This window comes from Lycium barbarum, chromosome 3 (genome assembly GCF_019175385.1).
Source record: "Lycium barbarum isolate Lr01 chromosome 3, ASM1917538v2, whole genome shotgun sequence".
NCBI classification, from domain to species: domain Eukaryota; kingdom Viridiplantae; phylum Streptophyta; class Magnoliopsida; order Solanales; family Solanaceae; genus Lycium; species Lycium barbarum.
In genome coordinates, this window is record NC_083339.1 from 122,815,866 (window position 1) to 122,887,954 (window position 72,089).

General features: G+C 35.6%; 1 protein-coding gene, 1 long non-coding RNA gene and 2 pseudogenes across 2 annotated transcripts; all 4 read left to right on the forward strand.

Annotated features, from left to right (window-relative positions):
- Positions 1-23,500: 23,500 nt before the first annotated feature.
- LOC132632172 (subtilisin-like protease SBT3.4) lies at positions 23,501-27,397 on the forward strand. Its single transcript, XM_060348013.1, is given in 10 exon segments — positions 23,501-23,703; positions 23,805-23,896; positions 24,017-24,114; positions 24,477-24,635; positions 24,843-25,525; positions 25,631-25,710; positions 25,882-26,127; positions 26,223-26,337; positions 26,428-26,608; positions 26,697-27,397. Coding segments are annotated over 10 exon segments (2,325 nt in total). The 5' UTR covers positions 23,501-23,598; the 3' UTR covers positions 27,263-27,397.
- A 3,645-nt stretch (positions 27,398-31,042) lies between these two features.
- LOC132632173 (subtilisin-like protease SBT3.4) lies at positions 31,043-44,028 on the forward strand (annotated as a pseudogene).
- Positions 44,029-44,405: 377 nt separating this feature from the next.
- LOC132632175 (subtilisin-like protease SBT3.5) lies at positions 44,406-48,970 on the forward strand (annotated as a pseudogene).
- Positions 48,971-59,917: 10,947 nt separating this feature from the next.
- Positions 59,918-63,519, forward strand: LOC132632176 (uncharacterized). The gene is made up of 4 exons (XR_009579271.1): positions 59,918-61,474; positions 61,696-61,786; positions 62,064-62,319; positions 62,909-63,519. It is a non-coding gene; the product is annotated as an uncharacterized LOC132632176 (long non-coding RNA).
- Positions 63,520-72,089: the final 8,570 nt, after the last annotated feature.

Consider the following 72,089-nt stretch of genomic DNA (forward strand, 5'->3'; position numbering starts at 1 on the left):
GATTTTTTTTATTTTTTAATTTTTTAATTTTTTTTAATAAAAGGAGGGTCGAACCCGATGTGGGTTTCCTACGTATCCAGAAGGAAATCAGGCCACACGTAGTTCCAACTCGCAAACAAAGACACAGAAATATTTTGAAAAGAGTGGCCGAACCCGATGTGGGCTGCCTACGTATCCAAAAGGAAGTCAGGCCAAACGTAGTTCATTACCTACAAAACAAAGACACTGAAATATTTTGAAAAGAGTGGCCGAACCTAATATGGGTTGCCTACGTATCCAAAAGGAAGTCAGGACAAACGTAGTTCATTACAACAAATGGCAAAGTCTTAATTTAGAAAGGCCGTAACAAAACATAGAGGCAACATGACAAAAAGAAACTAAAAGCTCTAGCTTATGCCTCCGGCCTATTAAAAAAGGAAATTTAAACTTAAATTACTGAAACTCCCGGCGAATCGGGGCTGAGATGCAAATCCAATTCTTCAACTCAGGTCCCGGATCGGCAGCCCATAAGGTCGGTGTTTCAATAATGTCTTCGATTACCACAGCATGATCATCTTCATCTTCCACGAACAAGTTCTTGATCCCTTCTACAATATCATCATAGGCAACTTCAACAGTCAGATCTGAAGTTTTGGAGATGGCAGGTTTTGAGAAAGTTTGATCAATGGTAGGAATGGGTTTTGGCAAGAAAATATCTTTTCCTTTATTCTTTCGTGCTTTCTTTGCTTCTTCCTCAGTTGGTTCATATCCCAAACCAAATGTGAACTGTTGTGCAGGGAGAACTACAGGCTCAACCCGCCCATTTAATGTCTTCCCTAACCCAAGTCCAGGTTGGTACCCATTTTTTAGCATTTCCTTTGCAACCATGATTGCGGCGCATGACCTTTTTGATTCTTGAGTTTGACACACTTCACCCACTCTAGTAACATTCACAACCTCCTAAGCATGGTAAGTTGTTCCATCGAACCCTCCTGTTGCCTCGATGAATGGGATGGATTGCTCTCGATAGATAGACGTGTCACCTTCTCCATGTATGCATATTTGTTGTTGATCCCACTCAAATTTGACAGTTTGGTGCAAAGTAGATGGTACAGCTCCAGCCAGATGGATCCACGGTCTTCCTAACAGCATGTTGTATGTCATGGAGATATCAAGTACTTGAAAATCCATAATGAACTCAACAGGTCCAATCATCACATTCAACTCTATTTCTCCAATAGGACGTCTTTGAGCCCCATCAAATGCTCGAATATTCATATCACTTGTCTTAAGCTCGCTAATATTATATCCAATCATTTTCAGACTTGTTAGTGGACAAATGTTAAGTCCAGAGCCCCCATCAATCAACACTTTAGTCACAAACATGTTACAACACTTGATAGTTATATGGAGTGCTTTGTTGTGACTACATCCCTCTGGTGGCAGTTCTTCATTATCGAAGCTGATTCGATGACTGTCAAGCATGCGCCCAACTATTCCAGCCAACGTCTCACTAGTTGTTTCGCTTGGAACATACGCTTCACTCAAAATCTTCAAGAGTGCATTTCTGTGTACATCCGAACTCAAAAGCAAATAGAGGATAGGAATCTGGGCATTGGTCTTTTTCAACTGATCCACAACTGAGTACTCACTGGCCTTAATCTTCCTCAAAAATTCTTCTGCCTCGGCTTCTGTCACGACCCTTTTAGGAGGCACATTGCTTTCTTTAGTTTGCCTCAATCTAGCTAGCTCTTCAGCAGTATAGCACCTTCCGGACCTTGTCATTCCTAACGTCTTAGTCTTGTCAGTGATCGTGTCCTTTCCTCGACATTCCATCACAGCTTGTTGATAATTCCATGGTACGGCTTTGGTATCGAGCACTGGTAACTGATTTGGTGCTTGAATTACTTCCACAGGTGTTGATGAAGCTCCTAATATCTCGATAGGTACAAAACCCCTTATCACTATAGCCGGAGAAGCAACGGCTACAAGACCATGATCTTCCACACTATCCACAGGCACTATGAATTTGACTGGATCGTCATCATTTTCATCTATTCCAATCATATTTATCGTGGCCCCATCATGGGTCGGGAGTGTATTGTTAACCACATTTGGTGCCGGTTGTTTGACCATGATCTGCTTTGCTTCAATAAGATCTTCAACCTTGTGTTTCAATGCGTAACAACGATCAGTGGAATGGCCTTTTACCCCCGAATGATATGCACACGTTTTAGTGGGATCAAAACTTCTAGGTAATGGATCTGGAATTCTTCCTTCCACAGGATATATTAAGCCTGAAGCTTGCAGTCTTTCAAAAACAACGCTCAATGGCTCTCCCAATGGCGTAAAATTGCGAAAAGGTCTATTTGGGCGAGGTGCGGATGCATTATTTGGATGATGAGATTGTGATGGTGGAGCTGGGTATGTTGGTGGTCGTGGAGCTCGGTATGTTGGCTGTGTGTTGTAGACGGGGTAGGAAATTTGTGGTGATTGAGGCGGGTAAGATGACAAAGCTTGGTTGTATGGATGTGACGAATATTGAAAATATTGTGAGTGGAGAGCGTTAGACTTGTATCGCGGAGGTTGTTGGTGGTGGTATGAGGTGCTTCCTAGGGCCATTACCGCTGCCGCATCCTTTTCTTTTTTCTTTCCATTTCCAAGAGCACCAGTTTGTATGGCCTTACTAGTAGACTGCAATGCTGCTAGACTTGTTATTCTCCCTATCTTAATGCCATCTTCGATCATGTCCCCAGCTTTGATCACTTCTGTAAAAGTTTTTCCGCCCATTGTCACCAAACGTTCATAGTACTCTGGTTCTAGTGCCTGATTGAAGAAAGTAACCATTTTTGTTTCGTCCATGGGCAGGTGCACCCTAGATGCTTCTTCCCTCCACCGTATAGCATATTCTCGGAATGATTCGGTTAACTTCTTCTTTAACTTTGTAATTGAGATTCTGTCAGGAGCGATCTCAACATGAAACTTGTAATGATCCACAAAAGCATTTGCCAAGTCATCCCAAGTACGCCATTTGGTTGTATCTTGTTTGGAATACCATTCCAAAGCTTTTCCACTCAAACTCTGATTAAATAGTTTGACTCTTATCCCTTCGTTCTTCCCCACACCAATCAACTTTTCACAATAGACCTTCAGATGGAAGAAAGGGTTTCCCGACCCATCAAACTTCTCAAATTTTGGAATCTTGTAACCTGGTGGCAATTCAACCTCAGGAAATGCACATAATTCTTCATATCTCACGTTTTGATTACTTCCGAGTCCGCGCAAACTTCTCATGGCATCTTCCAAACTTTTGAGCTTTCTATTTATCATTTCATCATTAACTGCCCTTGCCTCCTTCTCGACTTCGACATAATGATCAACATCTGCGTGACATTGTCCTTGGGTTTGTGTCATGGGTGGAGCTGTGGTATAAGTATATACCGGCGGAACTTGATGTGCATTGGTAACATCATGTGTCGGCGGTATGAACTGAGCCTTTGAAGAAGCGGCTGTAAACAAAAGAGGAGCATTTTGAGTAACTATGTGGGCAAGGGGTTCGGAATGAGCTGGTTGAGAAGTGGTAAAATAGTTTGCTTGGTTAAGTTCATCCAAGTTTGGGAATGGAGGTGGCATAGGCAAAGTCTGACGAACCCCCTGAGATGGAGTCATATGTGGCGGAGTTTGAGAAAATTACCGATTTTGAAGTATCATGTGACTTAGTTCAGCAACTCGTCGCTCCAGACGAGCAATGATCTCCAAATGTGTTTCTGGTTCATTAGAGGATGTGGGATCACTCGTGATCGGTAAACTAAGAGATGGCTCAGATGAAGTGGTTGCATTGATCAAAATTTTCTCCATTTTAGAACGAGTCTTTTTAGTTAACCAGGTAATTAGTGATGAGTCAGAGTCTGATTTCTTGGCTCTAGACCGTGTGAAATATGGATGCTCCGCCAGTTCCCCTTTAGCACAAGTCAACCTTCTGTTTTGAAAATGAGTTTAAAAGAAAAAAAAGATAAAACAAGAAAAGAAAAAGAAAATGAGTCAGTATGCGGTAAGGACATTATTTCATATAAATACATTATTGCACATAATACATCGCGTTCTATAATGCAAGGGACCTCTTTATGCCAGAGGTAGGCCTAACGAACATTTGAAGGACAAACATGTCTTTTATGTATCATTCCATAACTCTTCCTAAAACTAATTTACAAGAATAATAAAAATTTATTACATGGCGGTTTAATAATACAATTCAAAGTTAATCTAAGATATTTAACGCTTCATCTCCACTAATTTCTTTTAGTTGTCTTCAACCTTTCGACATTAATTGGATGCTCCACGACAACCTGCAACAAAATGTCAATTTTTCCTGAAATATTTATCTATAGAGTACCAGGTCCACATATTCCACATATTTGTCCTTCAAATAATGCACATAGATAGTGAATAGTGCCACTTAGAGTCATAGACTCATTTGGACATTTGGTAAGGTTGACTAATGAACTTAATACACCAAGGGTATTAAGCCTCCTAGGTTTAAAATGATGCATGTCCTTACAAGGTTTTGATTTTCGCTCTACCTAGGTAGACTAAGAGTGGGTTTACTAGACACAAGGTTCCCGAGCGGACTGCTCGAGTGAGAAGGCTACGCGGTCCCCGTTATTCGGGCACCCCGCGCATAAGCCAACTCACCTAAAATTTGGATTCTACGAAGAAATTTGCGGGTGCGCTAAACACACCTCGCGTGTACGTGTGATAGTGTGAGTTTTCCAGAAATTGAGGAAATATGAACGGAATGCCAGTTTAAAGAAAGCAGTAACATAGAAAACTTGTCATAATAAAGCAGCCATTTAAAGCACATAAGAAAACAACAAAGCAAAAATAAAGGCAAAACACCCAAAACATCCAATTAATTAATTATTAACCTAAGTTGTTATGGTTAAGAACCTAAATTTCCCCAGTGGAGTCGCCAAGCTGTTATACCCCCATTTTAACCGGGTTAAAGCAGGAGTACAACATTTTGGTGATTCCTATTTTGTTTGTTTTATTTAAGGAGTCACCACCTAATTGATTTTAAGGTGAATTAGGGCAGCTAATTATTAACTAAGGTAAAGTTAAAACTAAACCTCCGTTAATAGTCTGCTTAACCAATGTGATTCTAGGTAAGGGTTCTTTATTATCCTAAAGGGAAGGGGTTAGGCATCCTTTAGAATCCGTTAACTACGGTTATCCGGCCAAACTTAGGTTAATTAATTAAGGTTAAATATAATGTTTAAATTTTAAGAAAATAGCTTGTACATATTACTAAGGTTTCAAAGGAAAATATAATAATGTCGTTTGAATTAACTTGTAGAAAAGTATAGTAATTTCATAAAGGAAACGCAGAGACTTATGACTGTTGTTAAAACTTTGAATGAGAAGAGTAATGCTATTTAAAAATAAGACTTGTAAAAAATATAATAATCTGTGTAAAAGGAGATTTTAAATACTATTTATAATCAGACTTATAAAAAACTTCAAATAATAATGCTATCTAAAATGAGACTAATAATTCTCATAAAAGGAGATTTTAGAATGCTTTTTGAAACAAAGCTTATGAATATTGCTAAGGCTTTAAATAAAAAATGCTAATAAAACTTATAGAAAAATATAATAATTTATATAAAAGAAAATTTTAAATACTATTTAAAATAAGATTTATAAATGTTGCTGAAGCTTTAAACGAAATACAATAATGCTATCCGAAATAGGATTTGAAAAAATATATAATAACTTGCCTATAATAATAGCTTTCTAGCAAGTGTGAACTTTAGATAGGATTTACATCATATCAATGGGGTGATGTAGAAATGCCTAGACTTATTTCCTTTAAATGTGATGAAAAAGAGCATGAGTTTTCTTCTTTTCATTATTTCTTATTAATTACACTTAGCTAAAATTATACGTGATTGATTCAAACTTGAAGAGTCATTTATAAAATATACTTGAATTTATATTTGAGTATTAGTGACGTTTTGAAACGTGTATTTAATATGATTCCCTTTACTTAAAATATATAATCAATGCCATTTTTTCAAATCAATTATTCCAAATAAATAAATATTAGACATTTTAACATGAAAAGCAGAGAATAAAACTTATGGAATTAATTGTGTGTTTCTCTCTTAAATTCACTACCCATTATACTAAAGCTAACCCACTAAATTTGCTAGAATTCATCTAAGTTAAGAAAACAAAACAAAGTAACGGGTTAGTCAAATAATATAAGTTAAATGCAGAAAATAAAATAAAAGAGCAGATAATGTCAAATGGGTCCAGCCCGTTTTGGGACTGCTGGAAATTGTTTACTGTTGGGCTTCGGCCCAGCAGATTTCTTTTATATGTTGCTGCGGATCCGTTGCTGCTGTTGGGCGTAGCCCAGAATATTTTTAATCTGCTGTAGGTGTAGATTGACCCGAGAGGAGGTAATGTTGGGCCTTGACCCAACACCGAATGCGGAAAAGGAGACAAGTCCCTCGACTCGTATGCGATGGTCATGCAAAAAATGGGAAGGAAAAGGATTAGTATCTACTCAATGAATAATGTTAAACATATAAAAAAATAAAACAGGCCAGTGGAGTATGTAATATGTATATTGGTCCTAATCTAAACGAGGGGCTGGAAACCCAACAGAAAGAAACAAGATAGAAAACAAGACTTTGCAAAATGTGCTGGCAATTCAGAATATTTAGGCAAAGCAAGTATCAAATATCCCAAAAAGAGAGGTATATAGCTGGACAGCAGATATCTACCAAGACAATACTCACATAGTACTCTTAAATAGATTTTATCCACAGAAAAACTGCGTGTGGATTAAAGGAGCAAAGAGACTGATCTCTTGCAATAGAAGCATACCTAAATTGATACCAAACAGAGCTTTCTGAATTCAAATCAGCAGGCAGGACTTTCCTCTAATTAACAGATTTAGTATTCCCATCTCAAACAAAATTACACTTTCACAAATTCAATAAAATGACAAGGCACAGGTATAGGCAATATACAAACAAGCCTATGTTAAGATAGGCACCGTACTTGGACAGATCCAGCAAAAACCACTCATGCTATTTTATAAAAGCTAAATGAGCATAGACAGTTTTTAATGACATAAACAACCTAGATTGGTCAATATAACTGCAAGTTCACCTTTCGCTCATCATTGGACAACCAGAACAAAGCATTTAATTTGAACAAACCTCAACTATGGCCATCTAACCTGACATCACACTATGTCACACACAGAGGCATGCCAACATCCAGTTATTGTATTTCAGATTTGCTTAATCGATGGTATTCTTAAATTTAAGTTAATTAGATCCTTAACAGGCCTCCCCAAATTAAGAATTAAGGTCTAAACCCACAGCTACAATAGGGAATTAACAAACTGGAAACTACCTTTTCTTTTAAAGAAAACGTGTTATTGACATGAGATGCAAATTCAACTTGTTTTGAAGGAAAGGAAAAAGAAACACATAATCTGTCCTTAATTCAAAAGATTTGGAACCAACTCTATATTCAAAAGAGAATAAACCCGATAAGTAGCTGTTGCACTCATGAAACAGTTTTAGAAGGTGAAAAGGCCTGCATTCATCACTACCTCTTTCACTCTAATGTACAAATTCAGGCAACGTGCTTTGAACAAACTGAGCTATCCTAGAATCTTCCAAATAAATATTCAAACTTACAGTCACATTCCTTATCAGAGAGGAGACAGAGCTTAAATCAGATATGCACATATATTAGTGTTGACAAATAGAATAAGGATCTACAAAGACATACATGATCATTTTTTATGTGAGTGCCTTCTCCATCTCAAATTGACTCAAGTTCTAATTAGACAAAGGCCAAGTAGCTTAGGCAGAACTGAGTTATAGTTTACATTAGAATGGATAAAAAAATATACATCAAACTATGTTTCTAAGCTATTCACAGATGGAGCATGATAGCAAAAAGCAGCCAGCAACTTAACTAAAGAGAGTACATCAATTAGGAAGTTCTTCAAAGATAAAACATTACGTTGACAGACCACTTTCAAGCTCTCAAGTCCTGAACTATGTATTTCAAATCAAACTAAGGCGGTGACCTCTTTTCGTGAGAAACTACTTTCAGGTGTTTATAAATTGTGAAGACGAGATTTCTTAATTAACCAACTAAAAAAAAGTATAAATGAGAAGCTCGAACATGTCACATCCAGAAGAAGAGAGAAGGAAAAAGATGGAAACATTATACTCCTACATACTTGAATAACAACCAAAATGAAACACGAAAACAGATCTGAATTTTTTTTTCGAAAGTGTTTAACATTGATATTCGACCGAAGTGAAACTAAACAAATACCTATGGGTTTGAACAAACCATCTAAGATTAAATTCCAAAACACGACAAATTTGAACCGAACTATGAATTCTACTACCATATGCTACAGCTCTTAAATCAGTATTTAGAAACAGCATCAAAATGAACATTCTTTTGTAGTGAATTCATTTCTCCATGAAAAGCAGACTGATTTGGGGTGGTTACCTAAGAAACAGTTTTAATGTTCGAACTCGAAGGTGATTTTCCTATAATTATGATCTTCTCAAACAAAACCTTTGGACCAACATAACAAACAGTCTTATAATACACCTCAGCATTTTGGCTATTTAGGCAGAACAAACATTCTTGTAATCACAAAAGAGAAAAACCAGCTGGTACTCATGACTTTGTTCATATAACTGATAACAAGGAATGACAAGGGAAATGCAACACTTATATTCTACCTGGACTATAAGGAATATTCAGTCACAAGTTGGATTAAACTAATGAGATCAGACTCTGGACAGAAACATAGGCTTAGTGAAATATTTTGGTCATTTGGGAATAGGGGAAACATGTTCAGACAAGTATATCCTCTTCCTTTTACTCTTAAACCAGATCAGATATCCAATCAAAACAGCCATATACTAACAACAAACCAACGGTAGCAACAAACCAATCACAACAAACTGATTATTGATCATTGAACTAATCACGAAACTTCAAAAACCAAAGCGGGATTTGACAATAAACTAAGCATAAACACATGAACCAAAATAGAATTCAAACACTGAAATTACTTAAGGCATGAAAATTATTCACCTTTTTGGGGTGCAGCGAAGTGGGTACGGGGGCCTCGATATCCACTCGAACACTTGTCAAATCCGAGCTTGCAATGCTCGGATTCAAAGCCCAACCAAAGCAAATAAAAAAAATGACTGGGTATTCTTCTTGATATTCAACACGGTTACGACTACAGATTCAAAATCCTTTCTTCTTTAGGGGGGAGTTTTGTGGAGTTTCCAACTTTAATTTCTAGGGGATTTCTGTCGATTCAAGGCTTAATATTTTCAAGGATTCAAGGGGATTCGAGGTTTTTCGATCTTCTTTTTTAGGGGTCCTCAGGTTCTAGCTCTCCTTCCCGGGATTTCTCATTCAAAAAATCTCCCCCCTAAAACGTTTTCCCTCACCCCCATTTATAGTTTTTTTTTTCTTTTTGTAGAAGAAGGAGAAAGATAACGGGAAAGGGAGAGAGAGAGAGGAGGGGGGGGAACGGCGGTGGTGGTGGGGATGATGAGATGATGAAGGAGAGAAGAGAAAGGAAAGGGAAAAGGGGGGGGGGGGTGCGGCGGAGAAACAATATGAAAGGAAACCCTACTTGTTTCTATTTAATTAAGAAACGGGTCGGGTCCATTTTTGGACTGGGTTGATTTTGGGTTGTGGGCTGATCTGAAAAATGTGGGCTGGTCATTAATGGACTGGTCCAAGTAGGTTTGTGGAATGGATGAGCCCAAAATTTTACTGATGGATTTAAAATATGGGGCTTTATAAATTTGAATAAAAGACCATCAATTAATGACATAACAACGTGTGCTAAAAATATAAAATATGCAATTATTAATGCTCAGATAATATATGTCGTCGTAATATTCGTGCAATAATATTTCGAAAGTCCACAGTAAATAAACATTACTATTTAATTATGCGAAGATAAATACGATGTGTGTGCGTAAGCTGGTAAAAAATGCTGAAATGATAAAAAATAACTATGAATTATAATAATAATAATAATAATAATAATAATAATAATAATAATAATAATAATAATAATAATAATAATAATAATAATAATAATAATAATAATAAGGGTAGTAGAAACGGTAATAAAAGATAATGACGGGATAATGCAATGCCGGTATTAATAATGAGCTAATAATTATAGTAAAATATAAATACATTGTTTTTTTTTTAAATTTGCCAAAAATATTAGAAGCGTAAACAGGTATTTCGGAAGAGAGGCGGGACAAAATTGGGTGTCAACATCTAGTATACCTAGATCTATGTCTTCTAACCGATCTTATATTTCTCCTGTTGATTATATTGTGCAGACTCCATCAAGAGCCTCTACTTCTCACATGAGAGATACTAATTCTAATAGAATGGGTAATTTGAAAATTGACCAGGATAATATTGTAACTGGTATTCAAGACCCAGAATTGACTGCGTCAGATATGGATTTTCCAACAATTTAATGGATCAAGTCCAGACAATAGATTTTAGTCGGGGATCACCCGCAAGATTGCAAATTAGCCAAGAGTTTTATACTCCTAAATGGATACCATTTAGAAAATGGTTTTTTGATAATTTTAAATCAGAGGAAACAATAGTGTTCCAAGAAGAATTTTATACAGATCTTTCCAAAGCAAATAAGATTATATCTTTTGTGCCTTGGTTTATGGCGAAATATCTTGCCGATTATATTTCTGTTTTAAAAAGAGATTATAAATTAGCTAGTGGGGAAACTGTTCATACTATATTTCCTCCACAGTAATCTTTTCAAATAGGGAAAGATTTACATTTTGCAGCTTTTTCAAAATTAATTGAAAGCGATAATCTGCCTGTCATGACCAGACATATTAATAATATGGTCAGACAGCAAAATTGTTCTAATATTTAAATGAATATTTTGGGTGAACAAATATTTTCACTCCATGAAAAAGTTGATAAACTTTTAAATTGTCTTAATAAGGCATCTACTTCTGATAAGGAGAAATAGAAGGAAGTTGTTGCTACTCCAAGCATACAGCCTCCTCCTGAGATACATGATTTTAAATTAAAACCTTTATCAGATTTAGAAAAACTTTTAGATGAAAAGTTTAAGAGTTTAAAACTCAGTCCTTTAATAGCAGAGGAAGATAAATATTTATCTGATGTTGATTATAAGGCTCGTATAGCATCAGATATTAATAAAATTGATGAGTATTATGCTGTCAAGCCTACTCTGAGGATGTACTACTATCCTCGACCAACTCCTCAAGATGTTTTATTAGAGGAGCATGAACATGTTATTTCCAACAGTTATAGTGGTAAAGAAATATATGAATGGAATATTGACGGTTATATTGAACGTCAAATCTATTGTACTATTCATAGAATGTTAATGTACAACACTATCTGTAAGGTTCATAAAAACACTGAAAGAGTTATTGCAGATATGATCATAGCTGGTTTTACTGGCCAATTAAAAGGTTGGTGGGATAATTATCTAACTGCTACACAGCGCCATTCAATTTTAGGAGCTGTTAACCAAGAGCCTGGTAATGAAGCACCAGTAGCTAATGCAGTTTATACACTGGTTATTAATATTGTTGAACATTTTTCAGGAAGATGGTCCGATAATAGTGAATCTATTCGTACCATGCTTCAAAACCTTAGATGTAAGACTCTAACCTCATTTAGGTGGTATAAAGATGTTTTTCTTTGCAGGGTCATGGAATTACTAGAGAGTAATGACTCTCACTGGAAGTCCAAATTTATAGATGGACTCCCTCCTCTTTTTGTAGAAAGGGTTGGAAAAGCTCTTAGGAAAGGGGATAGAAGTATTAATTATGATGCTTATACTTATGGTAATTTAATTGGTACTTGTATGCAGGAAGGATTAGCCTTATGTAATGAAATTAGGCTCAATCAGCAGATCAAGCGCCATGGTCTTAATGAAAGACAACAATTAGGAGAATTCTGTGGACAATTTGGATTGGATGTTCCACAATATTCTAAGAAGCCTGATAGGCATAAAAAGAAGCATAAAGACTTCCAACAATGGAAGGAAAAGCGCTTACAAAAAAGAGCTAGGCGCAAAAAGACTTTCAAGGAAAGGAAGGATTTTATTAAATCCAAAAACCCAAAAGCCTGTTATAAATGTGGCAAAATAGGTCATTTTTATAAAAATTGTAAGGTTAAGGAAAAAATCAAGGCCCTAACATAGATGATGACCTTAGAGAATCTTTATATAAGATTTTATTAAATTCAGACCCAGAACCAGAGGATGATTCTGGTGAGGAGAGTGACAGTTCTTCCAACCCCCCTTCAGATGAAGATATTAGGGTACTGGATGAAGAAAGTTATATCTCAACTAGCTCGGATGATGAGTGTCAACCATGCCAATTAGGGCAGCCTTGTGTTAAACCCAAGGAAGACGATGAGTTTTATAAACTTGTTTCCCAATTTACTGAAAACAGACTTCAAGTCTTAGATGGTAATAACCTCTTTGACCTCCTTAAATATACTAAGGATCCCAACCTTATGTCTCAAATCATAGACCAAATAGGTTCAAAACAGCAGCCCCAAGAAGAACCAACTGCTGTAGAAATTAGAGAACCTACGGGACCTTATACTATGGCTGGAGTAAAGCAACTCCTCCAAGAACGCCGGAATATCATAAGTACACCGGCAACCACCCAAGACCTAGAAAGAGAGGTTCATAACCTTAAACAAGAAATTTCCACCCTTAGGAGACACTAGATTACTCTAGATCATAGGGTCTCACAACTTGAGGGAAAGGGAAAACAAATCATAGATACACCAGTTTATAATACTGTAGAAAATCTACTAGTTAATAACACCGTAGAAAATACGACTACGGAGGAAGGAGAAAGTAGTGGAAATCCCAGTTCCAATTTTTTGACAAAATTGGACATCATTACTTCTTTTAAATGTTTTATAAAAATTACTCTTTTAATTGATTATAATTTCAAAAAAGAGTTTACTGCTCTAGTTGATAGTGGAACAGATTTAAGTTGTAATCAAGAAGGATTAATTCCTTCCAAATATTTTAAAAAAACTACTCATAGTTTACGGTCTGCTAGTGGCCAAAAGATGGGTATTACTTATAAATTACCCAAAGCCTATATTTGCCAAGATAAAGTTTGTATTCCTGAAAACTTTGTATTGGTAAAAAATATTTCAAACCAAGTAATTTTGGGAACTCCATTCATCCATAAATTATTTCCTATTCAATGGATGGATGATAAAGGTTTTATAGGAACCTATGAAGAAAAACCAATTAAATTTCAGTTTATAACTGAACTTTTTTCAAGAATTTTAAATGAAATCAAAAATAAGTTGATGAATAAACATCAACAGATTAATTTTCTCAAACAAGAAATTTATACTCTTCAAATTGAAGATATTTTACAAAATCCTAAATTACAGGATAAAATTGAATTTATAAAAGAACAATTTTCTCTACAGATTTGTAGTGATCATCCTAATGCTTTTTGGGACAGGAAAAGACATATTGCCACTCTTCCATATGAAGAGTCTTTTTCTGAAGATAATATTCCTACTAAAGCAAGACCATGTCAAATGAATTCCGAATATTTGGAATTATGTAAAAATGAGATTTCTGCCCTTCTACAGAAAGGTCTTCTAGATGTTCGAAATCTCCATGGTCATGCACAACTTTTTATGTTAATAAACATGCTGAACAGGAACGAGGTGTTCCAAGAGTGGTAATTAATTATAAAGCCCTTAATAAGGTTTTAAAATGGATTAGATATCCTATTCCTAATAAAAAGGATTTATTAGATCGCCTTCATAATGCGATTATATTTTCTAAATTTGATTTGAAATCAGGTTATTGGCAAATCCAAATAGCCGAAACAGATAAATATAAAACTGATTTTAATGTTCCAATCGGACAATTCGAATGGAATGTTATGCCTTTTGGGCTGAAGAATGCCCCTTCAGAATTTCAAAAAATTATGAATGATATTTTTATGGCTTATAGCAATTTTATCATTGTTTATATCGATGATATTTTAGTATTTTCAAATACTATTGAATGCATTTCAAACATCTTGATATATTCAAGAAAATTATTATTCAAAATGATTTAGTTATATCTAAGCCAAAAATGTCACTTTTTCAGACAAAAGTCAGATTTTTGGGTCATAATATTGAAAAGGGAAAAATCATTCCTATAAATAGGAGCATAGAATTTGCTTCTAAATTCCCTGATATTATTACTGATAAAACCCAACTCCAAAGATTTCTTGGAAGTTTAAATTATATTTCACCATTTTATAAAGGTTTGGCTCAAGACACATCTATTTTATATGATAGATTAAAAAAGATTCCAAAACCGTGGACTGATGCTCATACGCAAGCAGTTCAAAAAATCAAGGGGAAAGTTAATAATCTTCCTTATCTTACTTTAGCCAATCCTAGTTGGCAAAAGATTATAGAAACGGATGCCTCTGATATAGGCTATGGAGGAATTCTTAAACAACTTTCTCCGAATGATAAACAAGAATATTTAGTCCAGTTTTATTCTGGCAAATGGAATAATAGTCAAAAGAACTATGCGACTGTAGCAAAAGAAATTCTTGCTATAGTTAAATGTGTTCTTAAATTTCAAGGTGATTTATACAACCAAAAGTTGACTGTCAAGCAGCCAAATTTATGTTTAATAAAGACTGCAAACATGATGTTTCTAAACAAATGTTTGCCAGATGGCAAGCTCTTCTAGCACCATTTGATTTTGAAATTCATTATAAAAAGGGATCAGATAATAGTCTCCCTGATTTTCTCACTAGAGAATATTTAAGCTCATAACTGTTATCTTCTCATTTACAGGATGAGACCCACATTGACACCTCCCTCTAATAGAGGAAGGGGAAGAGGACAAAAAGGAACAAGCAGAGGTACTGTTCTGGCCCAAATGGGTAATAAAAGGCTAATAGCCGACAATATTGCAGAAACTTCTGGTAATACCCAGAAACAAATCACATATGCTGAATATCTTGCTTTCATAGAAGCACAAAAAAAAGGGGACAATATGCCTCCTTCATACTCCAGTGCTCTCATAATCGATGATAATGGGGACATTGATTCATATGAAGAAAATGCTCATCGAGAGTTAATAATTCTCCTTGAGAATGATGATCTCCAATGGAAAGAGGAGCCTTGGCAAATAATGCAAAGGTATTTTGATACAGCGTCATACGCTACTCCGACTTATAAATATCGGATGAATTATGAAATGATCCTTTCATATACAGGGTCAGCCGAGTTTCAGCATTTCTATCCGGCTAATACCAGAAAAGTTTATAACTTTTCAAAAATTATTATAAAAAATATCTTTTCTCCAAATGAATGGAGAATAAGTCCGTTAAAAACAGGGATTATATCCACCCAGAGCAAAAAGTCCCAGTTAAATTTAATTATTGGGATTATGTTGAAAGTTTTAATAAAACTTTTTTATACGAGAATGATAATAAAAAACATTCTTGGTTTATAAAAATCTGTGCCAATGTTTATAAACAGGGCATACCAAATTGGTTTTGTCAATGGTGGATCCATTATGGTCCAACCGTGAAAATTTTACCAGAACCCTTCAAGAGTTTATATACTGAATGGGTTGATGTTTCTCCAAAAATAATAGATTTGGAAAATAATATTACTTTCTCTGAAGAAATTTCTAATATGTATTTCTTCATTGAATTCTCTATGCCATGGATCATGAAATGGTCTATTGAAGTGGGCTATACCCCGAAAAATATGTCTTGCTTAAACAGAATTTTTTATACAAAATTCGGGAAAAAATTGATTCAAAAATCAAAAGATGAAACTATCCCAGGACAAGATTTAATAAATCAAATTAAAACTACTATTGCACATTATAAGGACTCTATTAATTCCAGACAAAAGGAAGTTCCCAGTCCTTTTGAGCATATTGCTAGAAAAATCCAGATGAAGAAAGGAATAATTCCCCCAGAACAGCTTATAGCCACATGCATGGAGGAATTTAAATCTAATTTGATGCAGCATCTTAATATGGAAGCTATGTCTGATACATCAATGGCATCTGTTGGTCATACCACTGACAATGATAATGAAGAAGATGAAGACTATAATACACAGGTCTTAGCAGGGAAATCCCAGAGTCCAGATAATACAGAGGACTTTAAAAAATTTGCGGCACAATTTCTTAGCCAACCGGAAGAATCTTCCAGCACTACAAAGACAAGGGCAAGTCACCAATGAAGTGATTGGTGGGGACCCGCCACTAGGCGGATATATAGTATACATATAATTTAAACATATATATATAAATATATAAGTTATAAGTATATATATATATATATATATATAAGTTATAAGTATATATAGTATACATATAACTTAAACATATATAAGTATATATAGGATACATATAACTTAAACATATATATATATATATATATATATATATATATATATATATATATATATAAGTTATATGTATTATAACTAAGTTAAGTTTTTTTTAAGTTTATAAATTTCTATATAACTTAAGTATATTTATATTATAAGTATATTCTTCGTATACTTAAGGTATATCTAGTATAAATATACTTAAGTTACAAATAGAAAGTTATAACTTAAGCATATAACTTAATATATATACATATATGTTGTTAGTTAGTAAATATATAAACTTAGTTATAAACTTATATAACATATATAAATATACCTATAATATACTAAGAAATACTATAATATACATATACTATACAAAAAGCAAAACAAAAAAAGGTTTTTTTAAGTATAGAACCGGCCGATTCCAATTTCCAATTTTGGAACTGATTAACCTGCAACCGGTGGCCGGTTCCGATTTTTTGACCGGAAACCGGCCGGTTTCCTAACCGGTTGCCGGTCCGGTTCAGACCGGTTAACGAGCTTAGGTGCAACAATATTATGTTAATAGTAAAAACCTTTTAAAATGATATAAAATGAGGTAGAATTTTATGTTTTAACTGTTCAAGCCATATATGTCAACTGGATTAAGAAAAGTGATATGTAGATTTTCATCTCATTAGGTCCACGATATATATGTCAATTGGATTAAGAAAAGTGATATGTAGATTTTCATCTCATTGAGTACACGATAGGAATATAAGAGTAAATATTGTTGAAATATTTATAGCCATAACCTGCACAAGAATAAATAGACAACTAAAAACATGAATGAGTAAAGTAGTCCTTTTTGTTGCTCAAGGACCGACTCAACTACTAAGTAGGTGTTTGGACATGCGATTTCATCAGCGTTTGGACATGCGATTCCATCTCATGATATGAAATCTCAAATCATACAAAAAGGCATGATTTGGGTTCCAAATCATGATTTCATTTTTTTTTAAATGCAAAAATTGACCCATAAGTTTATATTTTGTAAAAAGAGATCCATAAATTGATAGATATATTTACCAATCATGTTTACCAACCATTTATATCAAATATTAAAAGATCTACAAGTTGATAGTATATTTATAACAAATTTACTCTTACGAACCATGTGGTAGGATTATATTAAAGAGTAGTTACACTACAACTTATGTTCAATTTTCCATTACATTGAACTAAAGTTTGATCAATTGATGTTATATTTTTTAGAAAAGTCTTCTAGTAGCGTACTAATTTTGTTATGAACTATGACTTGCTTATTTAGTAAGATTGTATAAGAACTGGGAAAGTTTTGATGGTTTTCACAACTTGTGGGGTTTTTATGTCTATAAAAAAAAATACAACTTAAGAAATCCAAATTGCATGTCCAAACAAAACTTCTACTTCAAATCATGTCCAAATGGCTCCAAATTACTTTTAAGTAGTTCTGATAAGGAAAACAAAAACAATACTACTATATTGGATAAGAATTGAAAGTCGATAAAAAATACTTTCTCATCAACCACTAAAGAGGAGACTGTACCTTCGGTTGCATAAAAGCTACTAGCAAGACACCTATCAATGAATTTTTCAAGGAAAACAAAAAAGAAATTACATAATGATATTTGACATAAAGATTAGGGAAGTTGAAGTGACTTAAGGTGTATATCACTCTTTATAGTGCATTTTCTAGAATTTGACATAGAAAATGAAAAGTTACACAATGGTCGGAACCTTAAAGGAATTAAAACGATGAGATCGGCAAATGGAAAACTCTTTAGATTCCAATTAGTTTTAAATAGAATTACTCATCTACTAAAAAAAATTATTATTTTGAATGATAAAACCTCACAGCTTTTGCCGCAGATCTTGTCTTGACATTGTTTCATTGATTTAGAGCTCATTTAGTCTTCTGCACACAAGAATTGTAGCATAAGGAACCTTTCTGTGGATAAATAGAGAGGTCTCTATGAAAATAGTATTAGAAGAGTACTTGAATTTATAGGGCAAGAATTGCAGTTTTGGAATGTGAAAATTCACTTAAAAATCTAAAAGATCAAGTATTAAAACAAACACTGACAGGATAAAACGTGAACATTAACTTTGAAGATTAATTACATGCATCATGTACATATATCTATTTTCGTGTTGGATAGTTACGATTTTGTATTTCTTTTTCTATTGAATTTACTCAGTTGTATACCAAATCTTTAGGAATTAAATTGAGTTTGAAGGGTGTAAATATCTCTCAATTTCTGAAAGGCATTTTCGTAATTCAACTTTTAACTTAAAGCTTCCCACTTTTAGTATAGCACTCCCTCCAAATCAAAAAAAGAGTCCACTTAGCCATTTGCACGCCTTTAAAAAACTTTTCACTCCAAGAAAAAAATATGTAAATTGACTAAACTACCTCTAATTAAATAGGCATTGAGATTTGATCACATAACACTTAATAGGGGCAAATATGGAAAGATAAGGTTAATTGTTTCTTGATTTAATAAGTAGACACTTTTTTTAAAAAAAAAACTAAGTGGACACTTTTTTTTATCCGAAGGGAGTATATGATATGATAAAAGAGAATTTTAAACTTACCATTATTAATAAATGACTTAATTATGACAAATTGATTCTTGAGACAATGTGTTTCACGTTGGACTACTTTTTTGGTAATCCCCCAAAATTTGGAAGTATCCTAAGCTTTGCTCCTTCTCTCGATTGCGATAGCATGACATTTCAATTCCATGTTCTGCTTACGTACACACTTCTCTAATTCTTTTTTTCATATGAAAGGATGCATATATATATCCACTGTTCTGTTATAGGTGACATATTTTTAGTCTCTTATCAAAAGAAATGATATATTATTATATCTTTGCGACAATTTAACCTGAATTTTTTCATTTTATTCTTATGACATGATTTTATAATCACACAAATGTTTATATCTCAGTTTAGACAACAAGTTTTAAAATTTCTTTTTAAATTCTGAGGCAAGTCATAGAAAATGGAATAAAGGGAGCTTGTCACACTAATTCTTTTCTACTGGACTTTCCAAAAGAATCACTTTCAAAGAAAGGATAAGCACTTCTAATTTCTCGTAAGTTTGGTCCACAGACTATGAGCCTATTATAGAGCTTGGCAAAAGTTAAAGTGCTTTAAATTAAAAGGCATTTTTTTTAAATGTAGTTAAAGAAATAGTAAACAAAATAAAAGATTTTATTTTCATTTTCCCATTCAGTGGACCAAAAACACACAAGGTTTCATCTGCCGTCCTTTTTGCCTGTGTTTTCACATATAAAGATAAAATCTTGAAAATATTAAACATAGAAAAGAATTTAACTTATATACACCAACCGTGCAAAAAGAAAAAAAAAGAAAAAAAACCTACACTATCAGGTCACCTAAAAGATATATACAGGTTATCTTACCTAAAAAGTGAATAATCTTGAAAAAATAAGGTAGGTTATCTGCTACAAAAGATGAAGCTGGTCTGATAATATAAAAATTATTTACTTGGATGTTAGTTAAGACTTGTAGAAAAATTCGTCCCAATGATTCACAATCAGTTTGCCTCTTGAAAATTTGATATTGGGGTGAATAGTGAAACTCACTTTGTGGACTATCCAAACTTTATGTGGAAGTTTGATTTTCCATCTTATTTGGTGTCATTTCGTACTCAAATAAGACACTTATTTGGTGTCATTTCGTACTCAATTACTCGATGACATTAGATATTCCAGGTAGACGAACATATCCGATTCTTTTTCCTTTTGCTAAGAAAAGAGAAATCTTAAATCACTTTGTTTGGTGCTTAATTGATGCTTAAAACTATCATTAAAAAGTAATGCAGGAAGCCACAAGTATAGTTGAGTCCTACCAGAACTCATGTTGGAAAACCTGATTCAACACATATTGCATCATTCTCATCTCGAGGTCCCAATTTTGTTGCCCCTGCCATACTTAAGGTATGACTATTTGGGCATAACTGTGTCGCACACATTGTGGCACTCATGAATTCTAATACTGCATCAATAACAAATACAACACCCATGCTTTAATTCCAAGTAAGTTGGGGTTCACTTGCACTCAAGGGTGTGACCTAGTGTATAATGAAGTGGGTTGAGAACTATGAGATCTCAGGTTCATATCCAGCAGAGTCAAAAACACTAGATGATTTCTTCCCGTCTGTCCTAACCTTGGTGGATAGAGTTACATGGTACCCGTTGCTAGTGGTCGAGGTGCGGGCAAGCTGGTCCAAACACCACGGTTATCGAAAAAAAAAAAAGTTGGCTTCACTATATGAAAGTACAAGAAGTTTTCTATACTTTTCACTTAGCACATAAATCACAGATAAGACTAAAACACTCCAAGAAAATGTAAAGACCTAACAAATTAATGTGGCTAAAACATAGTCTCAACTAATAGATATCACCTATGTAAATATTTTTCGTACATTGTATCGTATTTTTTTCTAAATCCGTGTGAATTCCAACAAATTGTAGGTCTTTCGAGACGACTTCTTTCTATGTAATTTTAGGTCTATCTCGTTCCCTTTCAACACCTTCACACACCATGGTTTTGCATCTACAGACCGATGCATTTGGAGATCGACTTGGACATGACCAAACCATTCCAAGCGATTTGATCTCATTTTATCCTTGATATGTGCTACTTGCACCTTCTAAATATTGTTTCATATTTCTAAGTTAATGTCTGATGTTACAGCCAGATATAGCAGCTCCGGGAGTCAATATATTGGCTGCTATTCCTCCTGAAGAAACTCCATACGAGTTTCAATCAGGAACGTCCATGGCAGCTCCACACATTTCTAACATTGTCGCCTTGCTCAAGTCACTGTATCCACATTGGTCTCTAGTTGTTATCAAGTCTGCACTTGTCACAACAGGTCTTTGCATATCCAATTTGCCATATGCTCTATTTATCTTTTGGTCCTTCTAAACCAACATATCTTAGCAATAACATTTTCTTACCATAAGTCTGAATATTGTGCATGCAGCATGGCAAACGGACCCTCATTCTAGGGAACCAATTCTAGCTGAGGGAAATAGGAATAAGATCGCTGATCTGTTTGATTTCGGTGGGGGACTCGTGAATGCAAATGGCGCGAAAGACCCAGGCCTTGTCTATGATATGGGAGAGTCTGACTATGTTTTTAATTATTTGTGCCCACTGGGCTATAACACTAGTGCCATCGGTAGCATCATTAACGGATATGTTACTTGTGCACTCAAAATGACTTCGATTCTTGATTTCAATCTTCCTTCCTTAATGATACCGAGTCTCAAAGATACAGTTACTATTAGCAGAACCGTCACCAACTTGGGACCAATGAACTCCAAATATAAGTCCATCATTGAGCCTCCACTGGGCATTACCATAAAAGTAAAGCCTGAAACTTTGATATTCAACTCCAACATCGAGAAAATCTCTTTCACTCTCACCATTTCGACCACTCACAAATACACCACAGGCTATTATTTCGGGAACTTAACTTGGACTGACGGGGTGCACCGAGTAAGAAGCCCTATATCTGTGAGAACAGAGTTCCCAGAACTTGCTGGCTAGAGTTAAGGATGGATGCAATAGTTTGCTAATTTATCTCAATGCACTTATGTTATCTAAGTATGAAGCAGTGGACTCACAATTGAGCTTCTATGCTAGATGAATCTTCGTTACAATGACTCCAGAGATCCGAAAATATAGATACTGGAACAATAGTATAAAATACCAATAGTGCAGTCACGTAGATTAATTACTAGACCAAGTAAAGTGGAATCGATTATTTACTTTGAATTACATTTTGACGAGTTCTTGGGTCCATGCTTAACACGACCATTATCCAACTAGTGTAAACTTTGCCTTTCAATGAGTGAGAACAATGCTGTATTGTAACCCTTCACCAAATCATTCTATCCTATGCTTTATCTAATATTTTTCACCACTTGGTTGTTGTTTGATCTCTTCAAGTGAAATTCTTATATCGTCAGAAATTAAATCAAAGAGAACATATCAAGATTTTAAATCAATGGATTAGGGATATCCTGCTACAACATAAGCTATTTATTTTACTCTTCAAAAGTGTAGTACTTAATAAATACAGAGGGACAGTGGCACTTGATAGTCAGTGAAGATTTCAGGTCTTAGGGGCCAAACCGAGATTTAAATTAGTTGGGCAAATGCTGCATTTAAAAGGGAACATCACACTAAAAATCCTATACTGTACAAAATTTCCTTTTAATGGACTTTGTTGGACCAACCTTTTCCATATGTAATTGTTAGACCTACTTTTCTTTTAGAAAAGCTACTATTGACCACTAAGAAACTTAAATAAGCTGAAACATTGACTACTGAGTACTAACCACTAAGAAACTTAAATAAGCTGAAACATTCATGACTTTAAGCTCGATACAAGAAAAATTGGGACTTCTTGAGGATTCGGTCCCGCTTTGATCTCAGTGAAACAGAAGGATAATTGACATATTGATGTTAAGAAACGATGTAATATTCCGGTGAGAGAAATGGTATTTCCAGCCAGAGTGACTTTTTGGGATAATTGGCATAATATTGATAGTTTTATTGGAAAAAACAAAATACAGAAGTGACTTTAATAGAGCTATTTGCACCAGTAAAACCAGTCACGAGTTGCAGCTATAAAATTAATGGAAATGACACCAATACTTAGGTGTCTTTTGTACTGTTTAATAAATATAATTCAAACATGATACATTCCCAACATTACTTAATGCTTTTTATAATCAGCATATCTTCAGTCCCATGTTACTCCTCTAATTCATTGGACGTATTATATGACCACCTGCTAATAATGATAATATAATATTTTTTGTGCTGCGTGCTTTTTAGCCTTTATTCTTGACCAAGGCATAATTGAGCTAACTTTTCATGATGCCTCTTTCTTTTAGATCGTGACATCAAGAAGAACACGTCATGCTCAGATCCCAAATTGCTCGTTTCCGTCTATCGAATCGCTATAAATATTGGAGATCAATGGCAAAGATTATCCCTTTCTTTAACTAGGCCTATACACCATTGACATAGCACAAAATGAGCATCAACCACTTTCTTCCATCTAAATTGGCTTTCACTGCTCTTCTCCTTCTCTTCAACTTTTCAGACTTCTTAGGAGTTCAAGCAAATACTGAAAGCAATGTGAGTAGATATTAGAACACTCTATTCTACAATTTAATTTATAAACACATTAGTATTTGCTTCACTGTAAAACTTATATCTGAAATAATTGTTAAATGTAGGTTCACATCGTTTATATGGGAAGAAGGAAACACGATGATGTTGAACTCGCAACATCAGCTCACCATCAATTACTTACTTCAATACTGGGAAGGTAACTAAGGAAAGACAAACATATTGATTTTCTTTGGTCTCCTCTATACTTGAAACTCCTAACTAATTTGTGCAGACTATTAATTACTCCTTCATAACTTTATGTTTTCTCCTGATGAAGTCAAGAAGCTGCACGAGATTCAATCATCTATAGTTACAAACATGGTTTCTCCGGCTTTGCAGCCAAGTTAACGAAATCCCAAGCCCAAAAGATTGCAGGTAAATTGTAGTACTTTGCAATCTCTCTACTCGAGTTATTAAAGTAGGACTTTTGAAAGTTTGTTAAATAACAATAGATAGAGCCAGGAATTGAAGTTTATGACTTCTGGATTCCAAAAAAGGACAGCCTATTGGATTCTGATAAATTATTTATACATATTGAGTGGATCTTTAACAGAAATACAGGGTTTGGATCAAAGTTACGAGGTTCTGCCGAACCTGCAAATAACTGTAGCTCCGCCCCTAAATGAAATAGTTGTTGGTTAAATTTGGTGTCTCCGTTCCGATTGGCACATAAAAGCTAATTAACAATGAATTCAATTGCATTCTCGTGACGCATTCCCCTTGTTGATCTGTTGCAGAATTACCTAATGTGCTCCATGTAGTTCCGAATCACTTTTACAAGTTGCACACAACAAGAAGTTGGGATTACCTTGGCCTGTCCACATCTGCTCCTCCAACAAACCTCCTTCATCAAGCCAACATGGGAGATGGTATCATCATAGGTGTCCTTGATACAGGTTTTATCTTTCTTTATTTTTTCTTGATTCTTAATGTGCAGTCAAAAGGAAAAACAATCCTTTCATTAGTGCATTCATAAAGACGGTAATTTAGTATAGCAGAAGGAAAGATTATTGCATAGTATTGGTGAAAATGTACCAAATGCAGTACAAAGTCACTTATTATGTTTTCACAACTCTAAGATAACCTACTCACGCAAAATGCAGGAATATGGCCAGAAAGTGAAGCATTCAATGATAAAGGCCTAGGGCCAATACCTTCAAGATGGAAGGGCCATTGTCAGTCTGGTACTAAATTCGATCCAGCTAAGGCATGTAACAGGAAACTAATTGGAGCAAAATACTTTCTAAAAGGTTTTGAAGCAGAGCTTGGACGGCCAGCAACGAAGGATCCAGATTTTCTAAATCTTGAGCTCGCGTCACCAAGGGATAGAAATGGACATGGCACACACACATCAAGCACTGCAGGTGGATCCTTCTCACCAAATGCAAGTTACCATGGACTTGCTTATGGTACAGTTAGGGGTGGTGCACCTAAGGCACGGATTGCTACATACAAGGTGTGTTGGAATTGGTTTACTGGAGGATGTACCTTTGCTGATATAATGATGGGTATTGATGAAGCAATTCATGATGGAGTTGATATTTTATCCCTATCCCTTGGCTTAGAAACACCTCAGTATGCTGATGTAGATATGCGAAGTGGCATTGCTTTTGCATCCTTCCATGCTGTCATGAATGGAATTACAGTTGTTTGTTCTGGAGGAAATGAAGGACCATATCCTCAAACTATAGATAATACATCACCATGGATCCTAACTGTGGCAGCTTCTAGTATTGATAGGTCTTTTCCGACACTCATTACATTAGGCAACAATCGTACTTTTGTTGTAAGTTCTCTTACTTAATTTAACACATTTGAAAAGCAAAAAAAAAAACAATAACTTAAAAGAATTTTGTAATTATTTTGTTATAACTGACATTATTATCTGTAGGGTCAATCCCTGTATACTGGAAAGAAGACTGGTTTTATCAGCATTGCACATCCAGAAAGCTCTGATCTTGAAAGTAAACGGTATGTTCCTAATAAGGTACTGTAATTCATCAACAAATATCCAAATCAAACAACCCTATTTTCTTGTTATTTTATGCCATTTGAAGGGACAATTATGTCTCTTCAAAGATCTTTTTTTATACTAATTTTGTTGTTGCAAGCTAAACTAGCTTAAGTTTACGGATTTTGAAGCTTTTGCGACAACTTGAATACAAATGATACGTGGGCGGCTGGAAAAGTAGTGCTTTGCTTCCTTGTTAAAGGGGATGAGTTAGTTTTGTCATCAACTCGACAAGTTGTCCAGGAGGTTGGAGGCTTGGGATTAATTGTTGCTAAGAACCCAACTAGAACGCTGGATTATTTCACTTCTGACTTTCCAAGTATTGGAGTAAGTACTGATGTTGGAGCTCAAATACTCGATTACATTAGATACTCTAGGTAAACGAAAAATTTAGATTCTTTTCCTTTTTGCTATTGATAAAATCTCCAATCACTTCGCTTGGTGCTTAAAACCATTGTAAAAAATAATGCAGGTAACCACAAGTAAAGCTAAGTCCTACCCGAACTCATGTTGGGAAACCGGTTTCAACACATCTTGCGTCCTTCTCATCCCGAGGTCCTAATTCTGTTGCACCAGCCATACTTAAGGTATGACTTTATTACGCATCTCGCACACTATGTGGCACTCATTAATTCTAATATCGCATCACATTTCTAAGTAAATGTGGGATCTTACAGCCGGATATAGCAGCTCCCGGAGTCAATATATTGGCTGCCATTCCTCCTGAAGAAACTCCATACGAATTCGAATCAGGAACGTCTATGGCAGCTCCTCACATTTCCGGCATTGTCGCGTTGCTCAGGTCACTGCACCCACATTGGTCTCCAGCTGCTATCAAGTCTGCACTTGTTACAACAGGTCTTTAGAAAAATCCCATTTCTCCAACAAGTTTCCTTATCAATTTGTCTCGGAAATTCTAATGCTTGAATTAATTATGTGCATGTAGCATTGATAAATGACCCACATTCTGGGGAGCCAATTGTATCTGAGGGCAATCCAAATAAGATTGCTGATCCGTTTGATTTCGGTGGGGGAATCGTGAACGCAAATGGTGCAAAAGATCCCGGTCTGGTCTATGATATGGGAACCTTTGACTACATTCTTTATTTGTGCTCAATGGGCTATAACAATAGTGCCATCAGTGTACTCATTGATCAAGCTGCATCTTGTCCAATCAAAAGGCCTTCGATTCTTGATGTTAATCTTCCTTCTGTAACCATACCTAGTCTCAAGAAAACAGTTAGTATTAGAAGAACAATCACCAACGTCGGACCAGTGAACTGCAAATATAAGGCCATCATTGAGCCTCCACTGGGCATTACCATAAAAGTAAAGCCTGAAACTTTGATATTCAACTCCAACACCAAGAAAATCTCTTTCACTCTCACAATTTCAACCACTCACAAATACACCACAGGCTATTATTTCGGGAGCTTAACTTGGACTGACAGGGTGCACCAAGTAAGAAGCCCTATATCTGTGAGAACCGAGTTCCCAGAACTTGTTGGCTAGAGTGAAGGATGGATGCAAGAGTTTGCTAATTTATGATAAATTATTTATCTCAACGTACTTATGTAATCTATGTATTTACCAGGGGATTCTCTTCTGAGCTTCTATGCATAATAAGACTTTTTATAATTATCCTCCCTTTACTGTAACCTGTAGCAAAAGAAGAATCTCCCTTACAGTGAGTTAAAAATTGAAGTCCATAACTACAGAAACTGGTATAAATTATCAGTAGTAGACTAAAAAACTAGACCAAGTAAAGGGGAACGGATCATTCTTTAAATAGAATTAAATTTTGATGAATTCGTTTTGGAATGGCTGTGTCCACAAAGATTAAAAAAAAATCAAGCTAATCAGAAGCACGTTGTACTTGAATAGTTAGTATCATTTATTCCATTCCGTTGTTACCCGGGAAAAGAAAATGGACAAACATCTTTTCTTTTCTTTTTTTTTTTTTTTTTTTGGTTAAAAGACAAACATATTTCTAAGCTACCAGAAAAGTTGATGAAATGCATGAAGATCCAAACAACAAGATATTTAAAATACATACAGAATCGTTAGTTTACCAACTAGGCAAGAGAAAATATCAAGATAAAAACAAAATAGAAAAGATCCCACGCCAATGTTAATAGAAAAAACGAGAGACAAGAAAGTCTAAGAATTTTGTAGAAACCCGATAAACACTTTCTACTCCGCTATAGAAGCTAGGGATTTTTACATTCTTAATCACCCAATTCAAGCTTATTATCAAAATGGGTCATGTTTTTAAGCCTTTACTCGGGTTTGCCCATCATTGCAATCGTCAGGAACGTGCTTGCAATTTCTGGCGTGGAGACCAGACTAATGCAATTTTGCTTAAAAATCTGCAGGCACGTCCTTGATGATTGCGATAATGACTTATGGTGATTCATTAGGAAGAAGACAAGGTGAAAGAATAAGAGAGTTGGAGCGGTTGGAGGAGCAACACAAGGTGAAGAATCAGATTTTTATAGGGCAACATCTTTGAAGATTCCATAATTTCAAAAAAAAAAAAAAAGGATTGGCTCTACATTATTGCTTATTTTGTTTTTTCACTTTTTAAGTATTATCATTTATAATATCATCATAGAGTCTTAAAGTATGTTGTAAATTCTATGATGATTATAGAATATTTAGCTCCTTCTTCTTCTTATATTTACACGCATGTTAATTTGTAGAAGTTTTTTCGCCTTAATAAGATTAGTAAGGTAAAGCCTAGCCCCCTTTGCTTGTACTTTTTTCTTTGAGTTTCGCTTATTATATAAATAAAAAAAAACTAGCTCTAGTCACCTCGCCTAGTGGATTTGCTTTAAAAAAAATCTTTAGGAGTTCTAAGCAAAATTCTGCTTATCGCCAAGATTTCGTATTAGCACGCTGAAATCCTGGTAATCTATCAGAATTTGTGGCTACCCAGGTTATCATCATATATAACATGTTGTGTAGAAATTCACCAACTCGTTTTAATTTCAAAATTGATCCGGATGACTTCGAATTTGATATACAACTTTCTAATAGCAATCCAAACATTTTCCAGTAGTTAGATTCAACTTAAATCTTCAAAAATTAATAGACCCACTTTGTCTTCTTCAAAAAAAATTTTTGTTTTCGAAGCTCAACAAAACCTAGCAATGGGGTCTTCAATTTGCTCCAACCAAAAGAATTTAAATTATTAATAATAGACAATATAAGCTGAATGGAACATTACCCACTCAATATAATGCCCAAATAAACTACGGAAGGAGAAAAAGATGAGAAGAAGAAGCAAGGAAAGAGAAGATAAAGGCGGAGGATGAGAAATTCTGGCGGAAATCCTTTTTTGCTCAACTTTTCTTAATAAAGCTAAAAGTTAGACACCGGCTTTTAGGAATGTCATCCCGTGTAAATTCTTATTATTATTGATTCAAGTCATTTTGATCCGTCCGAATTCAGCTAAACCCTTTATTCCCCCCTCTTCCCACAAGTTACATTGAAAGTCGAACAAAATCTCGTGTTTTTGCGGGGAGAGAAAAAAGTTAGACAACATGTGGTAGAACATTTGCAAGCTAATAAAAAAGCAAAGATAAGACCAATGATCTTTCGAAAAGCAATGATGATAGAAAGATACAACATTGTCAAAAGATGATCACTCATATTGCTGCATGGGGTACCCCTAGACATATAAGTGTGAACTTCAAGTTAACCAATAATCACTCACATTGCCCCGCCACATTGGGCACCACATACTAATAATGGAGGAAGAATAATGTGGATGACTCACATTGCAATGAGGTACCACGCACTAAACTTTTATTAAAGCAACTAGTATTCGGACACATGCAACAATATCATGCTAATAGTAAGAACATTTTAAAATGATATAAAACGAGGTAGAATTTTATGTTTTAAGTGTTCAAGCCATATATGTCAATTGGATTAAGAAAAGTGATATGTAGATTTTCATCTCATTAAGTCCACAATAGGAATATAAGACTAAATATTGTTGAAATTTTTATAGCCATAACCTGCACAAGAATAAATAGACAACTAAAAACATGAATTGGTAATGTAGTCCTTTTTGTTGCTCAAGGACCAACTCAACTACTAAGTAAGAGTTTGGACATGCGATTTCATCTCATAAGATGAAATCTCAAATTATCCAAAAAGACATGATTTGGGATTCCAAAACATGATTTCAAATTTTTTAAATGCAAAAGTTGACCTATAAGTTTATATTTTGTAAAAAGAGATCCATAAATTAGTAGATATATTTACCAATCATGTTTACCAACCATTTATATCAAATATTAAAAGATCTACAAGTTGACAGTATATTTTTAACAAACTTACTCTTACCAACCATGTGGTAGGATTATATTAAAGAGTAGTTACACTACAACTTATGTTCAATTTTCCATTACATTGAACTAAAGTTTGATCAATTGATGTTATATTTTTTAGAAAGGTCTTCTAGTAGCGTATTAATTTTGTTATGAACTATGACTTGCTCATTTAGTAAGATTGTATAAGAACTGGGAAAGTTTTGATGGTTTTCACAACTTGTGGGTTTTTATGTCTATAAAAAAAAAACTTCTACTTCAAATCATGTCCAAATGGCTCCAAATTACTTTTAAGTAGTTCTGATAAGGAAATAAAAACAATGCTACTGTATTACATAAGAATTGAAAGTCGATAAAAAATACTTTCTCATCAACCACTAGAGAGGAGACTGTACCTTCGGTTTCATAAAAGCTACTAGCAAGACACCTAGCAATGAATTTTTCAAGGAAAAAAAGAAATTACATAATGATATTTGACATAAAGATTAGGGAAGTTGAAGTGACTTAAGTTGTATATTACTCTTTATAGTGCATTTTATAGAATTTGACATAGAAAATGAAAAGTTACACAATGGTCGAAAGCTTAAAGGAATTAAAACGATGAGCTAGGCAAATGGAAAACTCTTTAGATTCCAATTAATTTTAAATAGAATTACTCATCTACTAGATTTTTTTTTTTGAATGATAAAATGTCGAGCGTTTGTATATCAACCTATTACTTTGGCCTTTGAATCTCCTGATAATTATAATAAAATGTGTCCAAAAAATAAGAGATTTTTATCCACCATCACATTTTTTTTATATAGAAGAGCTTAGGTTTCGACACTTCTGCTTCCGTGTCATTAAATTTAATGCTGAAACAAATTTGACTTTTCTTCCCCTCTTTCATCCTTTCGCAATCTCCATTCCATAGCATTCTAGTGCTTTCTTCCTCACTTTCGCAATCTCCGTTGCTAACCCTTCAATCAAATTCTTAAAATGTGAACTACAACTACAAAGAACAAAAAGAAAAAGAAAAAAAAAAACACATTCCTATGAGCAAGCTTCAATGGCATAAGGCTAACAACGAATTATATACAGAAAGTCTTTTTTTTCCCTATTCTTTTGATAAGGTAAATTGAAACAAAACCTAATGTAATAAATAGTCAATAATTGAGCATACAAAAATTTAAAAGCCTGGAAAGCAAATTGAAGAAGGCAACTTTTCAACGATATAAGGAAAACACTAAGACGCCAAGCTCCGACATTCGAGTAATTGAATTGTTATCTATCCCCACAACCACATAAGCAGACCTCACAGCTTTTGCCACAGATCTTCTTTGTCTTGACATTGTTTCACTGATTTAGAGCCAGAGGCGTATGTAGCCTATAAGGTTGGGGTTCAACTGAACCCCAAACTTTGGACGCGGAGCCTAAATTTATATATAAAAAATTATTAAAATTGTACTAAATAGTAGATATGAACCCCTAACTTTAAAAATATAATGGGTTCAATGCTAAAAATCTATAAATTGAACCCATAAATTTTAAATCCTGAATCCGCCTCTGTTTAGAGCTCCTTTAGTCTTCTACACACAAGAATTGTAGCATAAGGAATCTTTCTGTAGATAAATAGAGAGGTCTCTATGAAAATAGTATTAGAAGAGTACTTGAATTTATAGGGTAAGAATTGCAGTTTTGGAATATGAAAATTCACTTAAAAATCTGAAAGATCAAGTATTAAAACAAACACTAACAGGATAAAACGTGAACATTAACTTTGAAGACTAATTACATGCATCATGTACATATATCTCCTTTCGTGTTGGATAGTTACTATTTTGTATTTCTTTTTCTATTGAATTTACTCAGTTGTATACCAAATCTTTAGGAATTAAATTGAGTTTGAAGGGTGTAAATGTCTTTCAACTTCTGAAAGACATTTTCGTAATCCAACTTTTAACTTAAAGCTTCCCACTTTTAGTATAGCACTCCCTCCAAATCAAAAAAAGAGTCCACTTAGCCATTTGCACGCCTTTAAAAAACTCTTCACTCCAAGAAAAAAATATGTAAATTGACTAAACTACCTCTAATTAAATAGGCATTGAGATTTGATCACATAACACTTAATAGGGGCAAATATGGAAAGATAAGGTTAATTGTTTCTTGATTTAATAAGTAGACACTTTTTTTATTCAAGAAAAAAAGCTAGATGGACACTTTTTTTTTATCCGGAGGGAGTATATGATATGATGAAAGAGAATTTTAAACTTACCATTAGTAATAAACTACTTAATTATGACAAATTGATTCTTGAGACAATGTGTTTCACGTTGGACTACTTGTTTTGTAATCCCCCAAAATTTGGAAGTATCCTAAGCTTTGTTCCTTCTCTCGATTGCGATTGCATGACGTTTGAATTCCATGTTCTGCTCACGGACACACTTCTCTAATTGTTTTTTTCATATGAAAGGATGCATATATATTTCCACTGTTTATTATATGTGACATATTTTTAGTCCCTTATCAAAAGAAATGATATATTATTATATCTTTGCAACAATTTAACCTTAATTTTTTCATTTTATTCTTATGACATGATTTTATAATCACACAAATATTTATATCTTAGTTTAGACAATAGATTTTAAAAGTTCTTTTTAAAATCTGAGGCAATTCATAGAAAATGGAATAAAGGGAGCTTGTCACACGAATTCTTTTCTACTGGACTTTCCAAAAGAATCAATTTCAAAGAAAGGATAAACACTTCTAATTTCTCGTAAGTTTGGTCCATAGACTATCAGTCTATTATAGAGCTTGACAAAAGTTAAAGTGCTTTAAATTAAAAGGCATCTTTTTTAAATGTAGTTAAAGAAATAGTAAACAAAATAAAAGATTCTATTTTCATTTTCCCATCAGTGGACCAAAAACACACATGGTTTCATCTGCCGTCCTTTTTGCCTGTGTTTTCACATATAAAGATCTAGAAAATATTAAACATAGAAAAGAATTTAACTTATATACCCCAAAAAAAAAAAAAACTACACTATTCGGTCACCTAAAAAATATGTACATGTATGATGTAACCTTACCAAAAAAGTGAATAATCTTGAAAAAATAAGTTAGGTTATTTGTTACAGAAGATGAAGCTGATCTGATAATATAAAAATTATTTACTTGGATGTTAGTTAAGACTTGTAGAGAAATTCGTCCCAATGATTCACAATCAGTTTGCCCCTTGAACATTTGATATTGGGGTGAATAGTGAAGCTCACTTTGTGGACTACCCAAACTTTATGTGGAAGTTTGATTTTCCATCTTATTTGGTGTCATTTCATACTCAAATAAGACACTGATTATCGTAAGTTCAATAACCAAGTATTCAGTACCTAAATATGAGTTTAATACCTCTGCATCAGAGAAGTTTAGTACTGTTAATGAAAACATTACTCATTTATTCAATTTATACATGCTTTAAATGATAAAACGCCCTTAACAGTGTGAAATGTTCAGATCCAATGGTAAACATGTCACAAATCCAAACCAAGCATACTGCTAAATGAGTTACTGAATCAGAATTACTATAAATAACGGCGACTAGTGACAAAGGTTGTTCATTGAAACTAGTTCTATAGTCCTCTGTTTAATTCCAGAAATGAGCATCAACCACTTTCTTCGATATTACTTGGCTTTCATTGCTCTACTCCTTATCTTCAACTTGTCGGACATTGTTTTAGGAATTTATGCAAATGGTGCAACCAAAGTGAGTATATCAATACTAGTTAATCTGCAATTTCTTTTGGTTATGGTTACATAATATTAATGATATCTCAAGCAATTACTTCATCGTGGTAAAACTAATGGTATCACAAATGATTGTCAAATACTACTACTATATATGATCATATTGTTTACATGGGGAAGAAGGCAATATGATGATGCACAATTCACAACATCAGCTCACCATCAATTACTTACTTCTGTCCTTGGAAGGTAACGAAAGGAAAGACCAACAAATTGATTTCTCCTAATTAATATATGTGCAAGACAATTTAATTCACAATTTCATGTTTTCTCCTGCTAAAGTCCAGAAGCAGCAAGAGATTCAATCATCTACAGTTACAAACATGGTTTCTCTGGCTTCGCAGCCAAGTTAACAAAACCTCAAGCCAAAAGGATAGCAGGTAAATGATCGTACTACTTTGTAACCTCTCTAATTCTAGCTAGTTAAAGTAGGACTTTGAAAGGGTTAAAGATGATGACATATTTGTTGATTAAATTTGGCGCATAAAAGCTTAACAGTTATCACTATAGTTAAGTACTTGGATTCACACAATAGTTAAGCTTACCTGTCATGGGCCTAAAATCTAAGGCAGCGTGGGGCAGCGATGAAGGTCTTAACTACCGCTCAAAGCTTCATCCCAACTCTTAGTCACTGGCGGAAACAGTGAATAATACAAAGGCAAACACACACAAGAACTGAAAGTAAGAGGCACACGGATTTGGGAGGCAAATGCCCGTTTTTGATATATCTCTCTAGATGAATCTTTACAAGTATACAAGGTGAATTGAATGAATGCCTACTGCCCTGAAGGCTTACAATATTTATAGCTAGAAAAGAATCCCTAAGCTGGCCAGTGGGTCCTATGCATGTGGCTGCCTTTGTTGAACAGCTTGCTGTCATGGACCACAGGCTGGCAGATTCAGTGCTTGCCTTAGCTGGAGAGTGGCCCACGAGTAGAAAGGTGTGCGGCTGGTCTCCCACTCTTGTCTGGCAAGCTGGCCTCCCATTATTGTGCAGACAGATGGGCGGCTTGTCCCCCACTCTTGTCTGGCCAGTTGGCGTCCCACTCCTGTGGGCCCTTTGGCATGCTGACTTTGACCCGCGTGTGGTGCTGGCTGCGAACGATGAGGGGCGGAGGAAGGCGGGGCCTCACATTCTCCCTCAACAGTTTTGGCGACGACCGCGGCGCCACACAATTGCAAGAATTCATGGACCTTATCCTTGAATTGCCATAAGTCCTCGTATGCTTCCCATGTAGCCTCCTCAGGCGGTTGTCCCTTCCAATGGACCAGAAATTGGGCATGCGAATTGCCCCAACCTTTGCCCCGGACCAGTTGATGGTCGATGATTGCCTCGATTTCCTTGTCCTTAGCAGTAGGAGTTTCGAAAATTCTGGCACGGCTGGCTTGAGCCCGATTCTGGTCTTCCTTGTCTTCGAAAAATGGCTTTAATTGGCTTGCATGGAAGACAGGATAGATCCTCAAGTGATGAGACATGTCCAGCCGATAGGAAATCTTGCCCACCTTGGCAACGATTTCGAAGGGGCCCTCGTACCGTCGAATCAAACTTTGATTCAAGCTTCTAAGGGACTTGAACTGCCTCGGATTGAGTTTTACCATGACTTTGTCTCCGATTCTATAATTTGTCGGACGACGTTTGCGGTCAGCAAACTTCTTCATCTTCCGGGCTGCCTTGTCTAGATATGATCTGGCCATATCCATTTGTTCTTCCCAGGCCTTGGCCATATGAAACGCCCCTGGGTTCCTTAGTTCCGCTCTAACAGGAAGCGATTGCGGTGTGTTGGGCTGTTGCCCAGTTGCTAGCTCGAAGGGACTCCTCCCTGTTGCCTCACTCCGTTGCAGGTTGTATGAAAATTGGGCGGTGTCGAGCAGCTTAGCCCAATCTTTCTGGTTGGCACTGACAAAGTGCCGCAAATAAAGCTCCAGCAGTGCATTGACCCTTTCTGTCTGACCATCCGTTTGGGGGTGAAAACTGGTTGAGAAATGTAACTCAGACCCTAACAAGCTAAACAGCTCCTTCCAAAAAGCCCCCGTGAATCGCGGATCACGGTCACTTATGATGTGCCTCGGCACACCCCAATGCTTGACAACGTCTTTGAGAAACAACCTTGCGGCTTCTTTGGCTTTGCAACTAGCCGTTGTGGGGCTGAAAGTTGCGTATTTTGAGAAGCGATCTACAACCACCATAATTGTGCCACAGCCTTCAGAATTGGGCAAGCAAGTGATGAAGTCCATGGTGACGCTGTCCCATGGTCTCTCAGCAACGGGTAACGGTTCCAGTAGGCCTCCAGGGGCCTTGTTCTCTACCTTGTCTTGTTGGCATACAAGACATGTGCGGACATAGACTTCAATGTCATCTCTCATGTGCGGCCAGTAGTATGATGACTCCAGCAATGCCATGGTCCGTTTCTGTCCAGTATGGCCTGCCCAGGCCGTGTCGTGTCCCTCCTTGATAAGGGTACGCCTCAGATTACCCCATTTTGGCACATAAATGCGCCTACCTGTGGTGTAAAGGACCCCGTCATCCGCCCAAAATTTCTTCGTCTTACCTTGGCTGGCCAAGACAAGAATCTGTTGTGCAACTGGATCGTGTTGCAAGCCCTGTTTGATGGCAGCGATAATGTCGCTGCTGGCTGTACTGACTATGGTTTCCAAGACTGCTTTGCGGCTCAGCGCATCGGCCATGACATTGGCCTTTCCTGGCTTATACTCAAGGGTATAATCAAACTCGGCTAGAAAATCTTGCCACCGAGCTTGCTTTGGTGACAACTTCTTCTGAGACTGGAAATAACTTTTCGCCACGTTATCCGTTTTGACAGTAAAATGTGCCCCCAGCAAGTAGTGACGCCAAGTCCTTAGACAGTGGACGACGGCCGTCATTTCCTTCTCTTGGACAGTATATCTCCGTTCTGCCTCATTCAACTTCCGGCTTTCAAAGGCTATAGGGTGTCCCTCTTGCATAAGAACACCGCCAATGGCAAAATCTGATGCATCGGTATGGACTTCAAACACCTTAGTGAAGTCCGGCAGAGCCAAGACAGGCTCTTTCACAATTGCTGCTTTGAGGCCGTCAAACACCTCTTGGCACAAAGAAGTCCATTTCCACTCGCGACCCTTCTTCAGCATGTCGGTCAGTGGTGCTGCAATGGCCGAGTATCCAAGGATAAACCGCCTGTAGTAGTTGGCAAGGCCAAGAAAGGACCGAAGTTCAGTTACTTTGGTTGGGGCCTCCCAATCTTGAATGGCACTGACCTTGTCGCTATCCATTCTGATTTCTCCTTGGCTGATTGTATGGCCAAGGAACTGCACTTGTGGCTGGGCAAAAATGCATTTCTCCTGCTTGACGCAAAGGTCATTCTCCCTCAACACTTGGAAAACCGTGCGGAGATATTCTAGGTGCTCTTCCAAGCTGTTGCTGTATACTACGATGTCATCAAGGTAGATTACAACAAACTGGTCCAAGAATGGATGGAAGAGTTTGTTCATGAGTGTGAAAAATGTAGCAGGGGCATTGGTTAGGCCGAATGGCATGACTAACCACTCGAACGCCCCATATCTGGTCACACAAGTCGTCTTTGACTCGTCCCCTTCGGCAATCCGCACTTGATAGTATCCTTTTCGCAGGTCCATCTTGGTGAATACCTTGGCTTGCCCTAGCCGATCGAACAAATCTGCAATCAAGGGAATGGGATACTTGTTTTTCACCGTGACCTTATTAAGGGCACGATAATCAATACAAAGCCTCAGCGTTCCCTCTTTCTTCTTTTGGAACAACACGGGTGCTCCAAACGGTGCTTTAGAAGGGCGGATGTGCCCAGCTTCCAACAATTCTTTGAGCTGCTTCCTCAGCTCCTCAAGTTCTGGTGGTGCCATGCGATAGGGAGTCATGGCGGGTGGCTTGGCTCCTGGAACCAGCTCAATCTGATGGTCAACCTCCCTTCGTGGAGGTAAACATTTGGGCAGCTCGTCGGGCATGACGTCCCTGTTCTCCTTGAGGACTTGCTGCACGCAAGGGGATAGTGCTCCCCCCTCTTTGGCCTTGTTTTCATCCGCAACTGCAACAAGAGTTACGAGAAAGGTTGGTTCCCCTTTCTTGAAGCCTTTTATCAACTGCATCGCGGACAAGCGCACGCCCGTTTGATGTACACGAATCTACGGCACGTCACAAGAATAGCTTGGATCTCTAATCAACAGTTGGTTGAGACGCGGCGAAATAAACGCGTTGATCTCATACCAGAAATCCAGACCCAATACTATATCAAATACATCCATAGGGGCCACAGTGAAATCGGTGAACCCTTGCCAAGTGCCTAAGACGAGATGGACTTTTGGGGCAAATCCATTTACGTCAGTGGGGAGGCAGTTGACTGTCTTTAGCAGCGAATCACTGGAAACATAGGAAAGGCTCAGCTCCTTTGCCTTGTCCTCTGTAATGAAGTTGTGAGTCGCACCTGTGTACAACAGTTCCTCGCTGCTCATACCTGGGATCTGAAGAGTGAGCTTTGTGAAAATCGGTTAAGGACTCCGCCACCACAATGGCATTGTCAAGACTGTCAACTTGACGTCTTTGTAACTCTTGTTTGGCCCAGTTTTGGAGGTCATCCAAGAAGTAGAACAACAGTTCCTCGCTGCTCATACCTGGGATCTGAAGAGTGAGCTTTGTGAATTCCTTCACGTACTCGCGGATAGTGGATGTTTGCTTGAGCTCCCTCAACTTTCGACGGGCCTCGTGCACAACGTTTTGGGGGTAAAACTGCCGTTTTAACTCCCTCTTGAACTGTTCCCAATTCTTAATGGAACATGCTCCTATCTCCATCTCCGCTTTCTTTCTCCGCCACCACAGTAAGGCGGTATCGCTCAAGTACATGGCTGCTGTCCGAATGCGAGCAACTTCTTCGTTAATGTTGACGTGGTCGAAGTACGCGTACAAATGAACTCTTCCACATCTTGCGCGTTCCTTTCACCCTTGAAATTTTTGGGTTTAGGAACTTCTATGCGGGTTTCTCGAATATTGACTGGACCAGCACCGTTTCTGAGCCTGGCCGCTTCCAGTTGCGTCTCCAAGGTCTCTACCTTAGTTTGCAAACTGGCCAGCGCCTCTGTGAGCCTGAACTCAAGGCCGGTCAGCGCCTCCTTGTGGTCGTAGCTCTCTGCTTTAGCGTCTTTTTGGACTTCGTCTAGTCCATCAAGCGCAATTGATTCAAGAGTTTGAAAGTTTTCTTGTAAGGCGTCAAATCGTTGGCTTAAGTTGAATAACCCAGCTTCTGTGTTGATGACTTTTTCCACCAGCTGGTTTGGCGCCGAACTTTCGCACACATCACCCGTAGTAGGAGGTAGTTGGAAGGTCAGCCCTTCAGATAGAACAGCGGGTGGACCTCGGACTTGGCTTCGGTCCCGTTGTTTCTTCTGTTTGGTTGTCTTCTTGGTGGGAGATTTGTCTCCACCGTGGTGCTCGTCGTGAACAGTTTCTTCGTTGGTGTTAGCCATGATTGTAACTCGCTCTGATACCACTTGTCACGGGCCTAAAATCTAAGGCAGCGTGGGGCAGCGATGAAGGTCTTAACTACCGCTCAAAGCTTCAGCCCAACTCTTAGTCACTGGCGGAAACAGTGAATAATACAAAGGCCAACACACACACGAACTGAAAGTAAGAGGCACACGGATTTGGGAGGCAAATGCCCGTTTTTGATATATCTCTCTAGATGAATCTTTACAAGTATACAAGGTGAATTGAATGAATGCCTACTGCCCTGAAGGCTTACAATATTTATAGCTGGAAAAGAATCCCTAAGCTGGCCAGTGGGTCCTATGCATGTGGCTGCCTTTGTTGAACAGCTTGCTGTCATGGACCACAGGCTAGCAGATTCAGTGCTTGCCTTAGCTGGAGAGTGGCCCACGAGCAGAAAGGTGTGCGGCTGGTCTCCCACTCTTGTCTGGCAAGCTGGCCTCCCATTATTGTGCAGACAGATGGGCGGCTTGTCCCCCACTCTTGTCTGGCCAGTTGGCGTCCCACTCCTGTGGACCCTTTGGCATGCTGACTTTGACCCGCGTGTGGTGCTGGCTGCGAACGATGAGGGGCGGAGGAAGGCGGGGTGGCACATTACCCCTCATTGAATTTGTTGCTGAGTTACCTGATGTGGTTCCGAATCACTTATACAAGTTGTACACAACAAGAAGCTGGGATTATCTTGGCCTGTCCACATTTTCTCCACCAAAAAACCTCTTTCATGAAGCCAACATGGGACATGGTATCATCATAGGTGTCCTTGATATAGGTGAAACTCTTCTTTAATCCTTTCATTAATGCATTCTAAAGACAGGAATTTCTAGTAGAAAGTACCAAATGCAGTACAAAGTCACTTGTTATGTTTTCAAAACTCTAAGTTACCTACTCACCCAAAATGCAGGAACATGGTCAGAATGTGAAGCATTCAATAACAAAGGCCTTGGGCCAATCCCTTCAAAATGGGAGGGCCACTGCAGTCTAGTAAAAACATTGATCCAGCTAAGGCATGTAACAGGAAACTCATTGGAGCAAAATACTTTTTAAAAGGTTTAGAAGTAGAGCTTGGACCGCCGATAATCAAGGATCCAAATTTTCTTAAGAATGAGTGCGTGTCACCAAGGGATAAAAATGGACATGGCACACACACATCAAGCACCGCAGGTGGCTCCTTCACACCAAATGCCAGTTACCACGGACTTGCTTATGGTACAGTTAGGGGTGGCGCACCCAAGGCTAGGCTTGCTATGTACAAGGTGTGTTGGGACCGGCCTACAGGAGCATGTTTCTTTGCTGATATAATAAAGGCTATTGATAAAGCAATTCATGATGGAGTTGATACTTTATCACTATCCCTTGGCACAGCCACATCTCAGTACGCTGATGTTGATATGGGCAGTGGCGTTGCTTTTGCATCTTTCCATGCTGTCATAAATGGAATCACAGTCGTTTGTTCGGGAGGAAAAGATGGGCCAATTCCACAAACAATAGAAGACAGAGCACCATGGATCCCAACCGTGGCAGCTTCTAGTATCGATAGGTCCTTTCCTACACTCATTACATTAGGCAACAACCGGACTTTCGCTGTAAGTTCTCTTTCTTAATTGAAAATAATATACTTAAGAAGGAAAATAAAATGAACATCTAGAACGAATTGTAATTAATTTGTATCTGTAGGGTCAATCTCTGTATACTGGAAAGGAGACTTGTTTTATCAGCATCGTACATCCAGAAAGCTCTGATTTTGAAGGTGATCGGTATGTTCTTAATAAGATATTGTAATTTATCAACAAATCCCTAATTCAACAACTTGTTTTTCTTGTTTATGCTATTTTTAGGGCTAATTTTGTGTCTTCATTGGGGATTTTTGTTTATAACTTTATTGCCGAGCTAAATGTACATGAATTCATGGATTTTGAAGATATTGCGACAACTTAAATACAAATGATACATGGGCAGCTAGAAAAGTGGTGCTTTGCTTCCTGGTTAAAGGAGATGAGTTCGAATTAGGAACAACTCTACAAGTTTTCCAGGAGGTTGGCGGCTTGGGATTGATTGTTGCTAAGAATCCAACCAGAACCCTGAATTATGATGCTTCTGACTATCCCAGTATTGGAGTAAGTTTTGATGTTGGAGCTCAATTACTCGATTACATTAGATATTCCAGGTAGACGAACATATCTGATTCATTTTCCTTTTGCAAAGAGAAAGGAAATCTTAAATCCCTTCGTTTGGTGCTTAAAACTATCATTAAAAAATAATGCAAGAAGCCACAAATAAAGCTGAGTCCTACCAGAACTCATGTTGGAAAACCTGTTTCAACACATATTGCATCCTTCTCATCTCGAGGTCCCAATTCGGTTGCCCCTGCCATACTTAAGGTATGACTATTTGCGCATAACCAAGTCGTACACATTGTGGCACTCATGAATTCTAATACTGCATCAATAAAAAAATACAACAACAATGCTTTAATTCCAAGTAAGTTGGGGTTTAGTTGCACTCAAGCGTGTGCCCTAGTGAATATTGAAGTGGATTGAGAACCATGAGGTCTCAGGTTCATATCCCAGCAGAGTAAAAAACACTAAATGATTTCTTCCCATCTGTCCTAACCTTGGTAGATAGAGTTACGTGGTACCTATTGCTAGTGGTCGAGGTGCGGGCAAGTTGACCCAAATACCACAGTTATTTAAAAAAAAAAAAAAGTTGGCTTCACTATGTGATAGTACAAGAAGTTTCCTATACTCTTCACTAACATATAAATAAATGATAAGACTAATAGACTCCAAGAAAACATAAAAACCTAACAAATTAATGTTGCTAAAACACAGTCTCAACTAATAGATATCACCTAAGTAGATATTTTTCCTACATTGTACCGTATTTTTTCTTAAAGTCTGTGAATTCCAACAAATTGTAGGTCTTTTGAGACGACTTCCTTCTAAGTAATTTTAGGTCTACCTTGTTCTCTTTCAACACCCTCACTCACCATGGTTTTGCATCTACAGACCGATGCATTTGGAGATCGACTTGGACATGACCAGGCCATTCCAAGAGATTTAATCTCATTTTATCCTTGATATGTGATACTTGCACCTTCTAAATATTGCATCATATTTCTAAGTTAATGTCTGATGTTACAGCCAGATATAGCAGCTCCGGGAGTCAATATATTGGTTGTTATTCCTCCTGAAGAAACTCCGTACGAGTTTAAATCAGGAACGTCCGTGGCAGCTCCACACATTTCTGGTATTGTCGCCTTGCTCAAGTCACTGCATCCACACTGGACTCCAGCTGCTATCAAGTCTGCACTTGTCACAACAAGTTTTTTCAGATCCAATATTCTCTATTTATCTTTTGGTCCTTCTAAATCAACATGTCTTAGCAATAACATTTTCTTACCATAAGTCTGAATATTGTGCATGCAGCATGGCAAACGGACCCTCATTCTAGGGAACCAATTCTAGCTGAGGGAAATACGAATAAGATCGCCGATCCGTTTGATTTCGGTGGGGGACTCGAGAATGCAAATGGCGCAAAAGATCCTGGCCTTGTCTATGATATGGGAGAGTCTGACTATGTTTTTAATTATTTGTGCCCAATGGGCTATAACACTACTGCCATCGGTAGCATCATTAACGGATATGTTACTTGTGCACTCAAAATGACTTCGATTCTTGATTTCAATCTTCCTTCCTTAATGATACCGAGTCTCAAAGATACAGTTACTATTAGCAGAACCGTCACCAACTTAGGACCAATGAACTCCAAATATAAGTCCATCATTGAGCCTCCACTGGGCATTACCATAAAAGTAAAGCCTGAAACTTTGATATTCAACTCCAACATCGAGAAAATCTCTTTCACTCTCACCATTTTGACCACTCACAAATACACCACAGGCTATTATTTCGGGAACTTAACTTGGACTGACGGGGTGCACCGAGTAAGAAGCCCTATATCTGTGAGAACAGAGTTCCCAGAACTTGCTGGCTAGAGTTAAGGATGGATGCAATAGTTTGCTAATTTATCTCAATGCACTTATGTTATCTAAGTATGAAGCAGTGGACGCACAATTGAGCATCTATGCTAGATGAATCTTTTTATCTTCGCTTTACTATAACCCATAGAAAAAGAAGAATCTCCGTTACAATGACTCCAGAGATCCAAAAATATAGAAACAGAAACAATCGTATAAAATATCAATAGTGCAGTCACGTAGATTAATTACTAGACCAAGTAAAGTGGAATCGATTATTTACTTTGAATTACATTTTGACGAGTTCTTGGGTCCATGCTTAACACGGCCATTATCCAACTAGTGTAAACTTTGCCTTTCAATGAGTGAGAACAATGTTGTATTGTAACCCTTCACCAAATCATTCTATCCTATGCTTTATCTAATATTTTTCACCACTTGATTGTTGTTTGATCTCTTCAAGTGAAATTCTTATATCGTCAGAAATTAAATCAAAGAGAACATATCAAGATTTTAAATCAATGGATTAGGGATATCCTGCTACAACATAAGCTATTTATTTTACTCTTCAAAAGTATAGTACTTAATCAATACAGAGGGACAGTGGCACTTGATAGTCAGTGAAGATTTCAGGTCTTAGGGGCCAAACCAAGATTTAAACTAGTTGGGCAAATGCTGCATTTAAAAGGGAACATCACACTAAAAATCCTACTGTACAAAATTTCCTTTTAATGGACTTTGTTGGACCAACCTTTTCCATATGTAATTGTTAGACCTACTTTTCTTTTAGAAAAGCTACTATTGACCACTAAGAAACTTAAATAAGCTGAAACATTTACTACTGAGTACTAACCACTAAGAAACTTAAATAAGCTGAAACATTCATGACTTTAAGCTCGATACAAGAAAAATTGGGACTTCTTGAGGATTCGGTCCCGCTTTGATCTCAGTGAAACAGAAGGATAATTGACATATTGATGTTAAGAAACGATGTAATATTCCGTGAGAGAAATGGTATTTCCAGCTAGAGTGACTTTTGGGATAATTGGCATAATATTGATAGATTTGTTGAAAAAAAAATACAGAAGTGACTTTAATAGAGCTATTTAAACCAGTAAAACCAGTCACGAGTTGCAGCTATAAAATTAATGGAAATGACACCAATACTTAAGTGTCATTTCTATTGTTTAATATATATAATTCAAACATGATACATTCCAAACATTACTTAATGCTCTTCATAATCAGCATATCTTCAGTCCCATGTTACTCCTATAATTCATTGCACATATTATATTACCACCTGCTAATGATGATAATATAATATTCTTTGTGCTGCGTGCTTTTTAGCCTTTATTCTTGACCAAGGCATAATTGAGCTAACTTTCATGATGCCTCTATCTCTTAGATCGTGACATCAAGAAGAACACGTCATGCACAAAAAGTTATCACACAATCGCTTGAAAAATCTTTTTTTTTTTTTTTGTCCAACTAGATTCTAAAAATAGTAATTTCTATTAGGTTACACATTTTATCTTTCCATACTGCCCCATCCTTGTAGCTAGATCAAGAAAGAACCTTTGGGTTGAGATCCACAACAATGCATGAATTGGTTCAAGTTCAATTGCATGGTGCCAACAAAATCGAGTGCTAATTCCCATTTTATTGAATTAACCGATCGACGTGCTAGCGGACATTTTTTTGAATTCGATAATTTTTGAAAAAAACATTCCGATATATTTATTTATTTTATTATTATGGGAAAATAGCTTTTTTCTACTTGATAAGGCAAAGGGGGAGTATTGGTCAGACGTCAAGACCGGACTCCCAAATTGCTCGTTTCCGTCTATCGAATTGCTATAAATAGTGGAGATCAATGGCAAAGATTATCCCTTTTTTTAACTAGGCCTATACACCATTGACATAGCACAAAATGAGCATCAACCACTTTCTTCCATATAAATTGGCTTTCACTGCTTTACTCATTCTCTTCAACTTGTCAGACTTCTTAGGAATTCAAGCAAATGCTGAAAGCAATGTGAGTAGATATTAGAACACTCTATTCTGCAATTTAATCTATAAACACATTAGTATTTTGTTTCACTATAAAACTTATATCTGAAATAATTGTTAAATGTAGGTTCAGATCATTTATATGGGAAGAAGGAAACACGATGATGTTGAACTCGCAACATCAGCTCACCATCAATTACTTACTTCAGTACTGGGAAGGTAACTAAGGAAAGATAAACATATTCATTTTGTTTGGCATCCTCTATACTTGAAACTCCTAACTAATATGTGCAGACTATTAATTACTCCTTCACAACTTTATGTTTTCTCTTGATGAAGTCAAGAAGTTGCACGAGATTCAATCATCTATAGTTACAAACATGGTTTCTCCGGCTTTGCAGTCAAGTTAACGAAATCCCAAGCCCAAAAGATTGCAGGTAAATTGTAGTACTTTGCAATGTCTCTACTCGAGTTATTAAAGTAGGACTTTTGAAAGTTTGTTAATAACAAAAGGGAGAGCCAGGAATTGAAGTTTATGGCTTCTGTATTCCAAAAAAAGATAGCCTATTGGGTTCTGATAAATTATTTATACATATTGAACGGATCTTTAAAATAAATACAGGGTTTGGATCAAAACTATTGGTTCTGCCGAACCTGCAAATAATTGTAGCTCTGCCCCTGAATGAAATAGTTGTTGGTTAAACTTGGTGTCTCGGTTCCGATTGGCACATAAAAGCTAATTAACACTGAATTCAATTGCATTCTCGTGACGCATTCCGTTTGTTGATCTGTTGCAGAATTACCTGATGTGCTCCATGTAGTTCCGAATCACTTTTACAAGTTGCACACAACAAGAAGTTGGGATTACCTTGGCCTGTCCACATCTGCTCCTCCAACAAACCTCCTTCATCAAGCCAACAGGGGAGATGGTATCATCATAGGTGTCCTTGATTCAAGTTTTACTCTTTCTTTATTTTTTCCTGATACTTTATGTGGGGTCAAAGGAAAAACAATCCTTTCATTAGTGCATTCATAAAGACAGTAATTTACTATAGTAGAAGGAAAGATTATTGCATAGTATTGGTAAAAATGTACCAAATGCAGTACAAAGTCACTTATTATGTTTTCACAACTCTAAGATAACCTACTCACGCAAAATGCAGGAATATGGCCAGAACGTGAAGCATTTAATGACAAAGGCCTAGGGCCAATACCTTCAAGATGGAAAGGCCACTGTCAGTCTGGTACTAAGTTCGATGCAGCTAAGGCATGTAACAGGAAACTAATTGGAGCAAAATACTTTTTAAAAGGTTTAGAAGCAGAGCTTGGACGACCGATAATCAAGGATCCAAATTTTCTTAAGAATGAGTTCGTTTCACCAAGGGATAAAAATGGACATGGCACACACACATCAAGCACTGCAGGTGGATCCTTCTCACCAAATGCAAGTTACCATGGACTTGCTTATGGTACAGTTAGGGGTGGTGCACCTAAGGCACGGATTGCTACGTACAAGGTGTGTTGGTATTGGTTTACTGGAGGATGTACCTTTGATGATATAATGATGGGTATTGATGAAGCAATTCATGATGGAGTTGATATTTTATCCCTATCCCTTGGCTTAGGAACACCTCAGTATGCTGATGTAGATATGCGAAGTGCCACTGCTTTTGCATCCTTCCATGCTGTCATGAATGGAATTACAGTTGTTTGTTCGAGAGGAAACAAAGGACCATATCCTCAAACTGTAGAGAATGCATCACCGTGGACCCTAATTGTGGCAGCTTCTAGTATTGATAGGTCCTTTCCGACACTCATTACATTAGGCAACAATAGGACTTTTGCTGTAAGTTCTCTTACTTAATTTAACATATTTGAAAAGAAAAAAAATAAACTAATAACTTAAAAGAATTTTGTAATTAATTTGTTATAACTGACTTATCTTTAGGGTCAATCCCTGTATACTGGAAAGAAGACTGGTTTTATCAGCATCGCACATCCAGAAAGCTCTGATCTTTAAAGTAAACTGTATGTTCCTAATAAGGTACTGTAATTCATCAACAAATATCCAAATTAAACAACCCTATTTTTCTTGTTATTTTATCTCATTTGAAGGGACAATTATCTGTCTTCAAAGATCTTTTTTTATATTAATTATTGTTGCAAGCTAAAATAGCTTAAGTTCACGGACTTTGAAGCTTTTGCGACAACTTGAATACAAATGATACGTGGGCGGCCGGAAAAGTAGTGCTTTGCTTCCTTGTTAAAGGGGAAGAGTTAGATTTGCGATCAACTCGACAAGTTGTCCAAGAGGTTGGAGGCTTGGGATTAATTGTTACTAAGAACCCAACCAGAGCCCTGGGTTATTTCGTTTCTGACTTTCCAAGTATTGGACTAAGTACTGATGTTGGAGCTCAAATACTCGATTACATTATATACTCCAGGTAAACGAAAACTTTAGACTCTTTTCCTTTTTGCCATAGAGAAAATCTCAAATCACTTCGCTTGGTGCTTAAAACCATTGTTAAAAAATAATGCAGGAAAGAACAAGTAAAGCTAAGTCCTACCCGAACTCATGTTGGGAAACCTGTTTCAACACATCTTGTTCTCATCCTGAGGACCTAATTCTGTTGCCCCAGCCATACTTAAGGTATGACTTTATTACGCATCTCGCACACTATGTGGCACTTAGTAATTCTAATATTGAATCACATTTCTAAGTAAATGTGGGATGTTACAGCCAGATATAGCAGCTCCAGGAGTCAATATATTGGCTGCCATTCCTCCTGAAGAAAATCCATACTAATTCCACTTAGGAACGTCTATGGAAGCTCCTCACATTTCCGGCATTGTCGCCTTGCTCAAGTCACTGCACCCACATTGGTCTCCAGCTGCTATCAAGTCTGCACTTGTTACAACAGGTCTTTAGAAAAATCCCATTGTCTTGGAAATTCTAATGTTTGAATTAATTATGTGCATGCAGCATTTATAACCGACCCGCATTTTGGGGAACCAATTGTATCTGAGGGCAATCCAAATAATATTGTTGATCCATTTGATTTCGGTGGTGGGATCGTGAATGCAAATGGTGCAAAAGATCCCGGCCTGGTCTACGATATGGGAACATTTGACTACATTCTTTATTTGTGCTCAATGGGCTATAACAATAGTGCCATCGGTATACTCATTGATCAAGCTGCATCTTGTCCAATCAAGAGGCCTTCGATTCTTGATGTTAATCTTCCTTCTATAACCATAACTAGTCTCAAGAAAACAGTTAGTGTTAGAAGAACAATCACTAACGTCGGACCAGTGAACTCCAAATATAAGGCCATCATTGAGCCTCCATTGGGCATTACCATAAAAGTAAAGCCTGAAACTTTGATATTCAACTCCAACACCGAGAAAATCTCTCACTCTCACCATTTAAACCACTCACAAATACACCACAAGCTATTATTTCGGAAGGTTAACATGGACTGACAGGGTGCACCAAGTAAGAAGCCCTATATCTGTGAGAACCGAGTTCCCAGAACTTGTTGGCTAGAGTAAAGGATGGATGCAAGAGTTTGCTAATTTATGATAAATTATTTATCTCAATGTACTTATGTAATCTATGTATGTACCAGGGGATTCTCTACTGAGCTTCTTTGCAAAATAAGACTTTTGATCCTCCCTTTACTATGACCCGTAGCAAAAGAACCCTTACAGTGAGTTAAAAATTGAAGTCCAAAACTATAGAAACTGGTATACATTATCAGTAGTAAACTAAAAATACTAGACCAAGTAAAGGGGAACGGAGCATTCTTTAAATAGAATTAAATTTTGATGAATTCGTTTTGGAATGGCTGTGTCCACAAAGATTTAAAAAAAAATCAAGCTAATCAGAAGCACGTTGTACCCAGGAAAAAAAAATGGACAAAATCTTCTTCTTCTTTTTTTTTTTTTTTTTTTGGTTAAAAGGCGAACATATTTCTAAGCTACCAGCAAAGTTGATGAAATGCATGAAGATCCAAACAGCAAGATATTTAAAATACATACAGAATCGTTAGTTTACCTACTAGGCAAGAGAAAATATCAAGATAAAAACAAAATAGAAAAGATCCCACGCCAATACATGTTAATAGAAAAAACGGGAGACAAGAAAGTCTAAGAATTTTGTAGAAATTGCACCCTATATCTAGTTTCCACCCGGCTATATAGAAGCTAGGGAATTTTACATTCTTAATCACCCAATTCAAGCTTATTATCAAAATGGGTCATGTTTTTAAGCCTTTACCCGGGTTTGCCCATCATTGCAATCGTCAGGAACGTGCTTCCAGTTTCTGGCATGGAGACCAGACTAATGCAATTTTGCTTAAAAATCTGCAAGCACATCCTTGACGATTGCGATAATGACTTATGGTGATTCATTAGGAAGAAGACAAGGTGAAGAATAAGAGATTTGGAGCGGTTGGAGGAGTAACACAAGGTGAAGAATCAGATTTTTATAGGGCAACATCTCCTTGAAGATTTCATAATTTCAAAGAAACAAGGTTTGGCTCTACATTATTGCTTATTTTAGTTTTTCACTATTAAGTATTATCATTTATAATATCAACATAGAGTCTTAGAGTGTGTTCTAAATTCTATAATGATTATAGAATATTTAGTTCTTTCTTCTCCTTATTTTTACACATGTTAATTAGTAGAAGTATTTTACGCCTTAATAAGATTAGTAAGGTAAGGCCTAGCCCTCCTCGCTTGTACTTTTTTCTTTGAGTTTTGCTTATTATATAAATAAAAAGACTAGTCCTAGCCACCTCGCCTAGTGGATTTGCTTTTAAACAATATCATTAGGATTTCTAAGCAAAATTCTACTGATTGCCAAGATTTCGTATTAGTACGCTAAAATCCTGGTAATCTATAAGAATTTGTGGCTATCCAAGTTATTATCATATATAACATGTTGGGTAGAAATTCACCAACTCGTTTTTATTTCAAAATTGATTCGGATGACTTCGAATTTGATATACAACTTTCTAATAGCAATCCAAACATTTTCTATTAGTTGGATTCAACTTAAATCTTCAAAAATTAGTAGACCCACTTTGTCTTCTTCAAAAAATAATTTTTTTTTTCGAAGCTCAACAAAACCCACCAATGGTGTCTTCAATTTGCTCCAACCAAAAGAATTTAAATTATTAAGAATAGACAATATAAGCTGAATGGAACATTACCACTCAATATAACGCACAGATAAACAACGGAAGGAGAAAAAGATGAGAAGAAGAAGCAGGGAAAAATAAGAGAAAGGCGGAGGATGAGAAATTCTAACGGAAGTCTTTTTTTGCTCAACTTTTCTTAATAAAGCTAAAAGTCAGACACCGGCTTTTAGGAAAGCCATTCCGTTTAAATTCTTATTATTATTGATTCAAGTCATTTTGATCCGTCCCGAATTCAGCTAAACCCTTTATTTCCCACCCCTAGTTACGTTGAAACTCGAACAAAATCTCGTGTTTTTGCGGGGAGAGAAAAGTTAGACAACATGTGGTAGAGTTAGAGAAAAGTTCCAACTCTATCTTTATTTTTTGCTATTTAATTCACGCAATTTAATTTGTTGCAATTTATTTGAGTGTGATTTAAATTAATTCTATTTAATAATGTCGAAGAGATTGAGACGTGGTGCCGGTAGCAATGGTATTGTTAGGGGTGGGTTTAATGAGGAAACATTGGTGAACGAAACACCGAATTTAAGTATCGATATTAGTGGAAATAATCCACTTTTAGAGCATGAGGTAATGCAACAACACTATACCGGCATTTTTAATGAAATTGATGATGATGATGATGATGATGAAACACAAGCCCCCAAAAATCCCATAGGAGATATAGGTCCTGCACAATCACATACACAAGATAAACCGTCAAGAACTCGTAGGCCAACCGCTAAAATTTGGAAATTTATGACTAAAGATAAGGAAAGACAAACAGTTACATGTGGTATATGTAAACAAAAATTTGTTTTTAAGCAAGAAACTAGTAAGGATGATGGAACGGGTTCACTAACGGGTCATATGAGATCTAAACATAAAGATGTTTGGGGAGAGAAAACGGGTTCAAATGTGTGTGTGGGGGGGGGGGGGGTATTCAAATGACAATAGACCCACGAAACGGTAAAAGTTTTAGCTATGACAAGAAAATAGAGCGTGTAGAAATAGCTAAAATGGTTGCTTTTGATGCTCTACCATTTTCCTTTCATTCGGGTTTGGGGTTTGTTACTTATATTCAACGTTATTATAATCCGTTATTTGAGGGTATTCCTAGAAGTACTTGTAGAGCGGATATTATAGATTTATATAAAAAATATAAATTTTATTTGTGCATGTATTTAATTCTTTAAATTGTAGTATTTCTCTTACCGCCGATTTGGGTCTTAGTCTTAACAAGTTAGATTTTTTTGCTATTACATGTCATTGGGTTGATGATAATTTGGTGATGCAAAAAAGAATTATAGTTTTTTTATATGATGAAGGGAAAGGTCGTCATGACGGAAATTTTTTAGCGGATTCAATGTCAACTATTATGAAATTTTTTAACATTTATAGAAAAACACTTTATATTACTTTAGATAATGCTTCTTATAATACAAAGGAAGTTGGTCTTTTAAAAAGGGAATTAAACCCTCCGTTAAAAAATATTTTTCATGTGAGATGTAGTTGTCACATTTTAAACTTGATTGTTAGAGATGGTCTTGACTATTTTGAAGATTCTATTCAAAAAGTTAGAAATGCGGTTGTTTTTCTTTTTTGTAATGCTAATAAGCAAAAAATGAGAGATTTTAAGAATTCTTGTGTGCAAAATGGCCTTAGACCTAGGAAAATTCAAGTAGAAGTTGACACTAGGTGGAATTATACTTACATTATGTTACAACAAGCATATGATTATAGGATTCCCATACAACAAGTTCGCGACCATTTTAATATGGATAGTGATGATTGGTTAAATATTACCGATTGGGAAGATGTTAAGGAATGTATTGAACTTTTACAAAAAATTTATAATGCAACTCTTGCTTTTTCTAGACAATTCTATCCTCCGATAACCGAAATTTTAGCCTACTTAGCGAAAATAGCTAGAGTTTTATACCAGTATAAAGATAAATCCGGTTATCAAGCGACTATTTTTAGTATGACAACAACATTTAAGAAATATTTTTTTCCATCCCAACTTTATTTATATTGGGTTCTCTTTTAAATTCTTGTTTTAAAATATCTTATAGTAGAGCATTGGTTGGTCAAATTTATAACTATTTAGAAATTGATGAGGAAGTTGAACAATCTTTAAATGACGCCGAGCTCACGATTGATTCCAAGTTCAGAAATTTTTTTAGTCATTATTCTACTTTGGAAGAAAGTGCTACACCTGTTGCTCCACGCCCTACTACTTCTCAAAGTAGCAAAAAGGGCTTAAAGGGTTTGTCGAATTTAAAAGTTTACATTCACAACCAATTCCTTCTAATAATGCAAACTTTGATGAATATCACCTTTATTTGATGTACCCAAATGTGGATATCAACTAACTAGATGATTTGGACGTCTTAGCATGGTTGAAGAAATACAAGAGGAGTCATCCGATACATTCAAGAATGGCTCGAGATATTTTTACGGTTCAAATATCAACTGTGGCTTCGGAAAGTGCATTTAGCCAAGGAAGACAACAAATTGGAGACCATAGACACACATTATCCGGATTTAACTTGCAAGTACTAGTTTGCATTCACGATTGGATTAGATCGGAGCGACGCAACCAAAACTCAGAAGCGGTGGAAGGCGAAGAGGAAGAGATTGAAGATTTGATAGCAAGTGGAATAGATCAAATGAAAGACTTTGAAGATATCTCAATGACCAAATATGATATGGCAAATATTAGCCAAATGATTGACTCTTTTTTATTTTATTATTCTACTACTTTTTTGCAACTCATATATTATTTGCAAATTAAAAAAACTACAACTTGCAAATAAATGTTATCCATGAATGAATAAAATCTATGGCTCATTGAACGTTCTTCTATTTACTTATGTTCATATTTTTACTTATATTAAGTTAGGAATATACCTAAAATATACTAAGAATATACTCATAATATGCATCTACTTAAATTAAAAAATAGAAAGTTACATACTTAGAAAATAACTAAAATATACTAAGAATATACTTATAATATAAATGCAAAACACATAAACAAGTCCTTTAACTTGGCGCGAGCTGGCAACTATGACCTTAAACTTTGCTAGTGCACAAGTAGGCACTTAAACTTGTCAAAAGTCGAACATGTAAACACAAATACTGACGTGGCGCTGACGTGACACATAATTTTGTTCAGTGTTATGTCACTACCACATCAGCGTCACGTCAGCATTTGTGTTTACATGTTCGACTTTTGGCAAGTTTAAGTGCCTACTTGTGCACTAGCAAAGTTTAAGGTCATAGTTGCCTACTCGCGCCAAGTTAAAGGGCTTGTTTATGTATTGTGCCTAATATAAATATACTTAAGTTATAAAATAGGAAATTTATAAACTTAGAAAAAAAGTGTATATAGTATACATAAAACTTAAGTTATATAAGTATATATAGTATACATATAACTTAAACATATATAACAATATATAGTATACATATAACTTAAACATATATATATATATATATATATATATATATATATATATAAGTTATATGTATTTTTACTAAGTTATTTATAAGTTAAGCTTTTTTTAAGTTTATAAATTTCTATATAACTTAAGTATATTTATATTATAAGTATATTCTTCGTATACTTTAGGTATATCTAGTATAAATATACTTAAGTTATAAATAGAAAGTTATAACTTAAGCATATAACTTAATATATATATATATATATATATATATACATATATGCTGTTAGTTAGTAAATATATAAACTTATATAACATATATAAATATACCTACAATATACTAAGAAATATTATAATATACATATACTATACAAAAAATAAAACAAAAAAAAGGTTTTTTTAAGTATAGAACCGGCCGATTTCAATTTCCAATTTTGGAACTGATTAACCTGCAACCGGTGGCCGGTTCTGATTTTTTGACCGGAAACCGGCCGGTTTCCTAACCGGTTGCCGGTCCATTTCAGACCGGTTAACGGGCTTAGGTGCAACAATATTATGTTAATAGTAAAAACCTTTTAAAGTGATATAAAATGAGGTAGAATTTTATGTTTTAACTGTTCAAGCCATATATGTCAACTGGATTAAGAAAAGTGAGTCCACGATAGGAATATAAGAGTAAATATTGTTCAAATATTTATAGCCATAACCTGCACAAGAATAAATTGACAACTAAAAACATGAATTAGTAAAGTAGTCCTTTTTGTTGCTCAAGGACCGACTAAACTACTAAGTAGGCGTTTGGACATGCGATTTCATCAGCGTTTGGACATGCGATTCCATCTCATGATATGAAATCTCAAATCATACAAAAAGGCATGATTTGGGTTTCAAATCATGATTTCAAACTTTTTAAATGCAAAAGTTGACTCATAAGTTTATATTTTGTAAAAGGAGATCCATAAATTGATAGATATATTTACCAACCATGTTTACCAACCATTTATATCAAATATTAAAAGATCTACAAGTTGATAGTATATTTATAACAAATTTACTCTTACGAACCATGTGGTAGGATTATATTAAAGAGTAGTTACACTACAACTCATGTTCAATTTTCCATTATATTGAACTAAAGTTTGATCAATTGATGTTGTATTTTTTAGAAAGGTCTTCTAGTAGCGTATTAATTTTGTTATGAACTATGACTTGCTCATTTAGTAAGATTGTATAAGAACTGAGAAAGTTTTGATGGTTTTCACAACTTGTGAGGTTTTTAAGTCTATAAAAAAAATTCAACTTAAGAAATCCAAATTGCATGTCCAAACAAAATTTCTACATCAAATCATGTACAAATGGCTCCAAATTACTTTTAAGTAGTTCTGATAAGGAAAACAAAAACAATACTACTATATTAGATAAGAATTGAAAGTCGATAAAAAATACTTTCTCATCGACCACTAAAGAGGAGACTGTACCTTCGGTTGCATAAAAGCTACTAGCAAGACACCTAGCAATGAATTTTTCAAGGAAAAAAAAGAGAAATTACATAATGATATTTGACATAAAGATTAGGGAAGTTGAAGTGACTTAAGGTGTATATCACTTTTTATAGTGCATTTTCTAGAATTTGACATAGAAAATGAAAAGTGACACAATGGTCGGAACCTTAAAGGAATTTAAACGATGAGATAGGCAAATGGAAAACTCTTTAGATTCCAATTAATTTTAAATAGAATTACTCATCTACTAGAATTTTTTTTTTTTTGAATGATAAAATGTCGAGCGTTTGTATATCAACCTATTACTTTGGCCTTTGGATCTCCTAATAATTATAATAAAATGTGTCCAAAAAATAAGAGATTTTTATCCACCATCACATTTTTATTATATAGAAGAGCTTAGGTTTCGACATTTCTACTTCCGTATCATTAAATTTAATGCTGAAGCAAATTTGACTTTTCTTCCCCTCTTTCATCCTTTCGCAATCTCCATTCCATAGCATTCTAGCGCTTTCTTCCTCACTCTCGCAATCTCCGTTGCTAACCCTTCGATCAAATTCTTAAAATGTGAACTACAAATACAAAGAACAAAAAGAAAAAAAAAACACATTCCTATGAGCAAGCTTCAATGGCATAAGCCTAACAACGAATTATATACAGAAAGTCTTAAGTCTTTTTTTTTTTTTCCTATTCTCTTGATAAGGCAAATTGAAACAAAACCTAATGTAATAAATAGTCAGTATTTGAGCACACAAAAATTTAAAAGCCTAGAAAGAAAATTGACGAAAGCAACTTTTCAACGATATAAGGAAAAAAACTAAGATGCCAATCTCCGACATTCGAGTAATTGAATTGTTGTCTATCCCCACAACCACATAAGCAAACCTCACAGCTTTTGCCACAGATCTTCTTGTCTTGACATTGTTTCATTGATTTAGAGCTCATTTAGTCTTCTGCACACAAGAATTGTAGCATAAGGAACCTTTCTGTGGATAAATAGAGAGGCCTCTATGAAAATAGTATTAGAAGAGTACTTGAATTTATAGGGCAAGAATTGCAGTTTTAGAATATGAAAATTCACTTAAAAATCTGAAAGATCAAGTATTAAAACAAACACTGACAGGATAAAACGTGAACATTAACTTTGAAGATTAATTACATGCATCATGTACATATATCTATTTTCGTGTTGGATAGTTACTATTTTGTATTTCTTTTTCTATTGAATTTACTCTGTTGTATACCAAATCTTTAGGAATTAAATTGAGTTTAAAGGGTGTAAATGTCTCTCAACTTCTGAAGGGCATTTTCGTAATCCAACTTTTAACTTAAGAACTTCCCACTTTTAGTAAAGTACTACCTCCGGATAAAAAAAAAAAGTTCACTTAGCCATTTACACACCCCTTAAGAAACTCTTCACTCCAAGAAAAAAATATGTAAATTGACTAAACTACCCTTAATTAAATAGGCATTGAGATTTGATCACATAACACTTAATAGGGGCAAATCTGAAAAGATAAGGTTAATTGTTTCTTGATTTAATAAGTGGACACTTTTTTAAAAAAAAAAAACTAAGTGGACACTTTTTTTTATCCGGAGGGAGTATATGATCTGATGAAAGAGAATTTTAAACTTACCATTATTAATAAATGACTTAATTATGACAAATTGATTCTTGAGACAATGTGTTTCACGTTGGACTACTTTTTTGGTAATCCCCCAAAATTTGGAAGTATCCTAAGCTTTGTTCCTTCTCTCGATTGCGATTGCATGACATTTCAATTCCATGTTCTGCTTGCGTACACACATCTCTAATTCTTTTTTTCATATGAAAGGATGCATGTATATTTCCACTATTCTATTATAGGTGACATATTTTTAGTCCCTTATCAAAAGAAATGATATATTATTCTTTTGGAGGATGAGAAATTCTGGCGGAAGTCTTTTTTGGCTCAACTTTTCTTAATAAGGCAGACACCGGCATTTAGGAAAGTCATCCCGTGTAAATTCTTATTATTATTGATTCAAGTCATTTTGATCCGTCTGAATTCAGCTAAACCAAATATGCAATATTTTAAATAGTGACGGTTTGAAATTTGTAGTTGAATGATTTAACTATTGGCGACGAAAAAATTTCGTAGCTAAATATAAATGATCTTTGGCTATGATTATTTATGGTGACAATTGACAAGTTATCGTTGTTCGAGTGCCTACTGATAGCAAACATTTTCAGAAAAGCCATGATATTTATGAAAAAAAAACAAAGTGGGGCGAAGGAAGAATGAATGAGAAGATGCTCCAAGAAGGAAATTCAGCCAAATATGGGCTTTTAAAATTTGGTTATAACCATATTTATATTGTGGCCACTATATCTCAATTATAACCAAATCTGCTGAAATCAAATTCAATTTCAAATACAATATATTTAATATCAATCAAATTGAAGTAGAGTTGAGATAAATTAATTAGTCAATTAATTCATTAAGCTTTATGAACTTGAACAATAAAATATATTTGCAAAAAACAGACTAAATATAATAATTAATCCGTAAATAATTTTATATATATATATATATATATATATATATATATATATATATATATATATATATATATATATAGACACCTATCTTTGAAATAATTTTATTTTCAAAATTACTAAATATATATTGTATTTTATAAAATAATATGTATTAATTTATATAAGCAAAATTAATACCTTAATTATGTATAAAAAAATATACAATATATTCTAGGGTATTTTGCCAAATGAAATGGAAAAATAGCACCAAAAAAATAGAAAAATGTTTTTAACTTTGATAAATAATTATTTTACTCTAAAAATTCAAGAAGATGGGGTGAGTCAAAATTGGATGTCAACACACATGCATATACATTTACTGAAACTTTGTAGTTGAATAATTTAACTATTGGCTACAAAAAATATTCATAGTTGAATATAAACTGATCTCTGGCTTCGCTTGTTTGTGATTAGAAGGGACACTGACAAATATTTTTTTCAAGTGCTCTCTATAGAAAACAACAAGACAAAACCATAAAATGATATATTATAGCATCGAACTACATTTTATGAAAAGGCAAGTGTCAATTAATGCAAACATAAAATCTACTATGAGTTGGGTCCACGATTTCACGAAGAGCAATTATATGGTGAATGTCGACTTGCAAGCCTAGACTTTGCAAAGATGCTGAATGTTTTGTGGATTTTTGATTAACTATTTACCACCAAATTAAAAATTGAATTAAACTAAAAATATGATAGCACTAACGAAAGAAATTAACCAACTAGGATTTCAGATATATTATGATGAGACAATATAATTAAAAAATTAACCAACTAGGATTTCAAATATATTGACATTAACCACCGTGTGGCCTTAGTGATGTTTTCCGCATTATCTATCTAATCTATTACTTACATGATATTGATCTTTCAACATCAAAATAGGGGATTCTCAAGATCCACCACAAATTTGAACATTCCTTAGTAAATATTTACCAATAGATTCATAAATTGTTGATAAAATTGTGCTCTATGTTGAGGCCACTACCAGGGATAGAAACAAGCCGAACGGAGGGGTTGGGACTGCAGGACTCGTACAGTGACACAGAGCAAAATTAGAATATCTATTGTTGTTCGTGGTCGTGCTAGAACCGTCGGTGCCATCATGACATAAGTAATTAGGCCGTGACATCTAAAGACCTAAAACATTCTTTGAGTAACGATCACGTGGTCTTAGCCCTTTTTCATAATCATACCATATACCATAACTTTAAACGAAAACATGTATAGATACTAACATAAACTAAATCCATCTTATGTATAATATGAGGTCCAATCTAGATGTCGGAGACTGAATACATCACGACTCATGTTTCCATATTTTATTTTACTTAAATGATGTATTATATACACACTATATTTACTTGTTTTTGATTATTTAATTTTATTTTTAAATTTAATTCAATTTTTTCTTACTTTACATAATTCCTAAATTAAAGGGTGGGGGCATGGACACAGAGAAGAGAAAATATAAAGACAAAAAATTGAAATGTCCTCCCCAAATTTCCCCGCTCCCCCTAATTCTCCTTCCCGCTTTCTGCCAAATTCTATTTTTTGATTAAGAGCCCGTTTGGATTGGCTTACAGCTTAAAGCTGTTTGTAGCTTATAAGCTGAAAAAAATAAGTTGGGGTAGTACAACTTATTTTTTTTGGCTTATAAACTATTTTCAGCTTATAAGTTGCTTTAGATAAACTAAGTCAAATGGGTCTAATTATTTTTTTAAGCTTATTTTAAGCATAAAATGACTTTAAGCTGGCCAGCCAAACACTCAAAAAAGCTGAAAACAGCTTATAAGCCAACTTATAAGCCAATCCAAACGGGCTCTAAATCAGATTCCCTCTCCCTAAAATCCCAAATTTCTCTTCAGACCTACGGTTGTCTCCCTCTCCTTTCACCAGTGAACTGTTTTAAGGTTTAGTTTAATTCCTTCGCTTCTGGTATCTTTGGTAGGTATTACTTACTCTCTCGTGAATTATCCAACTGCAAAGTGCGAGAATCAGCAAGCAACCCCTATTTTGCAAATTGTAAGTTTCCGTGTCTTTTTCTCCCTCTCTTTGGTATTATTTGTAGTGTTCTATTTCTCTAAATTTCTGCCAATGAAATCAAATAATTAGATGTATCATATATGTAACCTACTAGCTTAATTTTTGAGAAATTGAGATTGATCAGAGGCAACAGAGTCACAGTGAAACTCTCACGACCTATTCAGACCTCAAGGCTTCCCTCTCAGTCTCCAATGCAGTGAAATTTCAATAAGTTTTTGGACGACCCTGTCAGTTTTCCCTTCATTTTTGCTACTTTGAATTGTAAGTTGTTTAATACACCTTCGTAATACGTGTTTAATACACAATCAAATTTATCTGTTACTACGAGAACTGTCAAGTTTCAACCCTTTTGGTTCTTTGGGTATTCGTCAAGTATTGCTGATTTTGTGGAGTTCAATTTACTTATTATTTCCTGGGTAAGAATCTTTTTTTTTTTTTTTTTGCTTCTACAGTTTCTTGAATGTGTGCATTTACACTTTATGTTAATTATTATTTCATTTTTCATTTTGTTTTTTCTGGTTCAGTTCATGCTTTTCCTTTGAATTCGTAGATGAGGAATCAAGTTACATTTTTAATTCAAGTGCTAGTAATTATTGGAAGTTATAGCAAAAAGCAGTAAGTCATATTCTTGTAATAATAATTGCTACTAATAGATAATGTAGGGGAATCCAAATAAATAAATAAATGATTATAAAAAGAAAGAGAACATGCTGCTGTTAGGAGGAATATATCCCAAGTTCTTGCCAGTTGCTGCAAATCATTTAACCAGTGTATTAACAGAGAAACAAAAGTTAAAAAATTAAAATCGGATAAGTAAATTAAATAGAAAAGAGGTAGTATTTGGTTACATATGAAAGTGAAGTTAGTCAGTTGAATTAGTTCTTGATTAAGATAGTCCAAAACAGAGTGTGGCCCGAGGACGTTTCCTTCATAAAATTGTCAAACTGGGTATTTTGTTTGTACAAACTGAAAAGCTAAAAATACTACCTTGAACATTGTGAAGCAGAGTGCAATTGTATTTATCTGTTATGCTAACCACGCCACCTTAGTTTATAATTTCACCCTAATATTGGAAGAAGAGATGGTAAACTTCCTCTCAAGTGGCATGTTAATGGTGAAAATATGGAACGTGTGAATATGAGATACTAAGAAGTATATTTTTATCACTTTATTGTTGCTTAATGTATCAAAAACTTCTATCATACATTTTGCAACCGAATTGTTAAATTTTTGTGCTTTGATGAATTTCTTTGTGGTGGTTCCTGATTTCTTCTATGGTGAACCTTTGGATCGCGAGAAACATGACATACGAACTTGGCTGAAAGATCATGGCATGGTTAGTTTCCTACCTCAGTTTACTTTTGTGTCAAATTTCTTAATTCGAAATAATATATAGGAGGGACTTGTGAATATGGATAGCAGTGCATCATATTCTTATAATTAGCTTAGTGAAAATGAAAATGTCGATGGATCAGTATTAGTAATGTCTCCTGGAAATAAAGAGAAGTATATTTTTCGGAGTATTAGACATTGAGTTGGTTCTTACATCTCTTTTAGGACAAGGGATATGAAGATGCTAAAGCTGTGGTTGAATCTTTGAAGAGTAAAGGTGTTTCTGCCATAGCGGCAGCAGGATTTTGCTGGGGAGGTGAAATAAACTTGTCCTTCTTTTCTTTCTCTTCTGACCTATGATACATTTTCTCGCTTCTATAGGTCTTTGGCTTTTCTTTAATTGAAAGGGAGATTCATTAACTCTTGCTTATTCAGGAATGGTAGTCTCTAAATTATATATCCTCCTTAATAAAATTATTTATCTGTCATTTTTATCCTTTTCTTCCTGCAACATGAGGTTTGTCATTCTATGACGTATTTTGGTTCTGCTTCCTTACTAAAATTTACTGGAATTTTCTCAACTCATGATACAGGAATTATGTTGTTCAATTCATAAAAGAGTTAAGGATACCCTATGTTGCTGCCATGTTGGTCTCTCAGTTTGAAGGGCATTATGTATACCTCTCAAAGCAAAAGTTTAGTTGTCATGTTATTGTAAAGTTCCTGGAGTGTTATGAAGGTAGCAGGTCAAGAATCATCAATGAGTTAATCTCAGAACCTCATTTTGATGAGTTGCTGCAAGATACGTTTGCTAACTATGTGATTCAGTCTGCAATTGACGTTACTAAGGTTAGTATATGAACTTGTTATCGTTCTGTATATCTAGATGCTTTAAACTTCTTATGTTGCCATATACTTAGGTACTTCAAGTTCTGATTTCCATCTACTCTTATGGAAAGTGACAACATTTGTGCCTCGGAAAAGAACCTGGAGATAAATTTCCGAAACTTTCACAATAGTTATATTCTGATATTTGGAACTGTCTAGTTTTTACAATATTTTGTGAATCAAATATTTTCTTTCTCCATAACTTTTGCCCTGTAAACGGTCGACTTGGTAAATATTTTTGTTTCCTCTCTACATTTTCCAAACATGTCTTGAACCAAGGCTAAATGTGACCATGTCTTTGGTTCAGCTCCAACATTATTGTTGGCCATTTTTTAGTTGATTAAAACTGTAAGCATGTTTGGGTTCTAATTATGTGAGAAAGGTTATATAAGTAGAGTAGTTTTTGTAAGTAAGCTTTGTGATGATATGATAAAAACTTTCACTTATATTAAACTTGTTAAGATTAGTTTTCGTTTGTAATTTAGAAATTACAAACACCATTTTTTACATTTTAGATAGTATTTTGAATTGATTTTTTTCTTTAAAATAGATGCAGATTCAATTGCAATCTAGAAAGTTCGTGGGGAAGCCAGCAGAAAGATTTTGAAAAATGTAGTCATCATGGAAAAAAAGATGATATTAGAGACCCAATTGGTAAAGGAAGGTTATGTTAGGATTTGAATCCCAAATCCGACTTTTGTAAGCAGGTTCTCAGGAAAGATTGGAGGGTCACAGCTGGACCACTTAAATACCAACCTCCTTAGACAGAACCTACTTACGCCGTGATGTAAGCGAAGAATAAATAGCACACACAGATTTATAGTGGTTCACCCTCAATGTGAGAGCTACGTCCACGTTGCTGCTGCAGATCTTATTAAAGAAGAAATGTTACAAGCGTTTACAACACTCAACCTCACAACCGCAATCCCAATTTCACTTAAGAATTTTTTTACTAAAAATTCTCTCAAAAGACTTCTCTTACTTAGGCCTTTCACTAAGAGTATTTCTCTTAGATTTTTTTTCTCTCTTTGGGATATGTTGTCTTCTTCAATTTTTGGTGTGTCTAGCAAATGAGAAAGCTTCCCTATTTATAAGGATGAGATGAACCTATTAATGTCATTAGTGACTTAAGTAAGCACTTGACAATTTGTCAAATACAAAGAATAGGCTTTCTTCCTCAAAACAAGGGAGATGTTTTCTTCCTTAAAATGAGGGAGGTGTTTTCTTCCTCAAAATAAGGGGATGAACCCAACAAATCTCCCACTTGAAGACTAATTTTAATTTATCTTCACACTTTGATCGATGCAACAACTCTTTCCTAGTTTCATACTTCGTGCAGGCCAACTGAAGCTGAGCATAGCTTCAGTTTGTCTATCGTCACTGCCTTTGTCAGCATGTCTGCTGGATTCTGACTCCCTGCGATCTTCTCAAGCACTAATATTCCATCTTCCAAAGCTGATCTAATGCAATGGTACCGGAGTTGTATGTGCTTCGTTCGAGCATGGTAGACCGGGTTCTTTGCCAAATGAATGGCACTTTGGCTATCACAATATAGCACACTTCCCTCGTGGTCCAGATTCAATTCTCGCAGAAAAGATTGTAGCCACATCATTTCCTTTGTGGCCTCCGTCACAGCAACGTACTTAGCCTCACAACTAGATAGAGCTACTATCTTTTGCAACTTGGAAACCCAAGAGATTGCAGTACCTCCGAAGGTGTAAACATACCCGGATGTGCTCTTTTTGCTATCAACATCACCACCGTTGTCAGCATCAGCATACCCTTGCAATCCTGTTTCTGATTTTCAGAAATACAGAGCTGAACTCGAGTTGCCTTTCAGATATCTGAATATCCACTTCACAGCCTCCCAGTGTTGCTTTCCCGAATTGCTCATAAATCGACTGACAACTTCCACTGCATGTGCAATGTCTGGCCTTGTACATATCATTGCATACATAAGACTACCGATTGCAGATGCATAAGGTATCTTGTCCATCTATTTCTTCTCATCCTCGGTTGTCGACGACTGATCCTTTGACAACCGAAAGTGTCCAGCCAAGGAAGTGCTGACTGGCTTGGTTCCATTGGGTTCTTTCTTTATTCGATAAACCCATTTGTTTTGCAATGCCCTCTTATCCTTTGGCAACTCGGCTAACTCCCATGTATGATTTGCTGATAGTGAATCCATCTCATCTTTCATTGCCAGTTCTCACTTTGTCGATTCATCGACTTGCATTGCTTCTTCATAACATTCCGGCTCCCCTCTATCAGTGAGTAGAATGTAGTTGAGGGACGGAGAGTACCTGTGAATCGGCTTTCTAATCCTGGATGATCTACGCAGTTCTGTGGTTGGCGTCTGTTTATTTGTTTCAGAATCAGCACTTTCATCAGCACCTTCTCGGATTGTTTGTTCCTCTGCCTCGGCTGTACCTGGCTACGACTCAGATGTCGGGAAGTCTCTCAAATCGACTATTTCCGATTCCTTGTCCTGACATTCTGAATTCTTTTGCAGCTTGTCTTTGTACAGTACCTCTTCGTTGAAGACAACATTCCTGCTTCGGATGATCTTCCGATTTTGTTCATCTTAAAATCGGTAACCAAGCTCGGTGTCACCATAGCCAATAAAGTAACAATTCTTTAATTTTGGATCAAGCTTGTTTCTAGCCGTGTCATCATTATGAACATATGATAAGCAGCCGAACACTTTCAGAAATGAAATATTTACCTTCTTGCCACTCTAGACTTCTTCTAGAATTCTGAAATCCAAGGAAACTGACGGTCCTCGGTTAATTAAGAAGGCTGCGGTATTGACTGCATCTGCCCAGAATGTCTTGGGTAGTCCAGAATGTATTCTCATACTCCGAGCACGCTCGTTCAACGTTCGGTTCATTCTTTCGGCTATTCCATTTTGTTGCGGCGTTCCAGGAATAGTCTTCATCATCTTGATCCCATTATCGGCACAGTACTGTTTGAAATCACCATCGGTGTATTCTCCGCCGTTGTCGGACCTTAAACACTTCAATTTGAGGTTTGTTTCATTCTCGACCATGGCTTTCCATCTTTTGAATACACTAAACACATCGGATTTATTTTTCATAAAATAAACCCATACCTTCCTGGTTGAATCATCAATGAAGGTCATGTAGTAGTGTGATCCTCCAAGAGAGGGGATAGTGATAGGTCCCTACACGTCTGTGTGCACCAATTCCAACTTCTCGACCTTCAACTCCCTGCCTGCATTTGAGAAGCTTACTCGCTTTTGTTTTCCGAGAATGCAGCTCTCACACGTATGAAGGTCCACCGTCTTCAGCTCCGGAATTAAGCCATTTGTCACCAACAGCTTCATCCCCTTCTGGCTGATATGCCCCAGCCGACAATGCCACAAATCTGTCTTCTTTGTGTTGTCAACCACAGCAACAGTATCACGACAGCTAGTCGTCATGTAGAGAGTGCCAGTCTTCTTTCCTCGGCCAACTAGCATAGCACCTTTCGCCACCTTCCAAGACCCATTACCAAAGTTGAGATCATATCCCTCATCATCAAGCTGACTTACTGAGATCAGGTTTCGCATCAGCTTTGGAACATATCTAACTTTTGTAATCTTCCACGAGGATCCATTTGACATCTTCAAATTAATGTCTCCCGTGCCAACAACGTCTAGCGGCTCTCCATCGGCTAAATAAACTTTGCCGAGATTCCCAGCTATGTAGTTTGTCATTATATCATGATGTGGGGTGGTATGAAAGGACGCTCCTGAGTTAAGCACCCAAGAGTCTATCGGGCTGTCAACTGATAGCAACAACGCATCGCCAATGTTTTCTGTAGCAACGTTGATTCCAGCCCCCTTGTTGTCCTTCTTCTTTGGCATCCTGCAGTTCTTCTTGAGGTGACCTGGTTTTCCACAGTTCCAATACTCAAGTGTTCGTCCTGGTCTGGATTGACCCCTGTCATTCCTTGACTTTGATCTGCCCCTATTTCGGTTGTAGTTTTTGTCATAATTTCTGCTTCTGTTTTCAACATTAAAAGCAGAACTCGTCGGTGCCTCTCCAGAATCTGTCCTGCGCACCTCCTCAGCAAGGATACGATCCCTAACATCGTTGAACTTTAGTTTCTCACTGCCGACAGAATTACTAATCGCTGCTCTCATTGGCTCCCAGCTATTTGGTAGGGATGCCAACAAAATTAGAGCTTGCACTTCATCATCGAAATCAATTTTTACCGATGACAATTGATTTACAATGGTATTGAATTCATTTACGTGTGTAGCAGCATGAGTATTTTCCATCATCTTTAGATGAAATAGTTTCTTCATGAGAAATACCTTATTATTTGCCGAAGGTTTCTCATACATGTCAGACAATACCTTCATCATATCTGCGGTGGTCTTCTCCTTTGCCACGTTGTGATCAACGTTTTTCGACAGCGTCAGCCGAATGACTCCTAGAACTTGTTTGTCGAGGAGATTCCAATCTGCTTGCTTCATCTCCTCTGGTTTCAGACTCAGAGGTTCATGAAGCTTTCTGCCATATAAATAATCTTCAATTTGCATTCTCCAGAACGCAAAATCTGTACCATCGAATTTACCGATGCCGTGTGTCATACCATCTTCGCCTCCCATCGTTTCTAAAATCACAACACAACCTGTTGCTCTGATACCAGTTGTTAGGATTTGAATCCCAAATCCGACCTTTGTAAGCAGGTTCCCAGGAAAGATTGGAGGGTCACAGCTGGACCACTTAAATACCAACCTCCTTAGACAGAACCTACTTACGCCGTGATGTAAGCGAAGAATAAATAGCACACACAGATTTATAGTGGTTAACTCTCAATGTGAGAGCTACGTACACGTTGCTGCTGCAGATCTTATTAAAGAAAAAATGTTACAAGTGTTTACAACACTCAACCTCACAACCCCAATCCCAATTTCACTCAAGAATTTTTTACTAAAAATTCTCTCAAAAGACTTCTCTTACTTAGGCCTTTCACTAAGAGTATTTCTCTTAGATTTTTTTTTCTCTCTTTGGGATGTGTTGTCTTCTTCAATTTTTGGTGTGTCTAGCAAATGAGAAAGTTTCCCTATTTATAGGGATGAGATGAATCTATTGATGTCATTAGTGACTTAAGTAAGCACTTGACAATTTGCCAAATACAAAGAATATGCTTTCTTCCTCAAAATAAGGGAGATGTTTTCTTCCTTAAAATGAGGGAGGTGTTTTCTTCCTCAAAATAAGGGGATGGACCCAACAGGTTACTTAAGGTAATTCCATCAGCAAAGATATCAAGAGAGTTGGGAATAATTGTTGGAATTTTTCTTTCGCTTCAAACAACACGAGAGAAGAAAGCACGCTGATTATATGATATGGTATTTTTCAAGACAATCACATTTTTATCATAAGAGATCTTAGGTTGTCATATATTAACTATATTTGTGAAAAATCACATATATTAACTATATTTGTGAAAAATCAGTCTTTGTCCCAGGAATATTGCCTTTTGATCTATTATATAGTTCATTCTTTAACTGCAATTTAAATTTGGATTTTATCATAATTGTTATTGTCACTAATTATGACAATTTATAGTGACGATTTTGTTTTGTCACTAAATTTAATAATTTTAGTGACGACATAATAGGTTTTAGCTACAAAATTATAAGTCAATTTTGTAAAAGCAAAGTTATCACTAATTTATATATTTAGGGACGAAATATCTTTTCGTATACAAAAGGTTGTCTTCCCACCCCTAGTTACGTTGAAACTGGAACAATATCTCGTGTTTTTGCGGGGAGAGAAAAGTTAGATAACATGTGGTAGAACTTTTGCAAGCTAATAAAATAGCAAAGACAAGACCAATGACCTTTCGGAAAGTAATGATGATAGAAAGATACAACATTGTCAAAAGATGATCACTCATATTGCTGCATGGGGTACCCTAGATATATAACAGTGTGAACTTTAAGTTAACCCATAATCACTCACATTGCCCTGCAACATTGGGCACCACATACTAATAATGGAGGAACTATTATGTGGGTGACTCACACTGCAATGAGTTAACACTAAACTTGTCAACTGGGCCGGTTGAATGGGTCAACCGTTTTTGTAACGGGAGTCGGTGGACCGGTTTATCGGTCGCCGGTGTACTAGGGTTCAATACAGGGCCCGTTTTCAAATATTGTGCCCGATTAACGGGACCCGGCCTATTAAAATCAGTTACTGGACCATTGGCTAACGGTCCATTTTGCAAAAATGACCATTGACAACGGCTAAAATGGGCCATTTTGGCCTCCCTTTGTTCCCCAACACCCCCAAACTTCTTTTTATACACTTTAATCCATTCCGAACCCCTATATAAACTCCTCCCCGTTTTATTTTTTCATCCACACCAATTCACTCTTCTCTTTCTCTCAATTTCTCACTTATAATTACTTTACAACAATTAATCACTTTAAATTTCTCTCAATTAAATAATATAAAGTTTTATTCTTCAATTTTATATTTTGCAATTATAAAAAAATAATTGTTGGTGGAGTTGATGATTTTGCAACAATCCAAAGTCGCTCCAAAGCTTTGGTGGATTTGTAATTTTAGTTGCTTTCTCTTTGGTGGAAATTAGTCCGGTAATTTAGTACCTTCGTTCCAACTCTATCTTTATTTTCCGCTATTTAATTTACGCAATTTAATTTGTTGCAATTTATTTGCGTGTGATTTGAATTATTACTATTTAATAATGTCGAAGAGAGTGAGACGTGGTTGCGGTAGTAGTGATAGGGATGGGTTTATGGAGGAAACATTTGTGAATGAAACACCTAATTTAGGTATTAATATTGGTGGAAATAATCCACTTTTAGATCATGATGTAATGGAACACCATACCGGCACTTTTAATGAAATTGATGATGATGATGAAACACAAGTCCCCGAAAATCTCATAGGAGATAGACATCCTTCACAATCACATACACAAGACAAACCGCCAAAATCTCGTAAGCCAACTTCTAGAATTTGGAAATTTATGAGTAAAGATAAGGAAAGACAATTGGCTATATGTAATATATGTGGAAAAGAATTTACTTTCAAGCAACAAACTAGTAAGGATGGGGGAATGAATTCACTAACGAATCATATAAGAACTAAACATAAGGATGTTTTGGGAGAGCGAACGGGTTCAAATCTGGTGGATATTCAACAAACAATAGATCCATGAACCGGTAAAAGTTTTAGCCATGACAAGAAAAAAGATCGTATAGAAATAGCTAAAATGGTTGCTTTTGATGCTCTACCATTTTCCTTTCCTTCGGGTTTGAGTTTTGTTACTTATATTCAACGTTGTTATAATCCGTTGTTTGAGGGTATTCCTAGAAGTACTTGTAGATCAGATATTATTGATTTATATAAAAAAATATAGATTTTATTTGTGCCATGTATTTAATTCTTTAAATTGTAGTATTTCTCTTACCGCCGATATTGGTCTTAGTGTTAACAAGTTAGAATTTTTTGTTATTACATGTCACGGAATTCAATGTCAACTATTATGAAATTTTTTAACATTCATAGAAAAACACTTTGTATTGCTTTAGATAATGCTTCTAATAATAGAAAGACTGTTGGTCTTTTAAAAAGGGAATTAAACCCTCCGCTGGAAAATATTTTTTATAGATGTATTTGTCACATTTTAAACTTGATTGTTAAAGATGGTCTTGACTATTTTGAAGATTCTATTCAAAGGGTTAGAAATGCGGTTGCTTTTCTTTTTTGTAATGCTAATAAGGAAAAAATGAGAGATTTGAAGAATTCTTGTTTGTAAAATAATCTTAGACCTAGGAAAATTCAAGTAAAAGTTGACACTAGGTGGAACTACACTCACATTATGTTACAACAAGCATATGATTATAGGAATCTCATACAACAAGTTCACAAATTTCACAATACGGAAAGTGATGAGTGGATAAATAATAACAATTGGGTAGATGCTAAAGAATATATTGAACGCTTATAAATTCTTTATAATGCAATTCTTGCTTTTTCTAGACAATTCTATCCACAATAATCAAAATTTTAGCCTACTCAACGGAAATAGCTAGAGTTTTATATGAGTATAAAGATAAATCCGATTATCAGGCGGCTATTTTTTCAAGGACAACAAAATTTAAGAAGTATTTTTTTTCCATCATAACTTTATTTATATTGGGTTCTCTTTTAAATCTTTGTTTTAAAATGTCTTATACTATAGGTTTGGTTAGAAAAATTTATAAATTTTAAGAAATTTCCGAGGGAGTTAAACCATCTTTAATTGATGCCAAGCTCGCGGTTGATGCCGAAATGATTATAACTTTTTAATTTTATTCTTGCACTACTTTTTTGCAACTCATGTATTATTTGCAAGTTAAAAAAACTACAACTTGCAAATAAATGTTATCAATTAATGTATAAAATATATGGATTATTGAGCTTTCTTCTATTTACTTGTGTTCATATTCTTACTTATATTAAGTTAGGAATATACCTAAAATATACTAAGAATATACTTATAATATACATCTTGTTATGAAATATAGAGTATGGATGTCCACTACACAAATATAATGGTTCTTCCGTTATCTCTCACCATCTTAATGGTTCTTCCATTATCTCCCACCATCTTAATGGTTCTTCCATTATCTCCCACCATCTTAATGGTTCTTCCATTATCTCATATATTAAATGAGATGTTTATTGTTACCCTTTTGTATGCTCATATGTAGCACTATAAATAGAGGCATAAGTTTTCATATTGAAGTGACTTGAACACATTTGGATGAATAAGAAATCTCTCCTTTCTTGTCTCTCTATTTCTATTGTTTTCATCCTTTACTATTGCTACTCTTTTAGCTTAGTTTTGTAACACGTTATCAGCACGAGTTTCTAGCCAAAAGAATTAATAACCTTCAAATGTGGAGCTTGACACCGGGTGCAGAACCTTTCTGCTACTTAAGTTGTCCAGATTTGGTTATTAAAGTATCGTGTTTACTGGCCGATATAATTCATAACTAGATATGATACTAAGGTAAGTAATTTATCTGATTAAGTTGAATTATGTGTGTTGCGCTGCTTTGATAATGGAATACATATTACTATATAAAGATACTGGAAAATTTCTGTTTAAATACATAGTTCTTCAGACCATAAACATGCGGACTATTATACATGTAAAGATAGTAAATCATAATGAGCATAGTTATGGCAGTAATGACTATATGATTAGCCACAATTCTACTATCAACACGTTGTTCAAGTACTGATGTGGCAAAGGATTATAGCACAATATGTTCATCTGATTTATCCTTTCGTCACTTTATTAAATCATTATCTATTTTTTTGTTTTCAATTCTTTTTGGAGGCTCACTATGAAAAAATCCACGTTAATCACCTGAAGTGGTGAAACAGTCATAGTCTTTTTTTAAGACTAAATTATGCTTATAACCACCCGAAGTGGTAATATTTTAATAGTCTTATTGTGATTATATTGAGGATAAGTCATCTATATTGTATGCATATTTTGATTTGCTCCTGAAGTAGCAATATCTTAAAAGAAATTTTAAGCTATCACAATTTGATATGCTTAAGACCTGCACGTTCAGATGATTGTGTTCCATTTTTGAAGAATGAGAACTTTTGATATAAGCTATAAATATAGATCCATTCCCTGGAGTGAATATGATAATATGTAGTAAAGCCTATAAATATAAACGT